Source organism: Sesamum indicum, linkage group LG2 (genome assembly GCF_026168435.1).
Source record: "Sesamum indicum cultivar Baizhima isolate 11 linkage group LG2, ASM2616843v1, whole genome shotgun sequence".
Classification (NCBI taxonomy): Eukaryota; Viridiplantae; Streptophyta; class Magnoliopsida; order Lamiales; family Pedaliaceae; genus Sesamum; species Sesamum indicum.
The window spans coordinates 13454434-13523655 of record NC_142658.1 but is presented as its reverse complement, the minus strand read 5'-3'; the positions used below and the strand labels follow the sequence as shown (position 1 = coordinate 13523655).

Sequence of the window (69222 nt, the reverse complement as noted above, 5' to 3'; positions counted from 1 at the left end):
TATCGATAAATTGTCACTATAAATATTATATAATTAATTGTTCATAATAATTAATGACGGCTTTATGCATATAGTTCATGTTAATTACTAATATATATTGTAATGATTGATTACCACTTAATATTTATCGCTAATATTATTTTAAATAAATTACAATAAATCCTCCTGAAGTTTGCTAAAATGACAAATATTTCATCGTTGTTTGGAAAATTACAAATGCCTCAACTGAAATTAATAATCGTCTAACAAATAATCTCTAATCACCAAATTAATACCGCCTCTACATGAGCTGCCATGAGCGGGTATTTATTAGACGACCGTTAATTTTAGGAGTATTTATAATTTTTTAAACAATGAAAGAGTATTTATAACTATGACAAAATTCATGGGAGCCCGTTGTAATTTACCCTATTATGTTTTTTTTTATTCTGGTACTGTTGATATTCAATGAACAAAGATAAATATATATGGTTATATGCATGTGGAACGTCTTACTGATGAAATTGAATGTTGACTTTGCCAGCAGCAGGATTAGCAATAATGGAAAATGCTTCTTGAGAGAGATCAATGGTGCCGCGACAGCCCGGCGGACAGTAGTCGACTATCCTAACCACCACGCTTTGCCCCGTGCAGGGGTGCGGAACGCCTTTGTTTGTAGCTCCCGTGCATGTTACTTTATAACTCCGCCCACATGCTGCCTTATTGTCCCAAATTGCGTCGCTAGCGGCCGCGATCATCACACCGTCGTTCTGGTAGCCGTCGCATGATGAGGCTGACATATATATATATATACATCGATCAAGGGCTATTTTATTCAGGCTATACGCTATGATTTATAATTTTTTTTTTTTTGGTAAAACAAAAGGAAAGCTGCAGAACCGAAAATTTTAGTTTAAATCAGATGTAAAAATAATTGACTGAACGATAAATTGTTATTTCACTTATCATGTGATTGATTATTTTTCAAAATTGAACTATATATAACGTGTGCATACCTCATGCAGGATAAGAGCCAACTTTTCGCATCCGGTGTGTTAAGATATTAATATTAAGGAATAGTTACATTCCCATTTCCTAGAATATGGTGTAATTATACGTAAACTCCAGTGGTTTGAAAAATAACTTTTAGTATCCCTGAGATTTGCTTTCATCTAACAAATATGTCCATCCGTTAGTAAAAAATTATTGAATCGTTGATACTAACAAAAAAAATGAATGAAAATCGGTATTTGCCCTTGATTGACTAATTAATTAATGACTTATTGCAAGTCAAATAAATATTTTGTGATTAAATAACCCCTATAATGATAAAGGTATACATTCTCACACTACTAATGTATAAAGGTAATTCAGTCATAAAAGTTTTATTTGACCTGCAACAAATTAATAATAAATTAATCGGCGGTAAATATTTGTTTTTATTCAATCTTTTTATTAATATCATCAAACTCTATGAATCTTGACTAACGGAAAGACTTATTTGATAGATAGAAACAAACGTCCAGGATATTAGATGTAATTTTACGAACCACAAGGGATCTACGTATTATTACACGAAACCTTAGGGGAGGAAAGTGTAATCATCCCCAATATTAAATGATTCTCTCCTCTAACAATTTAAACTTTTAGACTAGTTGGTCGTTTAACATGGTATCAGAAGCAATCAAAATAAAAGATTTTAGATTTGAATCTCATTGTCACCCATTTATAAAACAAAGATCAGAAGTGCATGGTATGCAATGCCGTGTTAAAATATTAATATTAAATAATTTTCTTTTAAGCGTTTTAAACTTTTCGATAAGGTACTGATTTTAATATTTTTTGATACAAATTATATAAAATACTCACGAACATAAGGAGGCGTGTTATAAGTAGCAGTTCCCTCATCGGCATATGCAACTGAAGCAAGGCTCACTGCCGCAATCACGACCACCACAACTCGCATGTTGTTGAACATTTTTTCTCTCTGCTCTGTATATTTCACAGCTCCTATATTTATTAAGTATTTGGTGTGTGAAAGCATGAAAGAAAACCCTAACCTTTTATAGATGAACATCATGAGCTAAAAGACTAAAGGGATGTTTTCAAATGAATAAATTAAGTTATGAGCAGCTCCTCGTTGCAGCTTATTGGGTATAGCTATAATCGTTAAACTATATTTCCAAACACTCAACTTTCGTATTTTTATTCACTTTTAATTTTTGTTTTAAATGTTTCTAACTTTTACTTGCTGCATAATGTAAATCTTTTTTCGGGTTTAATGTAATTTACTTCTTTGTAATATTTTAAATGAGTAAATTATTCTTTTATAAAAAAATAAATAGCAATGTACCCCTGTATTTTTTAAAATAAACCAATTTATAGTATAAAAATGCAGCATTTGACCGTGGTTAATTGTCCTAGTTAAAAACAAAATAGTCGTAACAAATAGTCATTGACCACGACCATGCAATGATTGCTGGTCGTGGTATCTATTAGGGTGGCTAAAACATAAGAGCCATGGCAAAAAACTTTTTCTTCATGAAAAATCTATATTTTTCAATCGATTTTATTTAACCGTGGTCAATAAAATTTATTTGCCATGATTTGTAGTCCATAACAATTAAAATTGTAGCTAATAGTTATTTTTTTTTTCTAGTGTTACCTCCCTGTCTAAGGAGATAAATTGCTTCATTTTAAAAACCAAATAAGTATAAAATGCTGCAGTTTTAAAAACATAGGAGAGTAAATTGCTGTTCTTTTTTTATAGGGGGATAATTTGCTCATTTGCAATTATAAGGGAGTTGCTTGCATTCTTTTCAAATTTTTCTATAATTTATTCTCACCACAAAAATAAAAATTATTGCAATAAAAGCGACGTAAAATTGTTTAATGTATTTTTTGGGATTTTGTTGCGAAAAATGAGATGGATTTTTGTTGACATCGTGAGGGTTTCTGGGTGAAGTCCAAAGGATAGGACAGCAGCAAGGCATAAGGTATCCCAGTTGCCAAATCAAAAAGAGCTGCAGTTGATTGCCCATTGGGATCTCGAAAGCATCTTCCACTTGAGTTTTCTGGACTGTGCTTGAAATTAAATTCGGAAAAGCCAAAGATAGAACGACAACCACAAAATATGTGAACTTATTGTTGTCCTCAGTTCCAAGAAACTTCTTATAGCAATTTTGATTAACAAATTACAACGAGCTCCCTTCAAATTTGTATAATTATGTATCTTTTTTATTATTTGAAAAATTATCAATATCTTCATATTTGATGAAATTATATAATTTTTGGACGAGGCCTAAATTATAAAACAAAATTAAAGGGAAGAGGTGGATGGAAAATTTTGAAAAGTTATAAAAGAAAATTATCTGCTTAGTCTAGGAAAATATTTCAGAAAATTTTAAAAAATAAGTAAAATTATAATTCATAGTTCACAAGGCGTTTTTGTGAGTTGACCACAAATAATAGATGTAACTAATAGGTACTAACGGATTGGCTAGTTGTTGACGACCGTTAAAATTATGGGGTATTAATAATTTCCTGAACAACAAGAAGACTCTGTAATTATGTCAAATTTCATATGAACTTATTGTAATTTATCCTTATTTTGATATGTTTGTCTAGTATGAAGACATGAAAGAAAAAACAATTGCAAGTTGTTGTATAAATAAATTACAGACTTAGAAAGTTTTGTCATTGTTATAAACTTTGTTGATTTTTTAACTTCACAAATGAGCTAAATGTTAACAGTGCCATATGAAAATTGAAATTGGCTCCATAAAAAGCACTTAACATTTTGACAAATAGCCATCTAAATCCCCCTCCCTAGGAAGAAAGGCCAAAATACTCGACAAATGCAAATTCTCAGCAAGTGCAAGCGATGACTATATAATTCCAAACTTCTTGTTCTGATTTTGTATCACTGAATATTTCCAAGAGTATAAAGCTATGAGGATAATGGATCAATAAATAGAAAGGGAAATTGATTCCTAATGTATCAAATAGTAGTAGTATGCGGTAGCTATCATAATATTTGAATTCGTTTTTTGAGTATTTTGTTGTGTTTTGTGGAGATAGAAAGGAAAAAATAAAGATAAATAAATGTGTTAGAAATAGTATCTATGTTTGGATTTATTGTTAGATATAATTTAAAATAAGTATTATATGTTTAATGTTGTGTTTTGGGAGGCAAAAATTACTATTATTGTCAAATCATTGTCAAATCATGTTTTTTTATATATATTTATGTATATGTGTGTGTATATATATGTATGTATTTATGTTAAAACAGTTAAAAACACTCAAATAAGATGTTTTTGAATGATGACAAACATTGGTTATATTTTGACTTGTCTCGAAAATAATTTGAAAATGAAAATAAATATAGTGTATGTTTCTTGTATAAATGAGTCATGCGATTCTTTTTAGAACTTGCAAAAATACTTTAGACAGGCTTAGGTTTAAACTCTCAATCATATTGCAATATCTTTTTATTATAATGTAAAGTTATCCAAATACATAAAATCTATTTCTTTTAGATTTTCAAAGAATATTCACTCATTCAATTATCAACAACGTATAAGAAGCCCATTCAGTTTCATGAAAAGAAGGGAAAAATATTATTTTAGTCTATTAAGTATGCCTAATTTTAATTTTAATTCGATAACTATGTTCATTTTTGTTTAGGTCCAGTAACTCATGAAATTGCTTACTTTTAGTCCTCTGACAGATTTTCGGACAATTTTACCTCTATGCAACTTTTGAAAGGCAGTTTTAGTCCATATGCACTCATAGGGGTAAAATTGTCCGAAAATCTGTCAGAGGACTAAAAGTAAGCAATTTCGTAAGTTAGTGACCTAAACAAAAATGGACATAGTTATCAGAATAAAATTAAAATTAGGCATACTTAGCGGACTAAAATAATACTTTTTCCTAAAAAAAAATAACACTATATTCAGTATGTTTAGTAAGAAGAAGAAACTGACTTTCTAGTTAAAAGGATTAACAGAATATTCAGTATGTGAATAACAGCTCATCCTCTTGTGTGTGAGGTTATTATTTTTTCCTAATGTGATAAGACAGCAGCAATTCTAGTTTGATTTAACGGAGAGGGACAATGGAGCTGCGTTTAAAAAAAAGAGGAGGGGTTTGCCGATTTTTAGAACAAAGGGGGTTTTTAGTGGATTTTTTAAAACACAGAGGAATTTTATGGATTTTAGCCTATTTTTCTTTTGTAAGTATTAGTTTTATTTTAGATTGTATTGTTTACTACATTAAATATGTTTTTAGTTTCTTGCTATAATTAAAATTGACATATTTAAATATTATATTTATTAAAATTATATATAATTCATCATGTCAAAGGATGTTTTCGAAATTAATTAATATCTAATAAATATAAACAACTTACCTATTTTGTGTTTCGAATTTTGAATTTTCAACTTCAGAGACGGAAATTTTCTGTCTCTAAATTTTAAAAAAAATGAATTTTCAATTTCAGAGACAAAAGAAAAAATATATTTCAAATTACCGTAGCTATATCCGTCTATGACTCAATCAATTTATTATATCAAAGATGGAAATAGAGACTGAAATACTTTATCCTTAGTATTATTTCAGCAGAAGTGTACGTCCGTCGTTGGATCTGTCTGTAATAAAAAAGTTTATTAATAATTTATTTAAAAGCAATTTCTGTCTCTAAATCAGTCTCTATTCTGTCACCTTTTTTTTAATCTCTGATATCCTTTTTTCTTGTAGTGATATATGTATATGGTAGATATATATTAAATGAAATGCACCCCTAACCTATGATTTGTTTACACACTTATAAAAAAAGACAATATCATTTATGCAAACAGTCCATAGTTTTTAAAAAATTATACATATACCCTTCAAAAACCTCAATATCATTTCATAAACTATTCTTATTTTTCGACTAACAAAATTAATTTTTATAATTATATAAAAAGTAAAAATAATTTATGTAAATAGATTTATAAATTTAGAGGCTTAATTACTACTCGCACGCCTTATTGTCTATAGCAGCCAAAGAAAACCAACCAGCATTTTATCCTTTACCCTTTCGTATGTTCGAACCTTACAACATTGATACACCAAAATGAATTTTGGACCATGTGGTAATCTGTGTCGAACGAATCAAATGAAAGATCTCATCTCATATCATTGTAAACAAATAATAAAGTATTCTTCCACAGACAAACCCCATATTTAGATTGTTCTAATGGACAAAATAAACCCAGTCAGCTTTGTTTGGTCTCCCCCCCCAACCCCCCAATCTCCATCTGCAGAGACAGGTTTTGTTCTATGTCAAAGCTGTTTATGGCCAGTAATAATTAGAAAAATTAGATCTCAAAGGGAAACGAAGAAGAGAATTATAACGTTGGGTAGTAGTTTCGCCTCTTATAAATATCAGGGCCTTCTATCCGTGATTTCAGCGGATTATAAGTTTCAAGACTTTCCCTATGATTCCTTGCTAGTTGTTTTTTCTACCGCAAAGTAGTACGAGGAGACTAGGAACCAGTCCACAGTCACATTACAAAAACTCTACAAATACTTATGGGAATATAAAACATTTATTAACTCATAAGCTATACAAAACATCTCTCAATGTGCCAAATGAAAAGCCTAATGGCCCTTTAAATAGTTGTAAAAATTTTACCGTTATAAAATATTAAGTGGCCTAATTAAAACTCATAATATTATAATAAATCTAACTATAAATAGGTCGGTCAAATACTTATTAAACCTTATAAAATCACAATTAAATCATCACAATAATGGGGCCATAAACCTCAAATAAATGTCAAATTAAACTGGCATATTAAGATCAAATAAAGTGTTGGAAATAATTTGACAATGTAGAAAATTTTAAAGCTTATTTCCAACAATCCCCCACAAGGTTTAAAATTTTTTGAAATTAAAATATGAAATAAAATAGTTGGCAACTTATGCCGTGCAATCGGTGCATGTGCCTTTAGGGTTTGAACATACACTTAGTGTTGGAAAATTTATTTGAAGGAGCAATAATGGACTTCGCTTTGAATTATGCCCCTTAAGCCAAACTTCAATTACCACACACACGATATTGACTTCAGAACATGGTTATAGTGGGTGAGCGCGTTAATGGCCCTACACTCTGATCTTGATTCTCGTGAGGTCTCTAGGATTAGCCCAAACCCCCATGGCAACTCTCACTTAGGTGGGCCCTCCAAAGGTATGTGTGACCCATACCTCGCGGATATCCCGTCTTTGGTCTCATTAAGGGTTAAAGCCCAACCTAACATAACATTTTTATATCACTTCATCACGTTGGGCTTTGACCCTTAATGAGACCAAAGGCGGTATTTCCGCGAGGTATGGATCACACATACCTTTGGAGGGCTCACCTAAGTAAGAGTTGCCATGGGCCGTGGCTATGGGTTTGGGCTAACCCTAGAGACCTCATGAGAATTAGGATCAGAGCGTAGGGCCATTAATGCGCTCACCCGCTATAACCATATCCTAAAGTCAATATCGTGTGTGCGGTAATTGAAGTTTGGCTTAAGGGGCATAATTCAAGGCGAAGTCCATTATTGCTCCTTCAAATGAATTTTCCAACACTAAGTGTATGTTCAAGCCCGAAAGGCACATGCACCGATTACACGGTATAAGTTTCCAACTATTTTATTTCATATTTTAATTTTGAAAATTTTAAACCTTGTGGGGGATTGTTGGAAATAAGCTTTAAATTTTTCTACATTGTCAAATTATTTCCAACACTTTATTTGATCTTAATGTGCCAGTTTAATTTGATATTTATTTGAGGTTTATGGCCCCATTATTATGATGATTTAATTATAATTTTATAAGGTTTAATAAGTATTTGACCGTTACATTTTTATATTTATGTGACCTATTTATAATTGGATTTAGGGTAAAGTATTATATTAGTCCGCTAAGTATGCCTAATTTTAATTTTAGTCCGATAACTATGTCCATTTATGTTTAATCTAATAACTTACGAAATTGCTTACTTTTAGTCCTCTGGCAGATTTTCGGACAATGTTGCCCCTATGAGTACATATGGACTAAAACTGCCTTTGAAAAGTTGCATAGGGGTAAAATTGTCCGAAAATCTGTCAGATGACTAAAAGTAAGCAATTTCGTAAGTTACTGGATCTAAACCGAAAATAGACATAGTTATCGGACTAAAATTAAAATTAGGCATACTTAGCAGACTAAAATAATACTTTTTCCTTGGATTTATTATAATATTATGAGTTTTAATTAGGCCACTTAATATTTTATAATGGTCAAATTTTTACAACTATTTAAAGGGCCATTAGCTTTTTCATTTGGCCATTGAGAGAGATGTTTTGTATGGTTTATGAGTTGAGACATATTTTACGCTCCCACAAGTATTTGTAGAGTTTTTGTAACGTGACTGTGGACTGTTCCTTGTCTCCTGGTGGTCGTGCACATGGGATGAGACAGTGCTGAGAGCTAATGGGGTTTTATCCTGGAGTCATGGTCAACCATTAAAACCTGCACGTACGAAGGCAATCATGACTTTAGGTTAGCGACAAGTGTCGTTACTCTTCATAGGTGTAGTTTTTCTAATTTCTAAAATTATTTTGTTCATTTCCGTACTATATGTAATTGTGATAATATATATAATGATATTTTATATATAAAGTTATTTTGAAATATGATTATAAAAACAAATCACACCATGAGAATCAGGATTAGAGCGTAGGGCCGTTAACGCGTTCACCCACTATAACCATGTCCTAAAGTCAATATCGTGTGTGCGGTAATTGAAGTTTGGCTTAAGGGGCATAATTCAAGGCGAAGTCCATTATTGCTCCTTCAAATGAATTTTCCAACACTAAGTGTATGTTCAAGCCCGAAAGGCACATGCACCGATTACACGGTATAAGTTTCCAACTATTTTATTTCATATTTTAATTTCGAAAATTTTAAACCTTGTGGGGGATTGTTGGAAATAAGCTTTAAATTTTTCTACATTGTCAAATTATTTCCAACACTTTATTTGATCTTAATGTGCCAGTTTAATTTGATATTTATTTGAGGTTTATGGCCCCATTATTATGATGATTTAATTATAATTTTATAAGGTTTAATAAGTATTTGACCGTTACATTTTTATATTTATGTGACCTATTTATAATTGGATTTAGGGTAAAGTATTATATTAGTCCGCTAAGTATGCCTAATTTTAATTTTAGTCCGATAACTATGTCCATTTATGTTTAATCTAATAACTTACGAAATTGCTTACTTTTAGTCCTCTGGCAGATTTTCGGACAATGTTGCCCCTATGAGTACATATGGACTAAAACTGCCTTTGAAAAGTTGCATAGGGGTAAAATTGTCCGAAAATCTGTCAGATGACTAAAAGTAAGCAATTTCGTAAGTTACTGGATCTAAACCGAAAATAGACATAGTTATCGGACTAAAATTAAAATTAGGCATACTTAGCAGACTAAAATAATACTTTTTCCTTGGATTTATTATAATATTATGAGTTTTAATTAGGCCACTTAATATTTTATAATGGTCAAATTTTTACAACTATTTAAAGGGCCATTAGCTTTTTCATTTGGCCATTGAGAGAGATGTTTTGTATGGTTTATGAGTTGAGACATATTTTACGCTCCCACAAGTATTTGTAGAGTTTTTGTAACGTGACTGTGGACTGTTCCTTGTCTCCTGGTGGTCGTGCACATGGGATGAGACAGTGCTGAGAGCTAATGGGGTTTTATCCTGGAGTCATGGTCAACCATTAAAACCTGCACGTACGAAGGCAATCATGACTTTAGGTTAGCGACAAGTGTCGTTACTCTTCATAGGTGTAGTTTTTCTAATTTCTAAAATTATTTTGTTCATTTCCGTACTATATGTAATTGTGATAATATATATAATGATATTTTATATATAAAGTTATTTTGAAATATGATTATAAAAACAAATCACACCATGAGAATCAGGATTAGAGCGTAGGGCCGTTAACGCGTTCACCCACTATAACCATGTCCTAAAGTCAATATCGTGTGTGAGGTAATTGAAGTTTGGCTTAAGGGGCATAATTCAAGGCGAAGTCCATTATTGCTCCTTCAAATGAATTTTCCAACACTAAGTGTATGTTCAAGCCCGAAAGGCACATGCACCGATTACACGGTATAAGTTTCCAACTATTTTATTTCATATTTTAATTTCGAAAATTTTAAACCTTGTGGGGGATTGTTGGAAATAAGCTTTAAAGTTTTCTACATTGTGAAATTATTTTCAACACTTTATTTGATCTTAATGTGCCAGTTTAATTTGATATTTATTTAAGGTTTATGGCCCCATTATTATGATGATTTAATTGTGATTTTATAATGTTTAATAAGTATTTGACCGTTACATTTTTATATTTATGTGACCTATTTGTAATTGAATTTATTATAATATTATGAGTTTTAATTAGGCCACTTAATATTTTATAACGGTCAAATTTTTACAACTATTTAAAAGGCCCCATTAGCTTTTTCATTTAGCACATTGAGAGAGATGTTTTGTATGGCTTATGAGTTGAGAAATATTTTATACTACCACAAGTATTTGTAGAGTTTTTGCAACGTGACTGTAGACTGGTTCCTAGTCTCCTGGTGGTCGTGCACATGGGATGAGACAGTGATGAGAGTTAATGGGGTTTTATCCTGTAGTCATGGTCAACTGTTAAAACCATCACTTAGGGAAGCAATCATGGCTTTAGGTCAGCGATTGTTGGAGTACAACACCTTCAACAGTCACAGCAGAAGCAGCACAATGATTAGAATCAGCAGCAACGAAGCCTTGCAATTGCAGACGTTGAGGATGACAGTGTTGAGTTCCTTGATGCTAGATGAACTGCTCGCATTTTGGAACCACGTTTTCTTTCTTTTGTTACTTATTTCTGACGTGTCCGCTGCGTCATTTATTTGTATTTCTATTGGTCCACGTCTTTACCTACTTTTTGTTAGTTACTTACATGGAGTTAGTTGGCTAAGCATTGTGTATATATAGCTGGGTCATTTTCTTCATTTCTTTGTAACAGAAATTATACATTTTTCTGCAGCAATGGAAAGTTCATCTGGCATACTTGTTGTTTTTCTCCTTTAATTGCAAAATCAACATGGTATCAGAGCCTTCTGTATGAAGGTCTCTGGGAACAGATATTGCTCATTGTCCCTACGCCAGACGATTGAGCTATGGTTGATTTGAGCTCAAGCAGCAGAGTCGCTGCAGAGCAATTGGAACGAGATACACTTTATATACACCCTTCAGAAAACTCGAGTTTGACAATGTCCTCATCTCCTTTGGATGGAGCTAATTTTCTACCTTGGAGCCATTCTGTCTATGTGGCGCTTGGAACAAAAATGAAGCTCGAATTTATCGACGGCACCTTTCCCAGGCCAGTAGCAAACTCAGCAATCTTTGAACAATGGCGTGGAGTAGACCTGATGGTCACATCTTGGATATGGAATTCCATATCTAGAGATATTGTTGAGTTCTTCATGTACGTTTCTTCGTCTCGTGAACTTTGGCTTGAGATACAAAATAGATATGGAAGAAGTAACGGTTCAATGATCTATCAACTTCAACGAGAGATATCTTCTATATCTCAACGTGATTTATCCTTAACTGCGTACATCACTAAATTGAAGAAAATCTGGAATGAGTTGTTGTGTCTAGCTCCTAATCCGAAATATACTTGTGGTGGCTGCAATTGCAGAGTGAATAAGGCAATAGAGGAAAGAAATGAGAATGTTCAATTGCAATTTCTCATGGGACTCCACGAGAGCTTTGATAGCGAAAGGAGTCAGCTTTGATGCTTGATCCTTTGTCGAACTTGGAACGTGCATTTTCCATGGTATTCGTAGTAGAAAAACAGAGACAAGTTCAATCTGAAATTGGAGAGGTACCTAGACACATGGCATATCAACTTGTGACAAAGGAATGAAGGAAAGATGGAGGGGAGAGGTTCCAGAACAGGAAGAAGCCTTATGTAAACAAATGAAATATGGTCTGCTCACATTCCCATAAGATTGGACATTCACAAGATACTTGTTTTTAGTTACTTGGTGTGCCAGATTGGTATAGGAACTTGAATGATAAGAAGAAAAAAGGAGGAAGCAACAGATCTTTTGCTGCAGCAGCTGTATCTATGAATGATAAGCAAGAGTCTACAGACGATGGCACTGCGAAACAGATGACTGAGTTGATGGCAGGCTTGATCAAGTTGATAAAGAAAGGCAATTCGACCACTAATCCTATTACAGATTATTCCAATTTTGTTTGCCATGATGAGGTCGAATTTGCAGGTAACATTTCTGGAACTTCTGAGATTGATTTGGATTGTTGTATTATAGACACTGGGGCTACTAACCATATATGTGCAAATCTTAAACTCTTTCATTCATACACTACGCCCTTGCATCCTAAATATATCCATCTACCTGATGGCTCCAACAAGTCTGCTACATATATTGGTATTGTGGTTTTAAATGAGCACATCACTCTCACTCAAGTTTTGTTTATCCCATCTTTCTTAGTCAATTTGTTGTCCGTGAGTTAAATGTGTCGTAGTAACTCCTTTAATTTCTTGCAGGACAAAGTCAATAGGAGATGCTTGGTTGAAGGAACTCTAATTAGAAATCTTTATGTAGTTAGACAATCTATTTCACACAAACCTCTGTCCACCTCTATACATTGTAATGCCTCTACTTATTCAAAAGAATCTCAATGTAATACGCAAACATGGCATCAAAGAATGGGACACATACCTTTAGCAATAATGAAGCACATTTCAGACATCTCTCCATTTACTGTCAATTCGAATGATCCTTGTGATGTCTGCCATAGAGCTAAACAAACCAGACTTGTTTTTAGTTCCAGTGACAAACATTCCAAAGAACCTTTTGATTTATTACACCTTGATATTTGGGGTCCCTACACCACATACACTATCTCTAATTGCAGCTACATATTGACCATCTTAGATGATCATACTCAATCCTTATGGACTTATCTTCTCCAACACAAGTCTCAAGTCACTCCCATTCTTAAGGAATTTTTTTCCATGATAAAGACTCAATATTTCATACATATTAAGGTGATAAGAACAGACAACGGATCAGAGTTTTTAAATAAAGATTGCCCGCTTTTATGCCATGAATTGGGTATAATCCACCAAACCTTGTGCACTTATACCCTACAGCAAAATGGCAGAATTGAGCGTAAACACAGACAGCTCTTGGATGTTGCTAGGGCCCTTATATTTCAAGCTTCCATGCCTCTCAAATTCTAGGGGGACTCCATACTTACTGCCACTTACCTGTTTTACAGAACCCCAACCAAAATTCTCCATTAGAAAACGCCTTTTGAACTACTCACTAGTACTCCAGCCACTTATCTACATCTTCGTGCCTTTGGGAGTTTGTGTTACGCCACTAATTTAGATCCTCATAAGACAAAGTTTCAACTCAGGACTGTCAAATGTGTCTTGTTGGGTTATAGTATGACACAGAAGGGGTATAAGCTCTTTGATTTAGACAGTAATCGAGTCATTGTCTCCAGGGATGTTCAATTTCACGAACATGTATTCCCATTTTCTGCAGCTACCTCTGAATCTTCATAATTTACATGTCCTCTACCTCTAGTCCCATGTTCTTCTGATGCTAATATTCCTGCCTTAAGTGAGCCACATATTCCAGCTTCTTCCTCTTCACCTCCCTCGCACTTAGACCCTTCTCACTCATCACCAGCTCCTCTTAGGCGATCCACTATAGCCACCCAACGTCCTACTTGGTTAAGGGATTTTATTTGCTCTGCTCAAAATCCCACCTCCTTACATCCTAACACTCCTGCATATATATTGTTTTTTGCCTCGTTGTCTGTCTTGCAGGAGCCTCGATCTTTCTCAGAAGCCGTCCAGCACAAAGAGTGGAGGGATGCTATGAATATAGAGATACAAACTTTGGAGGCTAATCACACTTGGAGGTTGTCTTCTCTACCACTAAGGAAACGCCCGATTGGCTGTAAATGGGTATTCAAGATGAAGCTTTGCGCTGATGGATCAGTGGAAAGGTATAAGGCGCGCTTGGTGGCCAAAGGAGATTACATAGCGAGATTTTCCCCTGTGGCGAAAATTGTTACGGTGCGTTGTTTTTCTTGCTATTGCTGCTGCACATGCTTGGCCACTCCAACAACTGGACATAAACAACGCATTTCTCCATGGCTATCTAGAAGAGGAGATATATGTGCTGCCCCCTAAAGGTTACTCGGTGGAGCCCAATCTAGTTTGCAAATTGCAGCGTTCCTTGTACGGCCTCAAGCAGGCTTCTCATCAGTGGAACGTCGAACTCACTATCAAGCTTACTGCTTTTGGTTTTGTCCAGTCGGCACACGACCATTGCTTGTTCATTAAGTCGTCTCCTTCAGGCCCTATGGCTCTCTTGGTATACATTGACGACATCTTATTAACCGGTCCTTCTCTTGATGATATTATGCAGGTTAAGGCTTATCTTCACCGGTTGTTTACTATTAAGGATATAGGTGATGTGAGATATTTCCTTGGGCTAGAGATCGCATGAAGTTCTTCAGGCATTTATGTTGCTCAAACTAAATATACGATGGATATAATTCAGGACACTAGAATGCTTCAGGCGAAGACTGCCTCCAGTCCGTTCCCTCCTGGTTTGAAGTTAACAGCTGCTGCTGATGCACCACTCTCTCGCCCAGATTCTTATAGACGTCTTGTTGGCCGGTTATTGTACTTGGGCTTCACTCGTCCTGACATTTCCGACTCCATGCAGCAGCTTAGCCAGTTCTTGAATCAACCTTGTGATTCACATTGGAAGGCCGTTTTACATGTGCTCCGTTATTTGAAGGGATGTCCTTCTAAACGGCTTTACTTTCCAGCACAGAATTCCTTTGTTCTCCGTGTGTTTTGTGACGTTGATCGGGTGTCTTGCTTGGACTCTAGACGTTCACTCACGGGTTACTGTATTTTCCTTGGTAATGCTCTTTTGTCTTGGAAAACTAAGAAACAGTGTACGGTATCTCGATCAACTGCAGAATCGAAGTATCGTAGCTTGGCTTCGACTGTTTGTGAACTTCGTTGGATGTCTTACATCCTCTCTGATTTTAGTATTGCTTTGTCTCTTCCCATTAATATATTTTGCGATAGTAAGGCTGCGATTCATATATTGGCTAATCCCGTGTTTCACGAGTGTACGAAACACATTGAGCTGGGTTGCCATTTGGTGCGAGATGCTTACAAAGAAGACTTCATCTTCCCATCCTATGTTCCTAGTTCACTACAATTGGCTGATGTTTTCACCAACCCTCTGCCTTTAAAGGTGTTTCTTTTGTTGATTTCCCAAGTTGGGACTGGTCTCGTTCAATCCCCGTCTCACTTGTGGGGGGGCTATTGGAGTACAACACCTTCAACAATCACAGCAGCAGCAGCACAATGATCAGAATCAGCAGCAATGGAGCCTTGCAATTGCAGACGTTGAGGATGACAGTGTTGAGTTCCTTGATGCTGGATGAACTGCTCGCATTTTGGAACCATGTTTTCTTTCTTCTGTTACTTATTTCTGACGTGTCCGCTGCGTCATTTATTTGTATTTCTATTGGTCCACGTCTTTACCTACTTTTGGTTAGTTAGTTACATGGAGTTAGTTGGCTAAGCATTGTGTATATATAGCTGGGTCGTCTTCTTCATTCCTCTGTAACAGAAATTATACATTTTTCTGCAGCAATGGAAAGTTCATCTTGTCCGATGGCATAGTTGTTGTTTTTCTCCTTTAATTGCAAAATCAACAGCGATAAGTGTCATGACTTTCCATCGGTGCAGCTTTTCTAATTTCTAAATTCATTTCGTTCATTTCTGTACTATATGTAATTATCATAATATAAATAATGATATTTTATATATAAAGTTGTTTTGAGATATGATTATAAACACAAATCACACAATTTTCCACAACAATATATACCTCGCACAGGGATTCTGATTGCAACGTGCACCAAATTCAATCTGAAAACTGAAATGGCTACGATTAATCAATATTTATCATGATTTTTAATTATGGCTAATAATTGGGCCCCTTGCAAAAACAATGGCTAATAATTATTTAAAATTGTATGTAATTATTGTTCACCATGATTCTTTGGTTTAAGTTATGGTAATTAACTGTGACAAAGAAATCATATTTCTTCTAATGTTTGAAATCACAGACATGCTTCTATCATTTTAAGCGTAATTATAGATGAGGATGATATAAAGAGATTCAGGGAGGAATTGCGCGAGCTTATCTCATCTCACTGGGTGGGTGGGGGGGGGGCATGAAATGAGTTTGGTTGAGATGTGGGATTATTTATATTGATTGAATATATATAAGATAAAACAACAATGACAATAGTTGATGTGATACGCTTAAAGGTATTAAATAAAAAGGAGAATATAATAATTAGTGTCGATGCTATCTATCTATATATATATATATATATATTAGAATAGTTAAATGTGTTGGAAATATATTTTGAAAATTTTCTCATCAAACGCATATAGTGGAGAAAAAAAATTACGAGATGAGATGAAACATGGAAAACCTCACAAACAAACCCTCCTTTGAGAACTATTTTCTAATTAGTATGAGTTGTTAGCATGATTTGAATTAATGAATTTGAATTTGAGAAAAGAATTTTAAAAAAAAAATTCAAATAAATTATATTAAATGAATTTGAAATCCATCCGTATTTAATAAAATATAAACAAGTGGATGACTCAAATCCTTTGAATCTAAAATAATCCTTTGGGGGTTTGAAATTTATAATTTTAAATCTATCAATCCATATGTAGCCTAATAGAAATTTTGGGATGTATGGCAGACTCGTCCTGTGTGTATAAATATATTTTTCTAATAAATTAAAAATAATTAAATATATGAATAAAAAATTAGTTTAAAATAACTAGTAGAAAAAGAAAATAGAAGTTGGATAGTTATCTGAAAAGTACTTGAAATTAGTGGTGTAAAGTTGAGCCACTGAAGGTGAAGTAATCAATATTAAATGTAAACGAACCGTAAGTGCCGGCGACCGGGAGAATTAGGGCTTCATCGCAAAACACGTGATACACACTAACCCATCCTTTTAAATTAAAATGTTAAAAAAAATAATTGTACGTTTAATATTTTTATAAACTAAAATAACTTATAGATTTTCAATTGTACATATAAGTAACACATAACTTAAAACATAAAATATGCCCATATAAATTTTTAAAAGGAATATCAGTTCAATGATATTATTATTTCATACTTATAAAATTATATTAATTTCCAAATCCCATGAGTTCAAAATTTCTTAATGTATCAAGTCTTAGATTTTGACAAATTTATTTAATACCGACACATTAATAATTTTTGCATTACCTATTTGGTAGAGAACAGTGTTTAAATAATTTATTTACTTAATTACAAAGTCTTTGGGACAATGTTTGAATTTCATGTTTACTAGTTAATAACAAAAATTGATGATTTTGTTCCTCACCCACAAAAAAACCAGTTCCACTCCAAACAAGAATAAGGTGCTGAGGAGAAGCAAATGAATGCCTAATTTTGCCTACTCACTAAGTAATAGGACTGTTGAATGATACATATATATTAACTAAATTTGCATGACTACAAAATGAATAAGTATATTTATAGTATAAATTTTAATAGGGTTGAATCATCCAAATTATGAGAACCTAAATACCAACTTTAGATATGTGCAAATTCTAAAAATAAATTTAAAAAGTAAATGAATCAAGATTAGTACAATAAATGTAAAGAATTTAAATTGAAAATTATTTATTAAAAAAAACAAAATAGTGCTTTCAGTTTCTAACTTCTACCTCAAGAATAACTTCTGAATAAACCAAAAAAAAGAAAAACAGCACTTCAAACACTCCGCACGTGCTCTTTCTAAATTACAAGTACGATACGGTCATAACAACCTATTTACAAGTAATAAAAGACCTAGTAAATGAATATTAATGATGTTATTAAATAATCTTATCATTCTCCAATTCACCAAAAACAAAACTAAAAGAAAAAGAAATAAATGAATATTAATGATGAGCTACGAGACGCTTAAATTACTGAAAACAGATCTGTCAGAAATAAATACACAAACACAGAAACTAGGGTTCCACAGTCAAAACGGTACTCTTATCCCACACAAGTGTATAGGATCCAGGGGGCTGAAATCAATTATCCATTAATCCAAACAAGACAAGAATCTGAAATGATAATAAAGCCTACTTGAGCTCAACTATCCAACCCATTTTATCCTCGGTGAGTCCCATTTGTAGGCTGGTAAGTGCAGAGTAGAGTAGTTGTGATACGCGACCAACTCCATCACTTCCATAAGTTACCCTGCAGGTATTAACATATGCACTATCTAGAACTGTGTTGTAGGAACTAAACAAATCCATATTTTCGCAATTCACGAAATAAAAGGTGACTTCAACACAACTAAATCTAGGACCCACGGGTCTCGCAGAACACAGACAACCGCCTTTAGATATTTCATGTTCAGTTAGATCAATGACGTAGTTCTTTTTAAGTTGCACTTTTTACCTGAACAAAATCCAGATCTCTATCCATCACCTTTAAACATCATTTATTGGAATACGTACACATATATGAAAATCATACTGTTAATCTTTTCCACTTGCTAACACCATCACTGTGTCACCAACATAACTAACCTAAAGATAAAACATCAAGATGATCTTTCACAAATTAGCTTTCATGAATCCACTATTCGAAACCATATTTTTGGTCCATAACAAGAGTCACCTACCAGGACATGGACAAAGCAAATAGTTACATGGATGAAGAATAGAGCAAAAATATCCCTACCAGGATATTCCGAGTATAGACCAATCTAAGCACAACATATCATGCATAACCACATTTCACTGGCACATATTCCTGGACACAAATTGACAAACTCTCACCCTCTCCCCAAAATAAGCAAAACAGACAAACATTTACCATGAAACATCTTGGGAGCTCGGTTCGGTACTAACCTTTTATTGAGATAAGTTATGCTGCCGACGGGTGAAACCACAACTGCAGTTCCTGTGCAGAAGACTTCATCAGCCTCGAGCAATTCATCCACTGTTACCTGGCATTCTGCAACCTAGACATCACAAGAAGCACATAAGAGAGGTAAGAGTGAGACATTACACCGTCGATCTGCATAAACTCATATGATACTTAAATTCACCAGGATAAATCTCAAGATTAAACTCACCTCAAAATGGCCAACCATGAAAACAATTGGAATAATGTATATGGTTATTTACCATAAATACATACATCAATGTTATGACACACATGGAGGACCTATCATGCCTTAGTTCAACATGCAATCTTCTTTATGGGATTAGTGTTGCAAGATTCTACCCTCATGCCCTCACATGTAAATTCCTAAAGATAATATGCACTATCATCTCAGTCAAAAAGCCAAGATATTGGCAGATAATCATTTTTCCTGACAGGTATCCCTTGTTTCAGTCTAGTATCTTGAGAAATCAAAATTGACCGAAGTACCTCAAATCCTTGACTACGAGCAACATCGAGTATGCTCTTTCTCGTGATGCCAGGCAGGATGGTTCCTTTTATTGCAGGAGTAGATATCTCATTACCCTGCAAATACAGTAGAGATTAGGTAATAAGAATTATACAGCTGGAGAAAACTAAAAAATGGATAAGTCAAAGATCAGTAAAATCTAAAGGAGATAAAACTTGAATGAATAACAGAGGACAAAAACCTTTCAAAGGAGATCTCCAAGAGACACCCCACAATCACCCTATTTTAAAAAATTGTAGAGATAGACAACTATGTGTAAATGTAATGAATATTTAAACAACAGAAGCCCCAGACAACATGAGCATTAGATTCCATGTAGGTTTGCACACGTCACTTTAACAGTAATCAACGGGTAGACACAGTAACTGATTTCAGTGGAGCCATGGAATCGCCACAATTATAGAAATAGGAAAAAAGCAAAAAGAAGTCAGAGAAAAGAATGGCAAACAATAAGAGTAAATAACAAACCTAAGTATGGACTTCCCAATTTGCTATGTAATTGATAATATGCACCAAAATCATATGTTATAAGAAGTTATCGTACCTTTACAACAAAAATGTTGCAGGACGACACTTCCTCCAAGTATTTTTTGTTAATACTATCTAAATAAAGAACATCAGAAAAGCCCTTTGCTCTTGCAGCACTCTGCGCCTGTAGAACCTAGAAGTGATAATTCAGGACGTAACAATGCATCAGCATTAACAGTATTACAGATCTCAATATCAGAATACAAAAGATGATATGGATAAAAATAACAATATTCTCATAATCTAAAAGTTCAGAGGACCATAAGAGGAAATAAATACAACAGAATAGACAAGAGATTAAGCATGATTTTTTTTATCTAAACCTTGTTCAGAAGGGCAAAGAGAAACATTAAACAGAAAATTATGTTAACATATTCGAATATTCAAACCACACTAATACAGAAAAAGGGGACAAAGAAAGAAATGGTATAAAGGACTCTTGTGCAAACAAATAAAGCATGTAATAAATAGATAAAATAAATAAACAAAACAACTAAACAATAAAGTACCAAGAATCAACATAAAATTCACCTACTAACCCAAAAAAAATTTGGAACCAACGAAATAATAGAGTGCAAAGCATCAAAATAAAAGTCACTTACTGCAGCATAATTTCCAATAGTCTTCACTCCTCCAGTACCACCAGGAGTTGCTCGATGCATTTCAGTCTCAACTATCAAATTTAGTGGTGCCAATCCTTCCTGGAAATAAAATGCATAATCAGCTGCAATATACACCACTGTGCTAATTGTAGAAGATGATCTATGAAAAACAAGACAACGCAGCATACATTATGAATCTGCATATCACCCAGCACATCAATGTTTCTAGGAACAAGGACTACAAAAATTGCACCCAGGATATAAAGGATGTGTAATCCATATAATTTTTTACTAATACCTAAAATTAAAGCTACACCTCAAATGCGCAGGGGAATATAACAAAATAAACATTCAAATTATTCAACTGTTCTCCAGCACAGCCTAGCGATGCACTCAAAATGCTGTAAATGGTCTTTATAATTGGCAGCCTACAAACTACCACTAAAGGATCTATTGTGATAAATTATACACAGAAAAAGAGCAATTCTGTCAGAATCTCAAAAAGTAAGCAGCATACAATCTGAAAAAGTAGATGATTCAATTGGCATATATGAACCTTGCTGCATACACATACAAAAAGGAATATCATTTTACCTTGAAATAGTTGCCGACTGGGGAAACATAAATCAGAAATGTATACTCAGGGGCTGGTGCAAGACCCAGAACAGCACCACTCCCCATAAGCAATGGTCTTATATACAAAGAACCTTTACCCTGTGGGGGAATCTGAAATTGGAAATAAAATAGAAAAAATTGAATTTTAATCCTACAAAAGAACTGCAGGCAAACAATAAATCTCAAACTACAACACCGAATTTAAACATTACCCATCTTTCATTTGCTAAAACAGTTTCTTTTACAGCCTCCACAAACTGCTCCACAGTCGGAGCAGGCATGCACATACGTTCCGCACCCATTCTAAGTCGCACTCCATTTTCCTCCGGCCGGAATAGTGAAATATTACCATCATGTTTGCGATAGGCTTTTAAGCCTTCAAACAATCCCTACAAAATTTTTTGAAAGAATGCTTATGATAGCCGAACAACCACAAACTACACACCCAAGCTTATTACTTCAGACAAATTAGAAGTAAATACAGAACCAACCTGACCATAATTCAAAACGGCAGCAGATGGGCTCAACTCAATGTTCCCAAACCGCTGTAATTGACCTTTAGAAAAGGCTTCTCCTTGGGAACACCTCATAATATACATATAATCAGTAGGTATGAGCCCAAAACGGAGGTTGTCCCAATCAATGTTAGCTAATTCTAATGCTGCATTGCTGCCACAATTCACACAAAATAAACTCAAACTTCTGAAAACCCAAAACAAAAAAGAAGGGGAAAAAAAAAGGAATTTAGACAAAGAAATTACACATCATTTTCTTGAACTTTTAAAGTTACCTGGCAGACGACGCCACTCGAAGGGAATTAACATTGTTGCTGTTGTGATTACTAAAAGAAGCGAAATGCAATTGCTTCTGTAGCTGCACACAATTATTACAGTAAGCAAACAAGTGCATCAGAACGAAAACAGCAGCATGAGACAGAAATCAAAGGAAAACACAAGAAAGAGGAAAAAAGGGGCAAAACCCATCACGGAGAATGTGGTTGCGGGAAGCGGTAAACAAGTACCTGGAGCGGGGTAGGGTGAGAAGGACCAAGAAGACCTGCGAACACAACGCTGTTCACCATTTCTATTGCCTCTAGTTTTCTTGTGCCTACTCTTTGACGGTTCTCCCCCCAAAAACCAAAACGATGAACAAATACCAGTTCTCGCGGATATCCCTATTACCGGAAAGCCTACAAAAGTCAGAATGGGAAGAGGATAAGGAAATCCTATGGGTTGGATTGCTCGTGTGTCCACGGGGAAAGGAAAGGGAATAAGTGCGTGCTTTTTGAGTCTATACTGTTTATTCTTGCTTATCTTCATCTGATCAATGTCGTGTCTAATGACTCGGATAAATTGATAGGAAATTGTGATGGTTTTATGACAACTTGACTAGTGAGAAAAATGCAACTATGTCTTGATACATGAAGGAAAAAATTTCATGATTCATCGGGTCCATCATTTTTGCTGCACCATGTGCAACATAAGCAAGCACTTGCAATTCTTTAACTTTTATCTTTGTGCCTTGTTTAGTCAGTGGTAGTATGCTGTTATTTGTTGTAAATTCCAAAATTATTTATGCACAATATGCAATGGGAAAGGGAAGTTAATGTTTATTCAATTTATGCATATTAAGGCTGAATGCATACTTTACTGAAACTTTTGAAACCAGGTTATCTTTCTAGAACCTGCTGAAGCTCGTGCAGCTTTCAAAGGTTTGGCTTACAAGCGGTACAAGTAAGTTGATTTAGTAGTTCAAAACTTCAAAACTTTTCGATAGGGGTGGCAACGAGTTCAGCTCGACCATTCAAAACTTCAAAACTTCAAATGCAAATTATATTAATTAAGAAAATTAAAAAGGGCGTGATTGGTATTTTGAGAAAAGTTTAATTAAATATAAAAATTAATAATAATAATTTATATATATATATATATATATACAATGACTGAGGAGAGAAAGAGAGTTTGAAGTGAGGCGGTGGGACCTCTCCTATTTACTGCTCATTTTAAACACACACACACACATGGTGGCATCGAGTCGAGCTCGACTTTGTGATTTCGAGCTCGAGCTCGAGCTCTCGAATTTGTTCCAGAAATTGCAGCAGAATGGAGGTGGGAAGGAAAGGAATTTTCCAACATTACATACAAAATTTTTCAGAAATTTTGTTAATCGATAATGGTCTTCCATACAATATTACAACTCTTACAAAAGCAAACAACAACAACAAGAATTAAACAAATCCTAGTCCCCTAAAAACACACCCAAACCCAAGAAAAAGAATTAAACAAGATGCTAAAAACAAACCCAAGCCCAAGAAAAAGTAGAACAAGTAAAATGCAACAGAGAAAGAAGGATTACCTCAAAGCCCTACTCGTCGCCGTCCTCGTTGCCGACTTACCGTCCTTGTTGCCGTGAGTTTGGGACTAGGGTTCTAAGAAATGGGTTTGGGGAAGAAATGAGAGGAGAAAGATGGAAGCCGTACTCGTTGCTGTACACGTCGCCGTCCTCGTTGCCGACCTGCCGTCCTTGTTGCCGTGAGTTTGGGGTTAGGGATACAAGAGATGGATCTGAGGAAGAACTGAGAGAGGAGAAAGAATGGAGAAGAAACAGAGAGAGGAAGAAAGAGGAAGAAGAAACGGAGAACAAGAGAGAGAAAGTGATGGTTTTTTAATTTTTGACTGTATTATTATTATTATTATTATTATTGCTGTTATTATTATAACTACTACTACTATTATTATTATTATTATTTTAAATCATGGGATTGAATCATAAAATTTTTACATAGATATATTGGAAATTAATATATGTTCTCAATTTAAAAAATTTATATATTTATAAATATTAGTATAACATTGATGTAATCATCATCTTACATTGTTGAATAATATGGGTTAATCGGGCCATCAAAATTTAGATCAAAACGTTAGATATGATAAAACTTACAAAAAAATAAATTTGGTAAAGTTTTAAACTTATTGGATATACAGATGTTGAGATATCATATTCGAAACATAAGAGTAATCATTCAAGAGGGTATAACGTTGAATCAGGCCATGTGATTTTAAATCATACAGTCTGATATGATCTAATGAATACAGTTTTATATATATTTAAATTTCGTATGAATCAGATGCCCGATTTAAGATATCGTAATTATTGATTAAACTTTTTAATCTCATTATATATATAATAAAATAATAATTAGAAGTTCAACCATCATCATCATCATTATTATTATTATTATTATTATTATTATTTTATCATCATTATTATTGTTGTTGTTGTTGTTATTGTTATTATTATTATGATTTTTAGATTAAGTCATAGAAAATTACTAAATTTTGACATAAATTTATAAATAATAAAAAATCATAAGTGAATTACTTGTCAATTTAAAGAATATTAACGTAATACAAATATATATTAAAATATAACATAAAGTTCTATATATCATATCAATAATAATTTTAATCATAAAAAATATTATAATTTACTAAGTTGTTGATTAAATTTATTTTTGTATAAAGACTAAATATATAAATAAAAATATCATAATTTGTTATTATCCAAAATAAAAGTATGATATCGATTAATAATTATAGTATATGGTCCATTTAGATTATAAAACTAATCAAATATTAAATATATAAAAAATTCAAAAATAAAATATATATAAAAAATAAAAAAAATATTCACCAGCTCGCGACAACTAAAATTGAGCTCGAACTGGCTTGACTCGAGCTCAAAATTGAACCGGCTCGACTCATCTGTCACCCCTATTGTTGATCGAAAGAAAAATAATTTGGTCTCTCCTCCTCCAAACTATCCGCTTATTATACACCATTCTAATTCTTTTCTATTTTTTTCTTGAAAATACATATCTATTTCAAATGTCAACTATATATTATTAAAATATTTTAATAAGAGTAGGAAAAATAGAAGTTGGATAGTTATCCGGAAAGTACTTGGAATTAGTGGTGTAAAGTTGAGCCACTGAAGGTGAAGTACTCAATATTAAATGTCAACAAATGGTAAGTGCCGGCGGCGGGGAGAATTAGGGCTTAATCGCAACACACCAAAACTCTTGTTGAATTCATAAAGTATTTTAATAAAATGATGGTTTTATACTACTAATCCGAAATGCTTATCAATACTACATCCTTTTATCACATAATTATAATGCTACTGTATAACATAATTTTCAGACAAAATATAATCATAATTATTGTTGATATTAAATTTTTTTAGATAAATTATCAATTAGAAGCACAAATAAATTGATGAATAATTGTGTTTCAAATTAAAATTTTTATCAAATTGAGCTTTATATTTGTGAGATTGATGGATTCTAAATGAAGCACAAAATTCTTTTTTAAAAATTTAAAAAATCATTGAACAATTCGTTTCAAAATAATATTTTTATTTATCATAAATATGAAATACTTTAATTAACTATTCGACCTCTTATAAATCAATATTAAGTATATACAAAGATAAATAAAAAAATAAGACGTAGATAAAGAATCATAATAATGTTTAGGGGTTAATTACACTTAGATCCAATCTGAAAATTTATTATTTATACATATCCTCCTTTTGTTAGAATTTGGATTAGAAAGCTGACATTAGATAAAAAATTACGTAAATTTTTAATTTTGCCACTAATTCAACACGACATGTAATAAGTTTGTACTTGTAAGGAAAAAAATGTAATAATATTAACCTTACTCCATATATATATATATATTATATTTATCCCTTTATAAGTATAAAAATATATTTGAGAACGTATTCTTAATATTAACTTGCCGAGTTCTGTTAGTACTAGTGCGCTTCATAGATTATGGCGTATCCCTTGGCCTGTCGAGGGAGAAGCTGGAACTTGAATCCTGTTGTACTATATCTCTATTCACTTTTATGAAATTTACCTTTCCTCGTAAGATTAGTACGTATGAATAAATTTGGGTAGGGATGAAATGAACTAGGAATGGAATAAAGATAGGAATGAAATAGTTTTAGTATAATAATTCTATGTTTGGTATAATGAAGGAATAAGAAAAGGAATTATATAGAAAAAAAATTCAAATCACTTGTTTATATGTTTGGTGGATAGTAATAAAAATTTGAAGGATAAAAAAGAACATAAACACACCAATTTTGTCGTATAAAGAAATATTGTTTTAAAATATTAAATTAAATATAAATTTACAATATATATACACACACACATATATATATATGAATGTTTTCATGTATTAGATATCCAATAAATACTTATTATTTACCAAAAAATATCATACTTATTAAAAAAGGACACATATCAATAATATTACATAAATGGAACATAATATTTTATAGTTATAGTAAATATTGGTTAAAATACATATAAATGTAGCTATATTTAAGTATTCATGTTACCTACTATATAAATATTTTATTATTAATATATTTAAAATTTGTGAATACAAAATCTTGCGATTGAAAATTGATATTTAGCAATATATATAAAAATATGTTCCCAATCTAATGGGAATAGTTAAAAATATGGGGAAGATAAGGAATAGCTACTCTAATACTCTTAATACTAAGCATATATTTAGAATTTGAGAATACTTTACAATTCCTTGTTTATTCTAACGCACCAATCATGCCATTAATGCATTACATATGTTGGGTAGAAAATCAATTTCCACAAAAATGCATCATAGCCATGCAACTGCGACAAATTGCAGGATAGCAAAAAATCATCGCCAGGACATCAACTGCACTTAGGAGCCAAATGATGTCAGTTTACAACCAGAAAGTACCTGTGACTCTTTCAACGCCAACTGTTGTTACTTGTTGAATTGTGATGATTTTATCTATATATATACTAGTCTCTGCACCAACTGGAGTATGATTGAATGGCATGACAGTGTGCTCAATCTTGGATGTGTTTGAGCACTTGTCCGGTGAAGTGCATTAAAAAGGAAGTGAGGTTGCATAGGATAGTATGCAAATGCAGCAGCATCACCATAAAATAATAGAGTCATCAATCATTCAAGACCTTAGGTGTTCTGGGAGGGAAGGTAGCATGGAGTGGTGTCTTCAGATCCATGTGCTATGATTTCCTCCTCTTTTTGTTATTCTGTCTTTGCTCAACAAGTGTACCAGCACATAGTTAAAGGGGCAGAGAGAGGAGAAGACGACCTGTCAGACTCTTTCCCACAAGATGCATTACGTTCAACCCCATTGTTAGTAGTTCCAGTTTGGTCCAAAAGTAAGTCTTTCTGTTGATTCACCAATCTTTTACTAGTCGCCTCTGATTGTTTAACAGCAAGTTGGACTGGTGCATCTCATGTACAGCAATAGAATCTAATCTCTTCAATTGAATTGTTCAGCTCGGTCCATTCTTGGTCTCTCTTCTTTCAGCTTCAAGTCTCTTCATTTCAGAACTCACATGTTCTAGTTCCTCTGCTACTCTTTCTTTTAAAGAAGTAATACTTCTCTGAAGTTGTTTCTTTTTTTCTTCCTCAAATTCCTTCTCTCTTTCTGTGAGGTAATTCTCAATTCCTTCACGTCTCTTCTCAATACAATTCTTCAACTCCTTTTTCTGCATCTCAATATCCAGCATGAAATCTGCACCTTCTTTCTCAAGTTCACTCATGAATGCCTCTCGGATCACGCTTATATTGATCCCTCATTGAATCCTTCTCTGCTTTCAAGCTCTCACGCTCATCCTTGAGAAACTTAGAGACCGTTAACCTTTCCTCAGCAATTCGCTCTGCTTCTTTTACCACCACTTGTCTTTTCTCATCAATTAACTCCCTCTCAGCTTCAAATTTTGCCTTCTCTGCTTTCAAGTGGTCTGCTTCAGCTTCAAGCTCCCGCTTCTGTGCACTAATCATGTCAATCTCTTCTTTAACTCTCAATTCAAGCGCCAGTAATTCACTTGTCATTGCCTCCACTTTCTCTTCTACATCATTGATATGTTTTTTCTTCTCCTGCAGCAAATCAAAAGACTTTTGAAGGTCAACTTTCATCCGGCATATCTCTTCTCTATCTTGTTTGAATTTCATGTTTACTAGTTAATAAAATTGATGATTTTGTTCCTCACCCACAAAAAAACCATTTCCACTCCAAACAAGAATAAGGTGCTGAGGAGAAGCAAATGAAGGCTGCAGCATTTATATAACAGCTGCCTAATTTGCCTACTCACTAAGTAATAGGACTGTTGAATGATACATATATATTAACTAAATTTGCATGACTACAAAATGAATAAGTATATTTATAGTATAAATTTTAATAGGGTTGAATCATCCAAATTATGAGAACCTAAATACCAACTTTAGATATGTGCAAATTCTAAAAATAAATTTAAAAAGTAAATGAATCAAGATTAGTACAATAAATGTAAAGAATTTAAATTGAAAATTATTTATTAAAAAAAACAAAATAGTGCTTTTAGTTTCTAACTTCTACCTCAAGAATAACTTTTGAATAAACAAAAAAAAAAACAGCACTTCAAACACTCCGCACGTGCTCTTTCTAAATTACAAGTACGATACGGTCATAACAACCTATTTACAAGTAATAAAAGACCTAGTAAATGAATATTAATGATGTTATTAAATAATCTTATCATTCTCCAATTCACCAAAAACAAAACTAAAAGAAAAAGAAATAAATGAATATTAATGATGAGCTACGAGACGCTTAAATTACTGAAAACAGATCTGTCAGAAATAAATACATAAACACAGAAACTAGGGTTCCACAGTCAAAACGGTACTCTTATCCCACACTAGTGTATAGGATCCAGGGGGCTGAAATCAATTATCCATTAATCCAAACAAGACAAGAATCTGAAATGATAATAAAGCCTACTTGAGCTCCACTATCCAACCCATTTTATCCTCGGTGAGTCCCATTTGTAGGCTGGTAAGTGCAGAGTAGAGTAGTTGTGATACGCGACCAACTCCATCACTTCCATAAGTTACCCTGCAGGTATTAACATATGCACTATCTAGAACTGTGTTGTAGGAACTAAACAAATCCATATTTTCGCAATTCACGAAATAAAAGGTGACTTCAACACAACTAAATCTAGGACCCACGGGTCTCGCAGAACACAGACAACCGCCTTTAGATATTTCATGTTCAGTTAGATCAATGACGTAGTTCTTTTTAAGTTGCACTTTTTACCTGAACAAAATCCAGATCTCTATCCATCACCTTTAAACATCATTTATTGGAATACGTACACATATATGAAAATCATACTGTTAATCTTTTCCACTTGCTAACACCATCACTGTGTCACCAACATAACTAACCTAAAGATAAAACATCAAGATGATCTTTCACAAATTAGCTTTCATGAATCCACTATTCGAAACCATATTTTTGGTCCATAACAAGAGTCACCTACCAGGACATGGACAAAGCAAATAGTTACATGGATGAAGAATAGAGCGAAAATATCCCAACCAGGATATTCCGAGTATAGACCAATCTAAGCACAACATATCATGCATAACCACATTTCACTGGCACAGATTCCTGGACAAAAATTGACAAACTCTTACCCTCTCCCCAAAATAAGCAAAACAGACAAACATTTACCATGAAACATCTTGGGAGCTCGGTTCGGTACTAACCTTTTATTGAGATAAGTTATGCTGCCGACGGGTGAAACCACAACTGCAGTTCCTGTGCAGAAGACTTCATCAGCCTCGAGCAATTCATCCACTGTTACCTGGCGTTCTGCAACCTAGACATCACAAGAAGCACATAAGAGAGGTAAGAGTGAGACATTACACCGTCGATCTGCATAAACTCATATGATACTTAAATTCACCAGGATAAATCTCAAGATTAAACTCACCTCAAAATGGCCAACCATGAAAACAATTGGAATAATGTATATGGTTATTTACCATAAATACATACATCAATGTTATGACACACATGGAGGACCTATCATGCCTTAGTTCAACATGCAATCTTCTTTATGGGATTAGTGTTGCAAGATTCTACCCTCATGCCCTCACATGTAAATTCCTAAAGATAATATGCACTATCATCTCAGTCAAAAAGCCAAGATATTGGCAGATAATCATTTTTCCTGACAGGTATCCCTTGTTTCAGTCTAGTATCTTGAGAAATCAAAATTGACCGAAGTACCTCAAATCCTTGACTACGAGCAACATCGAGTATGCTCTTTCTCGTGATGCCAGGCAGGATGGTTCCTTTTATTGCAGGAGTAGATATCTCATTACCCTGCAAATACAGTAGAGATTAGGTAATAAGAATTATACAGCTGGAGAAAACTAACAAATGGATAAGTCAAAGATCAGTAAAATCTAAAGGAGATAAAACTTGAATAAGTAATAGAGGACAAAACCCTTTCAAAGGAGATCTCCAAGAGACACCCCACAATCACCCTGTTTTAAAAAATTGTAGAGATAGACAACTATGTGTAAATCAAATGACCAGACAACATGAGCATTAGATTCCATGTAGGTTTGCACATGTCACTTTAACAGTAATCAGCGGGTAGACACAATAAATGATTTCAGTGGAGCCATGGAGTCGCCACAATTATAGAAATAGGAAAATGCAAAAAGAAGTTAGAGAAAAGAATGGCAAACAATGAGAGTAAATAACAAACCTAAGTATGGACTTCCCAATTTGCTATGTAATTGATAATATGCACCAAAATCATATGTTATAAGAAGTTATCGTCCCAATCAATGTCAGCTAATTCTAATGCTGCATTGCTGCCACAATTCACACAAAAATAAACTCAAACTTCTGAAAACCCAAAACAAAAAAGAAGGGGGAAAAGAAATGGAATTTATACCAAGAAATTACACATCATTTTCTTGAACTTTTAAAGTTACCTGGCAGACGATGCCACTCGAAGCGAATTAACATTGTTGCTGTTGTGATTACTAAAAGAAGCGAAATGCAATTGCTTCTGTAGCTGCACAGAATTATTACAGTAAGCAAACAAGTGCATCAGAACGAAAACAGCAGCATGAGACAGAAATCAAAGGAAAACCCAAGAAAGAGGAAAAAGGGGCAAAACCCATCACGGAGAATGTGGTTGCGAGAAGCGGTAAACAAGTAATTGGAGCGGGGGAGGGTGAGAAGGACCAAGAAGACCTGCGAACACAGCGTCGTTCACCATTTCTATTGCCTCTAGTTTTCTTGTGCCTACCCTTTGACGGTTCTCCCCCCAAAAACCAAAACGATGAACAAATACCAGTTCTGGTAACAAGAAAATAGAGTAGGCAAAATAAAAAATTTACGTAATTTTTTTATCTAATGTCAGCTTTCTAATCCAAATTCTAACAAAAGGAGGATATGTATAAATAATAAATTTTCAGATTGGATCTAAGTGTAATTAACCCCTAAACATTATTATGATTCTTTATCTACGTCTTATTTTTTTATATATCTTTGTATATACTTAATATTGATTTATAAGAGGTCGAATAGCTAATTAAAGTATTTCATATTCATGATAAATAAAAATATTATTTTGAAATGAATTGTTCAATGATTTTTTAAATTTTTAAAAAATAATTTTGTGCTTCATTTAGAATCCATCAATCTCACAAATATAAAGCTCAATTTGATAAAAATTTTAATTTGAAACACAATTATTCATCAATTTATTTGTGCTTCTAATTGATAATTTATCTAAAAAAATTTAATATCAACAATAATTATGATTATATTTTGTCTGAAAATTATGTTATACAGTAGCATTATAATTATGTGATAAAAGGATGTAGTATTGATAAGCATTTCGGATTAGTAGTATAAAACCATCATTTTATTAAAATACTTTATGAATTCAACAAGAGTTTTGGTGTGTTGCGATTAAGCCCTAATTCTCCCCGCCGCCGGCACTTACCATTTGTTGACATTTAATATTGAGTACTTCACCTTCAGTGGCTCAACTTTACACCACTAATTCCAAGTACTTTCCGGATAACTACCCAACTTGTATTTTTCCTACTCTTACATATATAGCATATTTTTTTTTCTGTTTTTTTCTTAGTAGATTTTTAATAGTAGTGCGTATGTGTAGTTTTTTTTTTTTTTAATTCTAAAGTTGTTGAATAATTATATTAAATATTTTAATAATATATAGTTGCATTTGAAATACATATGTATTTTCAAGAAAAAAAATAAAAAAGAATTAGAATGGTGTATAATAAGCGGATAGTTTGGAGGAGGAGAGACCAAATTATTTTTCTTCCCATTAACAATAGGGGTGACAGATAAGTCGAGCCGGTTCGATTTTGAGCTCGAGCTCAATTTTAGTTGTCGCGAGCTGGTGAATATTTTCTTTTCATATATATTTTTATTTTTGAATTTTTTATATATTTAATATTTGATTAGTTTTATAATCTAAATGAATCATATACTATAATTATTAATCGATATCATATATTTTATTTTGGATAATAACAAATTATGGTATTTTTATTTATATATTTAATCTTTATACAAAAATAAACTTAATCAACAACTTAGTAAATTATAATATTTTTTATAATTAAAATTATTATTGATATGATATATAGAACTTTATGTTATATGTTATAATACAAAAATGATGACGATGGTTGAACTTCTAATTATTATTTTATTATATATATAATGAGATTAAAAAGTTTAATCAATAATTATGATATCTTAAATCGGGCATCTGATTCATACGAAATTTAAATATATACAAGACCGTGTTCATTAAATCATATCAGACGATATGATTTAAAATCACATGGCCTGATTCAACGATATACCGTCTTGAATGATTACTCTTATCTTTCGAGTATGATATCTCGATATCCGTATATCCAATAAGTTTAAAACTTTATAAAATGTATTTTTTTGAAAGTTTTATCATATCTAACGGTCTTATCTGAATTTTAATGGCCCGCTTAACCCATATTGTTCAATAATGTAAGATGATGGTTACATCAATATTATACCAATATTTATAAATATATAAATTTTGTAGATTGCGAACATATATTAATTCAATTATAATTATAATTTTAATATATTAAATACATTGTTGTATTATCTCCAAAATAATTTTGTTAGACTTTATCTTTGGAATGAAAAAACATAATATATAAAATTTAAATAAAAAATTTAGAATTAAGTATGTATTATTGGTATATTGTCCTCAAATCTCAAATTTTTCAAATATTCAGTGAAATAGGAAAAATTATAAGTACAAAAGATTTAAATGGTCTAAGTTGAAAAAAATAATCAAGAGTTAAATGCACTAAAATAACATGTTGAAAATACATTCATTAGAATTTTATATGTGAACTGATAAATTCTAATAGATAATTGAAGTAATAAAAATACGAATTAGGTATATAATACTGATATATTATCAGTAGTGTACGCAACTGTTAAAGTATTTCCGTTAGGTAGAAAAGTTTTACATATTTTAACTAAGTAGTATAGATATTAAATATCTTTAATATCAATGATTTCATAAGTTAATAATTATTTTTTAGTAATAACTATCAATTATATTTCACAAATATTATATATTAAATATACATATAATAAGAAACAAGAAAGAAGAAAAGAAAGAAAGAGAAGAAGGTTGGGACAAGATGTAAGAAGAGAGAGAAAAAAAATAAAAAAATAGAATATTTAAAATTAAAATTGCACACCTAATGTAGGTGTGTAAATTATAAAAACAAATAAGATTTTGTGCTTTGGCCCGTCTTAGAGATTGGCCAAAATACAAAACCAAACATAGGGTTGGAGAGTGGGAAGCAAAGAAGAAAGACAAGGAGACAAACCCTAATAATAATAATTCATTCTAATCCTAAACTAAGTATATATGTCTGAACTAAGTTTGATGCTTTGAGCATTACGCCCTCTATTAGTACCACCATTTCAACTTCTATTTTTATGAGGAAAATTAATTATAAATCAACACAATAGTAAAAATTAAAAATATTTAAAAATTATATATATTTATATTAAAGTTTGAGTATTTTGAAAAACCAATTTAATATTTATTATTTTATCATACAAAATTGTTTATAATTTTTTACTTTTATGATTTAATTTAAACAATTTAAAAATAAAAATTATAATTTTCAATAATAAGTTGATAACACATACACACTATTTCCAATACATACAATAGTACCTCAAAGTTTGTTTCTGTTGCTCAAAGTTCAAAGAATTTGCTAATATTAATAAAAAAAGTTGGATGAAAATTCATGATTCCCTCCCGTTCACTTATTATTAACTTATTGCAAGTCAAATAAATTATTTATAGCCAAACTACCCTGCATCTTCACATGTTAATACATGTAAGGAAGTATATTTTCAAGTTTAGTTAGAAAGTATTATTTTACTTGAAATAAGTCAATTTGGTGTAAATATGAATTGTCATCCTTTTTTTAAAAAAATATCAGCAATTTTTATGAATTTTAAGTGACGAATGGGTAAATTTATTAGATGGAAGCAAATATCATGAGTACTAAATGTAAATTTTCAAACCACAAGAGATCTACATGTAATTACACCAAACCTCAGGGAAAGACAACGTAATTATTTGGGCCAAATTGCATAAAACCCCATGTGGTTTAAAAACTCAGCAAAAGCCCTCCTTCTGATTTGAAAATAGGCAAAACACCCCCCGTGTATAATAAATTCAACTCAATGGCCCCTGTCCGTTAAATATATATGACCAACAACGTTAACTTTTTTACAAAATAATCGTTATACACTTACTTAATATATTTTATTTCTTATTTTATTGACGTTGGATTTGAATTGATCATACTAGAACCATCAAAACTGATCAGTTAATTTTAACTGTTTGATATTACATTTATTAAAAAAAATCAAGAGTTCATATTTTATTAATTAATAATATATATTATAAAAAAATATTAGAAAAAATTAAACAAAATTAAACCCCCATCCACCCACCCACATTTTTAATATGAGTGGATTTATCAAACTATTTAGGTGAATATTTTGTTGCACACTGCTGATGTGGCTCCTGAGAAACGTGAACTTTCAAAAATTGAAAAATTAAAGGAAAAACATGTGATACAAGATCATAGAGAACTTTTCTGTAATGTCAATGCAAATCACAAAGAGACCGGGATAGCCATGCAGGAATCTAATGTCAGCCTGAACTTGGAGGCTCCAGGCTCATCGCCTGTTGAAGTATTGCTTCCTGCTGCTGCTGCTAAAGGTAGAAATGAACAATCTCAGTCTTCTGGTGACCAGAGTACAAATGCTAAAACTAAGGTGAATGATGATGAGCCCAAGGTGGAAGATACTGACTCTTTGCTCATAAACGTTGAAGACAGCCTTTTGCTTGGTAACAATATTAAGGAATCAAATGCAGCTTCTGGATTGGCATCTCAGAATAAGGATGGCAGTGATGTGATGGTTGGAATTGTGAACAGGACAAAGGGCAATAGATGCGGGTAGAAGTAAAAAATTAAGTAATGCATTGAATGGGAAGTTAGCACATATTGCAACTGGCTCACAAAAGCTTCGAGAAGTGATAATGCAGAGGAAATCAACATTGGGGCAGAAAAAGGTAATTTCCTTCTCATGTTACACCAGGCGGGTCAGTTTTTCCTGGTCAGACTAATTTTAGGTGTCCTACATTTGTACCAGATACAGTAGAGGGAGGTGCCATTTGGGATATTTTCCGTTGGGAAGATGTCCGTAAGCTTGAGGAATATTTTAGAAGACACCATAAAGAATTCAGGCATATCCATGGTTGTCCGATGGAGCAGGTGAGAGCAAACTTATAATGGTAAGGTACAACCAAACAACTGTTGCTTTATTGAGGGAGAAACTTATAGCTTCTTTTTACAATTGAAGAGTGAGCATATGTGATGTTCTCTGAATTGGATTATTTTAAATAAATGTTACTGAGTTTGGATTTGCGTGATTTTCTCAGTTGAAGAAGTAACCAAAACAGAAATAATGATATGTTATTCATTAGGTTATGATTCTTATCCCATAGATTATGGAACTCCATTACGTGACTTGAATCCCGACTTTCCTGTTAACCCACGATATGTGGTTGGCTGAGCTGCATATTTATGTTTTAACAGCTGATTCAGTCTGTACTTATGTTTGTTTTAATTTTATGTTCTGTCATATCCATTTGTTCATTGTGCATTTCGCTGACCTGCGAAGTAATCATTTTGGCTTATTAGTTCTGCTGAATATTTTAGTTGCTCTTTTGGTAGTTTAAAGCCCATTATTTAGTTTGGCTCATTTTCGTCTTGAGAGGTGGAAGACTAAACACATATGTAGTCAGGTGCAAAATGCTATTACACGGAGAAGCATTCACTTTTCTTCTCTTTGTTTAAGAATAAAAGAATTTTATATTTTTAGAAGAGAGGAAACTGCAAAAAAAAAAAAAAGTCAATGTCACCACAGTAATTTTATATACAATATAGGAGCATTTTAGTCAATTAAATACAAAAAATATCAAAATACGCAAAAAAAAAAAAAAAAAAAAAGAATGAGGCCAAATGCACTTCAGGCACGTGAAACTACTTACAATATATACATTTATCACTTTCATTAACAGTGAAGTCAAATGCAAGAATAATTTTATCAAACTTGTCATGCCACTGTTTGGGTGCTTGTTTAAGTCTACAGAGAGACTTAACTAGTTTACAAACTTTGCACTCATTACCATGATCTACAAATGTCTCAAACTGGTCCATGTGTATTTCTTCATCGAGTTCACCATATAAAAGGTTGTTTTCACATCCATCTAGTGAATTGGGAGACTATACAGCAATACAAGTGCTATAAGCACTCGGATTATAGTCAATCGGGCTACCCAAGAATAGGTGTCAAAATAATCTATTCCCTCATTTTGTTTAAAGCCCTTAGTGGCCAATCTGACCTTAAATTTATCGAGGGTCCCATTAGGTTTCAGTTTCTTTTTAAAGATCCACTTACATCCAATCGCAGTGCACCCTAGGATCAACTAGCACCCATGTTCCATTAGAAACAATGGAGTCCATCTCACTTTTGGCAACTAATTTCCTATTGCTTAGCTTTTGAAGAAGCCATAGAAACATTAAAAGTTACAGTATCATCCTCAATATTGTAAGTGACAAAATCACTTCCAAAATCTTTAACAATCCTAACTCTCTTACTCCGTCTAGGTTCATCTGACTCTTCTTTAGTCAAACTAATACAACTAGGATTAACCCCCACATTTATCATCTTTTCCACATGTTCAAAATTAGAAGTGGAGGCAACAAAATCATCAAGATAAACACTTGAAAGTATTCCTATTTTCATATAAAATACATCTTCAATAAAAATAGTATCACGAAATTAAACTATTGTGTTGACCTCGATGCCTGGAATTTCTGATTTAAACCAGAAATCTCAACGCATAAGTTATCTCCACATAGCCCAAGAACACAACAACGATAGTCATAGAGCCTAATTTCTTTTTTTTTTTTTTTTTTTTTTTGTGTTTTGGGACCAACACTTTTGCTAGTATTTGAGACTTGGTTTCCTACATTTTCACAACTTGAAAGGAGTACTCGTATTGTGTTACAGAGGACTCTGTTCAGAATATGTGAAACCGTATTCAAAGCCTCTACCCACAAATACTTAGGTAACCCAGAGGTTAACAAATGACTATTAGTCATATCGTTAAAAGTTATATTCTTTCGTTCAGCTACTCCATTAGATGAAGGCGAAGATCGAGGAGTCTCTTCATGAATAATGCCAAAATTTAGACAATATTCATTTAACTTGCTCGACTTATATTCTCCTCCTCCATCAAACATTAATCGTTTAAGGTTTTTTTCCAATTTGGGTTTTTCTTTATTTATAAACAAAATAAATTTAACTATGGTATTCCTGTTTTCATAGGAAAAACATCTTCTAGAAAAATAACATTAGGAAATTCGATTATTATGTTGACCTAACGCTTGGAACTTTTGATTTAATAACCAGAAATCTCAGTGCCACACAGCCCGAGAACATAGCAGCGACATTCATAGAGCCCAATTTCTTTCTTTTGTGTTTTAGGACCAGCACTTTTGCTAGGCATCCCCCACACTAGAAAGTATTTGAGGCTTGGTTTTCTACCTTTCCACAACTTGAAAGAAGCACCCGTATTGTGTTATAGAGGGACTCTGTTTACAATATGACAAGTTGTATTCAAAGCCTCTCCCCATAAATACTTACGTAACCAAGAGATTAATAGGAAATTGTTAATTATATCTTTAAAACTTCTATTCTTTCATTCAGCTACTCCATTAGATGAATGGGAATATGGAGGACTCTCTTTATGAATAATGCCGAAATTTAGATAATATATTCATTGAACTTACTCAACTTATATCCTCCTCCTCTATCAGACCTTAATTTTTTAAGCTTTTTATCAGTTTGGGTTTCTACTTTAATTTTTAAACAAAATAAAGTTATCTAAGGTATTCCTATTTTCACAGGAAATACATCTTCCAAAAAAATAGCATCACGAAATTCTACTATTGTGTTGACCTTAACGCTTGAAATTTCTGATTTAGTAATCGGAATTCTCAACACATAAGTTGTCTCGACATAGCCCAAGAGCATACAAGCAATAGTCTTAGAGCCCAATTTCTTTCTTTTGTGTTTTGGGACCAGCACTGTTGCTAGACACCCTAACACTCTAAAGTATTTGAGGCTTGGTTTTCTACATTTCCACAACTCAAAAGGAGTACTCTATTATGTTTCAGAGGGAATTTATTCATAATATGACAAGTCGTATTAAAAGCTTATCCCCACAAATACTTAGGTAACCGAGAGGCAAACAAAAGAAGTTAATCATATCTTTAAAACTTCTATTCTCTCGTTCAGCTACACCATTAGATGAAGGGGAATATGGATAGGGTTTCCTAACGTATTTAGCTTCTAAACAGACTTGGAATTTGTGACCTCATTCAATATTTTGACTAGGATTTAAATTAAGATTCATCATTCGTTTGATTAAATCTAGATTTAAATGACCTAATCTATTATGCCACAAATTAGAAGATTCAACATTCAAAATAACGAGATCAAAAACATCAACTTTATTATTTTCAACTCGAATTTTAAACAAACCATCAGACAAATAACCTTTGCCAACAAAAACACCAAATTGTTGAATTACAACTTTATTAAATTTAAAGGATAATTCATATCTCTCACTAACTATTACAGAACCACTTATTATATTTCTTCTAATAGTAGGAACATGATAAACTCTTTTTAATGATAGAATGCGCCCTAAAAGAAATTTCTAGTCCACACTTCTTATCATAAGTACTTCAGTTGTACTGGAGTTCCTCATGCTTACTGCCCTTCCGTTGATGGCCTGATAAGATAGAAATAGAGATTTATAAGCACAAATGTGCACATTTGCTCCAGTGTCTATCAACCAATCAAAAAGTTCATAAAAGTTCGGGGTTCGAGTTGTACAAAAACATACCCTTTAGTTACCCCTGAGGTGCTAGCATCGCTAGATCTTGCCACAACCATATCAACAGTTGTCTGCCTAGACTTGGCCCTTTTAGTATGACAATCATTGATCTAGTGTCCAACCTGCCGACAGTTCCAACAGGGTTTGTTTGCCTTTGGTTTGTTGTTTTTTACGGTTTTGTCTTTATTGATGATTTTCGAGTGGGGTTCATTTTATTTACTTTCTTATTCCCATATTTAAATTTGCCTTGGTTGACGCTCAACATGCATCTTATGGCTCTGATTTCTGTGTTCTTCCTCAATACTAATCACAATCATGAGATCATCTAGAGATAGTCTCCCTTTCTGAGTTTGGGCATCATGCCAAAACTCTCCCAAGATTTGAAAAATATATCAACATCAAACAAAGCATGCTCAAGATTTATAATTCCATCCACCATCTGATACCTCATGAACTTGAAAACAAAATATTTTTCAAGACACTGTACTTCATTACGATATTTCCTGTCCAACTCATCCCACGGAGATTTTGCAGTGTAAGAGTCGGAACAATAGACATTGAAGAGCGTATTTGACAGTGCTGACAAAATAGCTCCTCTGCCTATTTGATCCTGCTCAGTCCACTGTGCGATCTTCCACAGTTTTGGGATCATTTTCAATTAGTTCAGATCTAGTCACCTAGATCACTCTTAAAAGCCCTATCATCGTCAACCATATTTTCATTCGTAGATGCCAACATTTGGAAATTTGGTTTTAAAACTTATCTGGCAGACCAGAAAAGTCGACTTTTGGTGTAATCGGAATAGCAATAAAAATAGTCTCGACCATTTAATACTCAGAGAATAAATCACAGATTTTAAATCACAAAATCCAAATTCATAACAACAATTTAAAACTGTTTAAGTTCCAACAAATTTAATTTTTCAAAACCATATTGATGCCCCCTAAAATATTGGGCCAAGCCAACAAGCTAAGTTACTAGCCCAGCCGGCCAAGAGCCCAACTGACCTACAAGCAGGATGGATAAATCCCATTAGTAGCAAAGAAAGGTCCACAGACTTACTTGTCGCTTTACTAAACTGGCAGGCCTAAGAAATAAGTTCTTCTTAGCCAGACACGTCATCATACAGCTAAGTGGACACACCACTCTAAAATATCTCCATGTGATTCCAAGTAAATAGGTCAGAACGAGCTTGAAATCAACAAATAACTTATTCCCAAAAAAATAGGCAGGTTTGGTAGATTTTAGTCCAACTCACGTATCTCGCTCAATACTTATCCAAATCACTAATGCCATATTGCATGTGAAAGCCAACTCAAAGATATTTTCAATGATGTACGTCGCTCAACAATTTGTATCGTATCCAACTCTGTAGAGGTCTAGAAATAGTGGTCTTGTGCATGTTTTCAAGGACACAATTTTTTTGTCATAGTTCCATTTTCTCAAACTCTTTTTCCCTCATTGTTTCTCTTGGTTTTTTGAGCTCTTTTAAGCCTATATTTTTCACTCTATGAATTATCACCACTCTCAAGTTATATATCATCATTATTTTTATTTTATTTCAAGTTTTCTCTTTTATTGCATGGCTAAATTTCTGATATGCATCATTGGCGCCATCTGGGGACCACTTGAGCAATGGCGTTACAAATGGCAAAATCCAAGAATGGAGGTGACCACGGATCTTACGAGGGACACTCTTCCCTCCGTGCTGCATCTGGAGATGTTGTTCTACCTGTAGCTCCATTGTGGCAGGTGTCAAGGTTCCTGAACTAGACCTAGAACCAAAAGCTAACACTCCCATTTCAACTCCAACTCTCAATGAAGCAGCTGTACCTGTTGTTCTGAACCCGCTTTTCTGGAAATTCATCATGGAAAACTATAAGCTCAACCCTCTGCAAATCTGAAGCCAGTAGAGCAGGACCTTCTTCCCAGCTGGAGAGAGGAGAAACACCAGCAAGTCAAGGTATGGACGATCAGATCCCTACTACGTTTCAGCAGAACCGATCTACCCCTGCAGACTTTTCTAGCAAAGAGGCAGCTGGACGCCGGTTCCCTGACATCTGGCTATCCTTAAAGAAGAAAATGGTAGAATTTCGCCAACAGGTAGCCAAGGAGATCCAGCCTACTGAGCGGGTATTGCTTTTAGTGAAGACATCATCACAGAAGGACTTCCTGCCCATTTCCAAGCACCTTTGCAGCTCCTTGCTTATGATGGTACCACCGATCCAGCTGAATACATCCGTAAGTTTGAAAATGTAGCCCTGCTGCACAGGTATACTGATGGCATTAAATATCGTGTTTTTCTTACTATGCTAACAAATTCTCCCCAGCAATGGTGCGACCAGCTCCCTGCTAGATCCATTAAATCTTTGCATAATTCAGTTCCTCTCCTACCATTAGTTAGCTAGCAGCAAGAAGTCCAAGAAATCAGCTGTTAGCCTCTTCGGAATCAAGCAGGAGGAGAAGGAAACCTTGAGAGCCTATGTATAATGTTTCAATACAGCTATCTTAGAAATCCCTACCACCCACTAGGAAGTGTTGGTCAATGCAGTCACTCAAGCTCCATGGAGGACCCCTATTCAAGTTTTTGGCTAAGAAACCAGTGATAGAATTTTTAGATGTACTCTCAGGAGCGAAAAAGTACATGAATTTGGAGGATGCCTAGCTAGTGAAGAAAAATGGACGTGACCGAAGAAAGAAGGGTGACTCGCTTCCATGCGGATCCGATGTGGGTGGTATGACTTTAGCCAATAAAACTTTACGAGCAAGGTATTTTTGGCCAACCCTCAAGAAAAATGTGATAAATTGGGCGAAAAAATGGGAGCAATGTCGACAGCATGCCTCTCTCATTCATGTTCCAGCTGACCCCTCAAAACATTATCAGCACCTTATCTGTTGTCCCAGTGGGGGATAAACATAGTTGGACCCTTCCCAATTGCAGCAAGATAGTGTAAATTCCTCCTTATGCTAGTAGGTTATTTCAACAAATGGGTGGAGGCTAAACCTTTAGCCCAAATCACGGAAAATGAAGTGATAAAATTGAGCCAAGTCCACAAGTTAGGCCTACTAGCCCAACCAGCTAAGAGCCCAGCTGGCCCACCAGCAAGACAGATAAAAACCCACCAGTAGGACGGATAAGGGCCCACCAGCAGGGAGAAAGGCTCACAGACTTACTTGCTCCTTTACTGAATTGGCAGGCCCAAGAAATAATCTCATCTCAGCCAGACAAATCATCATATAGCTGAGAGGACACATCATATAGCTTGCCAGTATATTTGTACATGTTACCTAAAATATCTTCAGGTGGTTCCAAGTAAATCGGTTACAAACAAGCTGGAAATCAGCAAATAACTAGTTCCTGAAAAAATAGGCAGGTTTTAATCTAGCTCACGTATCTTACTCAATACTTATCCAAATCACTAACGGTATCTTATGCTTTAGAAGAAGCTTGTATAGTTTGGGAAGGGGTTTTGATTGATTCAAAAGAGGAATCTACTTCAACCGATATGCCCTTAGGCACAACGATACATAACATAGAAAAACACACTTGGAAAGAGTGGGATATAGCTAGTTCTCTAGAAATTTATTTTAGTATAGCATATTATGTTGATGACCTAGGTAGAGCACTAAATGGGCCAGAGTGGCCCCATTTCGCCTTACCAACCCCAAGGAAACTTCAAATACAAGCCTAGATAGTTTGTATAGACAGACTTTTTGGGAGAATGATAGGATCTGCCATAGACACTCAAGAGATCTCCACAAGGTAGGCTAAAACAGTAAGAGGACAAGAAGCAAAGAATTAGGCTTTTCTTTGTTGAGATTGAAATGAAGTTCTTTAAAAAGGGGGTAGGTGTGCGCAGGCCAAGTCAAGAAAAGGACTTCCTTACTTTTCTTTCATAGTAGTCTTAATGGCCTAGGAGTAGTTTCTTTCTCTTGAGCAATCTATAAACCTCCCGAGAGGCCTATTATAGCAAAAATAAGGAAGAGAAAAAAGCTACTAAATTAATAGATCAACTCAAGAACTCATAAGTCCAAATCTGGGCTCTCTAACTCAGATCTACAATAACTCATTAGCTACAATAGCTCAATTAACTCATAGCTCCTAACAGCTTGTCCAATGGGATAAGAGCTGTAGCGTTGTTACTCCATTCCCTCCTAAAGTCTTTGGCAACTATTCCTACTGCTACTACTATGGCTACTGCAGTAAGGAAGGAATACGGTTTCAAACTGAATTTGTTGCGAGGGGTTAAACACAGTAAAAAACACTAGTCTCATATCTTAGTATTGATGTGCATACTCCTCAAGATTGTACGAGTTGTAATAGTATAAGAAAGACTGTAGTAGACAAATTCATGCAAGCCAAGGGAAAACTACCAAACCATTCTTTCTGGCAGATAATACTTTGCATTTCCCATCTCATAGAAAACCCTTTTCGCTCCGCTTAGCCTTATCCCCCTCTAGGGGGATTTTAGTGATAGATTCTATAGGAACTAGACGATCCTATTTGGTCAAAATCCTCTCTTTACCTATTTCTTTTTCTTTAATTTGTTTTTGTCTCTAATTGGTTTTTTACCTTTCTTTATTGTTGAATTGATAAGAATTCAACACCCTATGAATCTATTAAAACCTCATATTCATACTAGAATCATGATCAGCGAACTCCACTTTCGGGTTGATCTTTCAATCTGCTAAGGTGTACGACGACAAGCTAGTCTTCCTTTTCATAGTGCTAACCTCTGTTTTGCAGGGATAGTCCTTCGATAACTTAAAATTTTTTTGAAAATCCTTCGACCTTTGTGGTGTTGCCAAATTTCTAGTATGCATCAAGTATAATTTCTTCAAGATTTTTTTGGAAAATTGCATAAACAATTAAAATTTTGTTTTGAAATTGACAATTGGATATATTAATCAGTTTTGAAACCAAAACACAAATACCCAGTTGGAACAAATAATAGCGACATCAGTTAGATATGATGTTTAATGATAATATTAAAAGATAAATTACATTGAGAGTTGTATCATAACAACTCTTGGTCCAACGAAAATTGCACACTAACCAAATCGCAGAAAATCTGCTTGCCTTGAAGAAATTATACGTCTCGTGCACTAGGTACTATGCAATTTCTTCCAAAATAAGACGATTATTGTTTGTTCAGTATTGCATTTATACTGACAAATTCCTCAAACAACACTCAGTAGTCTTTTTCCGAAATTAGAGTTCAAAACTTTTGAGTTTGAGAGAGAACATGAGAGCTAGAGAGAAGAATAGAAGATTTTCAATTGAGAGAGATGTGTTGACATGAGGAACGACTTCAGCCTTTTATAGGCATGGCTGTCCTCATACTTAATGCATCCATAACCACAGCCATTAAGCCGGATATTTAACCTCCAGCCAAAATCATCAAAAAATGCCAATAACGGCTGAAAAAAGGTTAAAAACAAGCCGAGCAGTTTTAAAACTATAGGTTAAACAATTTAATGCAATTTAAAAGTTCATTTGACGGAAAATTATTAATTAATCATGTCCGGTCAAATTCAAATATTTCTTCTGCTAAAAATTATATCCTAAAACATTCACCCTAACACCCGCACCCGCTCCCAAATCGGAAACCAGGCCGGGACGGGACGAGAGAGTCCGGGAGGGCAGCCCCATGTTCACTCAAATCTCTATATCATTTCAAATGCAACTTAGACTTAAACTTAATAAAGAAGTTTATTTTGGTTAAAAACTTCCATATGGGATACTTTTGAGTGTAAAAACACTCTCACCTCCACATCTACGTTATATACATATCAAAGCCCCTTTGATTTCCCATCATCTTCCTATGTGGAATATCCACATCTCTCAATTTCTTACTTCTAATCTATAGATTTAACATGTAATTTTTTTTCAAATTACAACAGGTTGATTTGCGTTGGTTGTAGGACTAATCCAAAAGTTTTAGGGGGATCATCACAATCCATCATTGAAGGTTTTGGCCATTGCCTCCCATATTTCTCTTGCTATACACAGGCGGATAAATCATTGCATCAGTGTTGGACTCATAGAATCAATTAGCCAACTCTTCACTTTTTGATTTTCAGTAGTTTATTTCATCAACTAATAAAATAATAACATTCATATTGATAAAATTTGAATTCATGAATTTATCAACTAATATTACAGACGAGTTGTATGTACACGTACGTGGGGACAAAGCAGATGAGATGGTGGAGTTGCGTCATACTTATAACATCAGACAGCGGCTCTCAACCGTTTCCAGTCATAGCAATAACGTAGGCCATTCAATGCCCCTCGCAGTCGCCGGTTCTACTCAACTATACGCACATCGAGCTGTGTTTTCTTTTCATTATTAATGCAACAGCCTGTGACCATACCTTGAATTTGATGTTATAACTTCCACATTTTCTGCCATCTTTACCTATTTGGAATTATTGATTTTAATTTAATATTTTTCACTTCAATATTCTTTTTTTTTAAACAATTTTTCACTTCAAAATCCAAATGAGTTGTTGCGGAGAAACTATACATATAGTTAAGGGTATTTTAGATAATTCACTTTTTGTTGAATCATGATAGTTATTTCACATATCTATCCTTAATAAATAATATAAATATAAATATATATATATATTAAATTTTTGTGTTGTGTGATTGATGATTTGTTACTTTTATTCGAAAAAGATCTTTTCTTTCGGCACTTAAAAAATGAAAAGTTAATTTCAAGAATCTTCAACTTTAAACATATGTCCAAAAATGCAAGTTATTTACTATTTTATATTATTATTTTTAATTTATAAAAATACTATATATTATATAGTGTGAATAAATATGTTAATATGAAATACTTCAATTTATCACACAAACATACTTAATAAATTAAACAACGATCTGTCATATTTTAAAGAGTTCCAGTTTGGATCCTGTTGGAAAATAATAATAGATAATCATATAATTATCTCATAAACAAATCTTGCATATAATTAAACGATTATATGCACACAGATGCTAATCATATACGCACATAATTGTGGATCGAATTAACCTTTAGTAGCGGAAGCATGTCGATTTAGGCATACGGATCAGCCTCGTCTACAAGTATAGCCTTGACTCGATCACAAACACATCATCTTTCTCGTTTATTTTAGATCAACCGATGAATGCCTCCGAGATCTCGCACGAACATCTTCATGATCTCCCCATGTTGGATCTTGCTCCAAGACTTGTGCAAACCACGATCATACCTTACTCGTCTTGGTGGATTACTATTAGAGTAGCCCACTCGTTTACACACCTCAAATCCAAGGAGCCTATTGTGATCCTTCAAAGAAGAACATAGAGAGAAAAAGAGAAAGAGAGACTTGGAGGGAGTATTATGATCAACTCATTTGTGTTTTTGTATTGTAATTTGATCACAACTAGTACCCTATTTATGGGTGTACAAAACCCTATGCCTAAGAGGAGCCCATATCCCAATACATACTTGGAAGACTACAAACTCTATCCTAGATTAGGTTTATCCCAAAAAAGTTATTATCCCAACATGTATTTGGGAGATTCAAACTCTATCTCAAATATTGATACATACTGGGTCACGAGTCCATTAACCCAATCCAATATCCCACAGGTCCAAATTCGACTCTATTGTCATTAGTATATCAATTATCCAAAAGTCTCACATGTGGAGGGGTTAATAGACATAAATGCCACTAAATTGAACTATATACATAACCATTAATGAATGGGGGGGGGGGGGGCAAAAAAATAAAAAAAAAGGAAAGAAAGAAAGAAATAATGGTAGTTCCTAGTTTTGGAAAATGGTTATAGCACTAAAAAAAATATAATTTTTTACTACAATTAATTACTGTAGTCAAAAAAATAAAATTATTTCAAATACAAACTAATTACAATTTTGCAAGGGCTTTTAGTCTTTGTTTGGCTAAAAACCATGCGAATAATGATTAATCGTGGTAAAAATTTAAGTTTTGACTTTAATTTTGTTTAACCATGATTAATAGTATTAATTTATCATGATTTTTAATCCATATTCATTTATAGTGTAGCGAAAATTCAATTTTTTTTATAGTATAGTAATGTGGACATAATTAACTTGTGTTGGGAATTTATCCCCGCAGTGAGCCCATAAGAAAATACAAATTATTATAGTAAAATACAAAGTAATATAACAACGATTATAGATTGATAGAAATAGTGAGAAAAACAACAATGATAAATGATTTTGGCTTAGGGAGCCATATCTGATGGGGAAGCCCACAACCACTAGAGCCGGCAACCCAACCACAAGTTGCTCAAACCCACCAAGGGAAGAAAACCCACTCTACCAAGGCACACATGGCCACCAAGGCACCATCGAACCACTTAGGTTCACCTCTCTCTTTTCTACTGGTTATTTCTTTTGTTTTTCTCCCATCTTCTCTCTCTCATTTTCTTCAGTGAATAAATAGAGAGAAATCATTAATGATGGGTGGGTGAATAAATTAGGCCAAGGAAAAAAAATAAGAAGGGGAAGGTTTTCAGCCAAATGGGAACCGTGTAGGGTAATGTGTGGATCGGGTCAGTGAGTCTGGTCAGGCCTTCTAGGTGGTGGGTTGAGGTTGTGGGCTTAGGCCTATCGTATTTGATCTTGGATCAATTTTCCAACATATGCCCCCTTGGACTAGGACCCAGAAGGGAACCTAGTCCAAAGAATGGATCCAACACACATCATGGCCAAAATGTACCTACAAAATAGAGATGTTAGCAACCAATGCAAGTTGATATAAACAAGAGTAAAATATCAACGGATAATATTTGCACACGGTAATTAACACTAAGTCATTTTTGCACCAAGCAGATAACCAAAAGAAATAGCAACACTATAAACCCATAGCCACCAACGCAAAGTCACAAATACCCAACAGCCACCAAAGCTAAGTCATAAAGACCACGAGCCACCAAGGTTAAGTAAAACCACAAAGCCACAACATCCAAAAAGGAATATTTTTAATGCACTAAGATTAATATTGCCACAACAGGTCACAAAGTAGAATGCACATAGCGATCATTTACACAAAGCAGTTTATAGGAAGTGTACAAAGCAAATTTTTCAGCATAAAATAGATATTGCACAAAATAGATTCATATATTTACTTAAGTTGATCAGTCAATTAAAACATCATAATCCATTAATGACTACATAAACAACTAATGCCGACCCTGAACTTCAAAACTTGGATTAACAAGGGGTTTTGGTCATCAGATTATAAGAAGTAGTAAATAAAGAATAAAGGTCAAACACATTGCAGACAAATAAAAAAAAATGCACAAAGCAGTATCTAGAAAAACAAGAAAAAATAGCACAAATCTAAACAAGCACAAATTTAGGAGGGTCAAAGAAGATGTACCATATCATCCTCTGAAATAGAGCCTAAGCTCTGACACCACTGTTGGGAATTTATCTCCACAGTGAGCCCAAAAATAAATACAATTATTACAGCGGAATACGAACAAATATAACGATGATTATAGATTAATAGGACTAAAGAGAAAAATAACAACGATAAATGATTTCGGCTCAAGGAGCCATATACGATGGGAAAGCCCACAACCACAAAGGCCAGCAACCCAACCACCGGTTGCTCAAACCCACCAAGGGACGAGAACCCACGCCACAAAGGCACTATCGAACCAATCAAGTTCACCTCTCTTTTTTCTACCAATTATTTCTCTTATTTTTCTCTCTTCTTCTCTCTCTCATTTTCTTCCCGAAGGTAGTGAATAAATAGAGAGAAGCCATTGATGATCGTGCAAGAAACCGAGAAAGTGAGAAGAAGATGAGGAGGGTGAATAAATTCGACCGATGGGAAAAAAAAAATAAGAATGGAAAGGCTTTCAGCCAACTTAAAATGGGAACCGGATCAAGTAATGGGTGGATTGGGTCGGCAAATCAGGTCAGACCTTCTAGGTGGTGGGTTGGGGTTGTGGGTTTAGGTCTACCGAATTTGGTCCTAGACCAATTCTTCAACATACACCCCCTTGGACCAGGACCAATTTTCCAACATACGCCCCCTTCGACCAGGAGCTAGAAGGGAATCTAGTCCAAGGAATGGATCCGGCAAACATCATGGCCAAAATTTACCTGCAAAATAGAGATGTTAGCAACCAATGCAAATTAATTAAACAAGAGTTAAATATCAATGGATAATACTTGCACATAGCATATAGTATTTGCACACGACAATTAACACTAAGTCATTTTTGCACCAAGCAGATAACCAAAAGAAATAGCAATACTATAAACACCATAGCCACCGACACAAAGTTACGAATACTCAAGAGTCACCAAGGCTAAGTCACAAAGACCATGAGCCACCAAGGCTAAGTAACACCACAAAGCCACAACATCCACAAAGGAATATCTTTAATGCACTAAGTATTAATATTGCCACAACAGGTCAAAAAGTAGAATGCACATAGCAATCCTTTACACACAGTAGTTTATAGAAAGTGCACAAAGAAAATTTTTCAGCACAAAGCAGATATTGCACGAAACAGACTCATATATTTACTTAAGTTGATCAGCCAATCAAAACATCATTCTGCATTAATGACTACATAAACAAATAATGCCGACCCAATAACCTTGAAAGTTCAAAACTTTAATTAACAAGGGGTTTTGGTTATCAGATTGTAAGAAGCAATAAATAAAGAATAAAGGTCAAACACATTGCAGATATATAAAAAAAAAAAGCACAAAACAATATCTAGAAAATTGAGAAAAAAATAGCACAAAGCTAAACAAGAACGAATTTAGGATGGTCGAAGAAGATGTTACCATATAATCGTCTGAAATAGAGCCAAAGCTCTGACACCACTGTTGGGAATTTATTCCCAGAGTAAGCCCACAAAGAAATACAATTATTACAGTAGAAAACGAACCAATATAACAACGATCAAATTAATATGAATAGTGAGAAAAACAACAACGATAAATGATTTCGACTGAGGGAGCCAGATCCAATGGGGAAGCCCACAGCCACAAAGGCCGGCAACCCAACCACCAGTTGCTCAAACCCACTAAGAAACAAAAAACCATGCCACCAAGGCACCATGGAACCACTCAAGTTCACCTCTCTTTTTTCTACCGGTTATTTCTCTAGTTTTCTCTCATATCTCTATCTCATTTTCTTCCCGAAGGTAGTGAATAAATAGAAAGAAGCTATTGATGATGGTGCAAGAAATCGAGAAAGAGAGAAGAAGACGAGGAGGGTGAATAAATTCGGACGATGGAAAAAAAAATAAGGGGAAGGATTTCAGCCAAGTTAAAATAAGAACCGGGTTGGGTAATGGGTGGATCGGGTCAATAGGTCGGGTCAGGCCTTTTAGGTGGTGGGTTGGGGTATGTGGGCTTAGGCCTATCGAATTTGATCTTGGGCCAATTTTTCAACAACTTGATTGATCAAGATTAGCCATGTCGTTTAGTTGTGCACACACACCTACATATATACTTTCGTATCAAACCAAATGTTGCAATTAATTATTTTTAATTTTATTTCACTTGCAAAAAATATAATTTTGATCCTATAATTATAGATGACAACACTTTTGACCTTTTTTTATTTTGAATTTACAATTGAGAATTAAAACTTAAAAAAAAAAGTTAGAATTTTTAGTCTAAATATCATTTAAAAGTGCCAAAATTTTGTCGGAGATTAGCACATGCTTGGCTCGCAACCCTTTTCATTTGGGAATGTTTCATTTTTCGGTCAATTTTGCAATGTGTTTAAAGAGGGCAATATATTTAGTATTTTTTCGACCATATTTTGATTAAATGTGCTAATTTTTTTTTAATGATAGTTCTTGATTGCAAATTCAAAATGGAAGAAAATTCGAAAGTGTCACCCTCCAATAATTGTCGGAGCGAAATTAATTTTCTCCCCATTTCAACCCAACACATACACCTAATCTCAATTAAGCCCATCAATTTCCACCTTCATTTCACCAACTCTTTTTTGACATTAATGTGAACTTGGATCCAGTGCTGGCATTTGATAAAGAAATTGAATTACTCATAAGCCCTAATTCAATTGACCAGCTTCAGATTTTGTGACTCTAAGATTATGGGCTCAAACTCCACCATTGTGTATGATATTTTTATTTTAATAATAGGTGCATGTTAGATACAGTTACGTGATATTGACGAATAGTGTATACTGTTATAGTTGTTGGTAGTTATTAGATACTGATATTTAATATTGATGATTTTAATTTTCTTATTCAAAAAAAATAATAATAATTCATATATTTCATTTTAAAAAACTTAAATTATTACAAATGCCACATCTTGAAAAATATAGTAGGAATTTACTACTACTACTAATAATAATAATAATGAATGCTTAAATATTTTTATGAGAACAAGATGGAAATAAATGCTGAAAACCAGCTGTGAGGGGTGTTGGAATGCAGCTTTAAATGCACATCTATCATCAACTATGATGTGATCAAATTTGTAGCAGAAATAACTTAAAATTACACTTAGACGATTATAAAAATATAAAATTATACTTTTCCCCAACAAAATTTTAAAATTACATTACATCCTCCCTAAAAATTCTCCATTTACACCTAGCTTCATTTCATTAGGTTTTGGACGAAAAATGCTGATATCAACAAAAAAAATTATATAAATTTTAAATTTTGCTGCTCATTTAACGTTCATATCTATAATTTTATATTTATAAATGTATAAATGTAATATATGTATATATACATATGTATAGAGTGAAGTTAGCATTATGTCAACATTTAGGTATTTTGAAAATTAAAAATTTAAGTATTTTTTGCTTATGTCAACATTTTTTGTCCAAAGCATTACAAAAGCGAGTCAGGTATAAACAGTAAATTTTTAAGGGAATTTAGGTGTAATTTTGGAGGGGATCTTAAAGTGTAATTAGCCCTAATTATAATGGCTATTTTGAATTGAAGCTCTGCTACTTGGAAAGAAGAACAGTGAAAAATTCCAAAGATTTTGTGAAAAAGAAAACAAAATATCAAACATTTTGCATACACATTGTGTAATAAAATCTGCTTCAAAATGAAGTCTGTGTGTTCCCTTTTTTCCCCACTTTATGCAGTTCTCATTTCCTATTCTTCACTAATGAACTAAATTTGCCTTTCATGAGCTAAAATTCTAACAGCAAGAATTGTATGATCAAACAAAATGAGAGGAAGACAATCTAAACATTGCTTGAAAACGTCGAGTGAACAACCTTGTTTGGCCGTCCCATCAGCCAGAGAAGAGTCTTCCTGGCAAAAGATGGTGGATTTGCCTGTGAATCCAGGCTGTTGCAGCTTTGTATTTCGTCGTCGAATCCGACCTCACTCCCTCCATTTTCCCACTGGCTCATGTCGATCTCCGATACGGTCCTCCTACCGTTCTTCCCCTTCACCTCATCGGCAGCCACTGGTGGCTGCTGATGAACAGGGAACCTGAACGAAAACGCCCGCCTGGACGACTCCATTGTTGCTGCATTAGGCCTATCCTTTCTTCCCCTTAACCAAATTTTCGACACCGAAAAGCTCTCCCTCTTTCTTCTACCAATGGACTTATTGTCATTGCCATGATCATGTTGAGTTTCAAGAATCCTGAATGCTTCAAAGCCATTGAAATCTCTTCTTGAATCACAATCACACTCAGACATTGCTGGCCTGTGCCCTGGTGTTAGAGGCAAAGAAGGTTTCTTGATGGATTGTTTCTTCTTCATAGGGGTTCTAATGGGGACTTGCAGAGATGAACTCTCATCCATAACATAAGCAAATGAACCCATGGAAAAGCATCTTCTTGCATCAGAATCACCATCACTACACCCTTCACCACCACCACCATCAACACTCCTAAACTTCCCAAGCTTTACTGCCACAACTTTTCCCCCAGAGCCCACAATTGCTCTCTGATTTTCCTCTTCTTTTGCTTGAATTTCACCAGATTTCTGCACTGGATCTGCATGGGAAAGCCTGAAATCTTCACCCAAATGGGAATTTACCCTTGCAACTGAATTGGCTGTTGTTCCAAATAACCCCACATCCCTATCTGCAACAATCTCCCTGGAACTCTCACTCCCAGATTCAAGAACAAGAACTATAGGAGAACAGTTGGTGTTTGGGGAGAAATCAGCCAGCAAACTTGCCCTACAAAGAGGGCAAGTTGAGTGTGACAACAGCCATGTATCAATACAATCCATGTGGAAGGCATGGCTGCATTTAGGCAGCAGCCTGAGCTTATCCTCAGCTTCAAACTCACACAAACAAACAGCACAATCAAAGGGATCCTTAACACCAATAATAGCCTTGTAATTGAAAACAGGAAGAGTGTCAATGAAAGACTGATCAACACCAGAATCATGCAAGTGAAAGAGCTGCTGCAACTGGCCCTGAAGGGCAGTCACATTATCCATTTCATCAGGGTCCCTGTTTGGAGGCCTCAACAAGAACCTTACAAGAAGGTGGAGCAAACCAGAGATAAAGAAGATAATTGCAAGGATTATAATGATGAGCAGTATACTAGGGCTTACCTTGTTGTTCAAATTGAAAGCACTGGACTGAGAAAGAGGAGGTGGGGGTGGCAGAAGGAGGAAGTATGGCTGTTGGGATGGAGGAGAAACAAAGCTTCTTTCTTTGATTTCAACAACAACCCAACCCATATTTTTCTTGAAAAAAGTTGGGGAAAAACTCACCAAGATTGCAGCTTTATACTAATATCACATTCAAGAACTGTCCCATTTCACAAAACAGTCTAAAATGAGAGATTCCAGCAAGCCTTTTACAGGAAATGGAGTGTAAAACAAATGAACTGAGATACAAGCAGAGGGTTTGCAGGTTATTTTTAACTGGGAAGAGGAACCTGCAAGGTCAAAATTCACAGAGAGGGAGATAGAGCTGCTGGGAGAGAAATAAATGTGATACACAGAAGGTGGAGATTTGAATTTTTGTGCAATAAATTTTACCAGCAGGTCACCATTATTATTGGATCTAATTACCCAAAAAATATTCAAAAATCTAGAGCAGGTGACCCTTTATGATTTCATCAAATGCTAGGCCTTTTGGAGTTGACTTGGAACAACCCCATTTCATTAGCCCCAATGCACATTTAAGTCTCCAAAACTAAATAAAGTAATCTTGAGCAGTAAAATAATTGATTTTGTTTTATTTTTTCTCTTGTGAATTCAGACAGGAGACAGCCCACTTCCACTGTTAGTACTAATTTAATAATATTTAGTACTTATTTTTTTGTTCAAAATCTGGTTTAGTCATAGTGAATTGTTTCAGTTTTCCCACATTCTTGTTTCAGTGCTTCTATTCTGTTTCCTTTCTCTTGTCTGAATCCATGAAAGCCCTTTTTGTGGGTAAAACAAATTACATATGCTGAAAGTCAAAGCTGTAAGAGAAGAGATGAAATATTTTTTGGGAGAGAGAAAAATTTTGCAAGATTTTGGGGTCAATGTGAGTGTTATGGGACCCCATTCTCGGAACTTATATTTCTTTGCGTTTTGTGATGCTAATGGCCTCTTGCTTTTTTACTTAACTTTTTGTGCCGCCTAAGAGCAGTCAGCCTCATACAACTTCAAATCCATATAGAGAAAGGATCTTCTCTCTCATCTCATGTTTTCTTCAATGAGATGTAATTTTTCTTTTTTTTTTTTGTTTTTTTAATGTTGTTATTGTTAATTGTTGAAGGGATAATTACACTCCCCTTTTAATGAGATTTGGTGTAATTACACGTAAATTTTCTGTAGTTTGAGAAATTACATCTAGTACCCTTGAGGTTTGCTACCATCTAACATTTAAATCCCTCCGTTCAAAATTCACAAAATTTATTGATATTAATAAAAAAAAGAAAAAAATCTATATTTACCTCCAATTGATTTATTACTAATTTATTGCAGGTCAAATAAATATTTTTATGCTCAAATTACCCCCATACTTCTCTACGCATTAATATATGGAAGAAGGCATATCTTCACCGTTATAAGGGTAGTTTAATCAGAAAAAAATTATTTCACCTGCAATAAGTTAATAATAAGTAAATCAATGTTAAATATCAATTTTTATTTAATTTTTTGGTTAATATCAATAAATTTGCTAAATTTTACTAAAGGGGGACTTATTTGTTGTACGGAAGTAAACTTTAGGGTGTTAGATGTAATTTCCCAACCACAGGAGGTCAACGTGTAATTACACTAAACCTTAGGGGAGGGGGGGGGGGCGTAATTATCCTTTGTTTGCATGGTATCAAAATTAAAACATCGAGAAAATTATATTTTTAATACCATAATTTTGGATAGTTTACAATATTGATACCATATTTTTTATATTACTTGAAATGATATAAAAAAAATAGACTTTATTTGTATTTATTATATAGTCATTAGATTTCTAAAGGCAAGACCACATGGTTACACATGGTTGTTAAGTCGTGCAGTATGGACGGGCAAAAAATGAAAAAATAGCAGTTTTGGTATCAATAGATTTTATATGTGATACAAAGTCAAGTCTAGTTGAAGGTGAATCAAAAAGTCATTCACAAATCCTTAATAAAATTAGAGAATATGGTACCAATATTATAAGGTACTCTAAATTTTTATACCAATATTACAAAGTACCCTGAATTAAGATATCAAAAATACAATTTCCTCTTTTTCACACGCCCTTGTTGTATGACATAATGGCCACATGCAACAAATGTGACCTTACCGTTAGAAATCTAACAATAGTATAAACAATACAAATAAAACCTATTTTTTAACTACCTTAAATTATAATATCGAAAATACAATTTTAAAACTAGCATAGTAGCATTTGTTTGCCATTAGATGGGGATGAAAATTCCATCACAATGATATGGCCTAATTTAATTGATAAATATAATACGTCATAATTATAAAGTCATGAATTTGAATCGTGTGAGTCTTTGTTAGCATGTTTATTGTAAATTGTTATTAAATATTAATAATTAATATTTATGTTGTATGTGTATGTTATTGTATTAGATTCACCTAAGTTTCTTCAAGAACAAATTATATTTTTCGTATTTTTATCTTAGGTTATGTATAATTCTAGTTACACTCGAAAATAATTTCATAATTTTTAAAAATTCTCACTTTTAGTACAAATCGCGCGATCATTTCCCTCCGTCTAAAAATACAATGGCTACATGATTTATACGTATTTTTTTCTGTTAATTTTCTAATAAAATTGGCATAATGATTGAAAATGAGATTTTAATTTGGCAAATTATGAGATTATTTTGGAGAATTTCATAATTAATAGAATTAAAAATATATTTTTAACTTAAGTTATGACATGAAAAATACAATTTCTCTACTGGTGGGAACAGTCTCCAATTATTGAGGTTTTATATGAATACGAACAAATAATTAAGGAAGTTGCAAATCTCTCACGAAATTTCTTTGAAGACAGCTAGAAACTATATGGCTAAATTTGTTTATAATCAAATCTATCAAATATAGCCAAAAGAAAAAGAAAGATTTCTAGGAAAAGAAGCTAATTAATGATTAAAATTATTACTAATTAACCCTTTTCCTTTTTATAATTAATTAATCTTCTTCAAAAAGTTTTTGGGATAATTGCACCGCCTCCTCCTAAAGTTTGGTATAATTATACGCAGAACCACTATGATTTGAAAAATTATATTTAGTACCCTAAGATTTGCTTTTATCTAACAATAATAGGTCCCTCCATTAGTCAAAATTTATCAAATTTGTTAATAATAACAATAAAAAAAAAACTGAATGAAAATCTATGTATACTTTTGATTGACTTATTACTGACTTATTGTAGGTCAAATAAATCTTTTCAGACTAACTAGGGTAATGAAACATATATCTTCATATGCATTAACGTACGAAGATGTATAAGGGTAGTTTGATCATAAAAAAATATACTTAATCTACAATAAGTCAATAAGAAGTCAATTTGGGGTAAATATAGATTTCATCCCATTCTTTATTGTTCATATCAATAAATTCAGTAAATTTTGACTGATGAATTAATATAATTAGCCGATAAAAGCAAACTTCAAATATATTAAATATAATTTTTTAAATTACAAAATATCTACGTATAATTGTATAAAATCTCAAAAGAGAACGGTGTAGTGCAAAGGCATAAATAAATGAAGCTCACCTTCCAATCCTGTGGATTGCTGTATAATATATACAATATATTACTGCTGGTACGCAGCAGTTTGCGGAAATTGATTATCCCAATTTTTGTCCCACCAACATTATTTGCTGCTAAACTTCATCAATGCTGTTCATCACCATATGAAACATTTATTGCACAATGTACAACGGTCTAATTTTTGTTTCTATGACATTTTATAGTCCAACTCCAATGAATTTATACAAGGAACCCACATTTAGGACACATTATACAAAACTAACCAACTCTGAATTAGAATTTTTTATGTCGACAAGAAATATTTTTATTAAATATAACAGTATCGATAGAATATGACGTTACATATAGTCAGATTTGGTGTACGCACTGTTAATGAGAATATTGTGTTTTTATTACAAGCCGAACATAGTACAAGAAGAATCACGACTTCAAGTCATTAGTTACTGCGACTCTGGACTATATATAAGTTTGTCTACACATTTTAGAAAACCAGACGATTTATTTATCGAGTTTGGATCAAAATTTTCGAGTGCAAGATGCAGACTGAATTATCCGTATACGTGTATAGTTCTTCCATCTTTTTTGCAGCTAGACACATAATTATTTCGATTATTCACTTACACCTAGATTGAGGGCACACACTACTAATTGAGGGTGCCCACAAATTAAATGAGAAAAAGCAATCTTGTTGCACATTATTTTGTGTTCAAGATTAGGAACTTCCAAGTCCTAAAGCCACATGACATGGTCCATAACCAAACTCATGACATTTCATCTACATGGATTCTTTTTTTTTTTTTATGAATTAAGTTTATGTATTAAATTTATTATATTATTTAAATTTTATCGTATATTTTCTATAATTGATTATTTTTTTAAAATTTTATATTAATATAATGAGTATAATATATTTATTATATAATTAATTTAAATATATCTTGACCAACTCTGAATTAAAATTTTCCTACTATTTATGCTTGTTTTTAGATCAATGGTCCAACTGATACCATACCGACACCCATTGATTGTTTGTATTTTTTGGACGTCGGATATCACAATCAAATCAGCCCTCCAAAGACCATTTGATGCAGCGTGTGCAATTGATATGAAACACATAACGACATCATCATTAAATATAATATTAGTGATAAAATATCAAGTGATAATTTTTAAATTATCATTAAATATATATTAAGTGATAGCAATTTTTATGTTGTCACTTTATAATTATTACTGACAAATATTTTGAATAAAGTTGTCACTAAATACAATTAGTAACATATATATAGTGTTAACTATTATCTGCTGTCACTAAGTCATCACTACATTTAGTGACAACTTTGAGTATATTTTTTTGTCACTAATTCTTACTACCAACACTTTTTGAAAAATAATAGTAATTATTAAAATCATTAAATTCATTATTATGATAAAATAAATATTTTTATCACTAAATATATACGATTAGTGATAATATTAAAATTATCACCTGATTTTTTCGTCACTATATTTTTTTTTTTAGTGGATCATTCAATACACATCCACATTAACATATCCTTAGTTATACTCAGCTATACTATGTGGAAAAGTTCTAGAAAAATCGAGTTTGGATCGGATCACAATCGAGAAAATCAGAAAAAAAAAAAATGCACGATAAATAAATATAATTATAATCATCAAATAATTATCTCCCGAATCTTGTTAAAAATAGGTTATACATCCCAAAATTCAATTTCTTTCCACCTCTTCCCAAGAAATTTAATCCACGACAATTCAATCTAGACCGTTGATGTAATAAAATGGAAAAAATACAAGCAATCCTCTTCTCGTATTGTAAATAAATAAATTATATTTCTATAAAATTTAAAATACAATAATTTAACCCTTATACTTTTAAAATGAACCAATTTGCCTCCTTAGACAGAATAATAAATTATTTTATTTTAAAAAACACAAAGAAATAAATTACTATTTTTTTTATAGGAACGTAATTTATAATATCACATGAAGTAAATTGCAGAAAACCCATAATAAAAACTACATAGTTCTTGCTCTTGTCCTTATTCTCCTAGTTGTTTTAATGAATTCCAGACAGCTCCTAATTTTCAGGTGAATTTCAAAATAATTGTAGACAACATATACATTGTTATGTTGAAATGTTAGGTTAGGACAAAGAAATGGGAGTTGTGCGGCACAATGCTCTATAAGTGAATAGAACTATCCATCCCTCAATTTAAGTACTATAAATAATATATATAACTATGATGCAATCCCAATACTTATTTTACATGTATATATATATAGGTATAGGTTAAGTCTATTTTCAACCATAGATATATATATGAATTTTTCTAGCTTTGTTTTATAATATTTTTTAGTCAACAATTGAAAGTAGGGCGATTAATTTTAAATTTTTGTAGTTATATTTCAATTATTCACTGGTTTTTTTCTTAATAATTAGTGTTTTTGATGCAATAATAGCGTATATATAATTGATTCATAATTCAAAAAAATAAAATTCAAATTGGTGTCGCTTTAATATATTTTATTATAATTAGTGATAATTTTAATATATACACTGCAGAATGTTAACGATAAAAAATTAAGTGATGGTATTAAATTATCATTAATTAATTATATATATTAACTGACAAAAATATCTATTTTATCAATAATTTTAATAATGAGTCGGTGATGTCTTAGTTTATGGTTAAAATTGAGGTCCCTTAAATAAATTTGATGTCGTCGGTTCGAGTTCCATCAAATATTAGATATTTGTCCCACTATATATGAGTTTCTTCTAATTTATGTCATTGTTCTTTATTATATTCATGTATTGATCAATCTGATATATTCTTCAGCTTATTGATGTATTGATGAAAATTATATAAAAACAAAAGAACAACAATGACAATATTTAGGTAAATGTTGTCATTAAGTATAATTAGTGATGTAGGCAAACGTTCCACATTAGTTGCAGGAATGGCTAATAAACCCCAAGACCTCCTTCCTAGTGAAGCGTCTTTTCAGGACAAACTTGTGAAACTCAAACAAAGCCAAAGCAAATAATATCTCGCAAAACGAGGCATCAATTGAGTCAAAAACCTATTATTTGGCGCCATCTGTGAGAACGAAGTATTATATGATCTGGTTTCGTATGAGCCTCATAAATTTGTCCTAAAAAAAACGCCTCACTAGGGAGAGGGGGTCATGGGGCTTATAAATCATTCAAAATTCTTATTTGTAACCAATGTGGGACACTTGCGTATATCAATTAGAGACAAAGAAGTTGTGCATACAGTTGTCATTACAAATAATTAGTAACGCACGTATAGTGACAATGTAGTAGTAGTGCAACAAATATACTTGCCACTATATTTGTGTTATTATTAATAGTTATCTATAGTGACAGTTTAATGCACAATACCCATCACTTTAATAACACGTTTAAAATAATCATTTAAGATGTCATTACAAATATTATTTTTTGTTGTAGTGATATTCGACTTATAATATTTTATCACTATTATTATTGTTTGTAATTATGGTGAGATGATCATAGGATTATAATTATTATTATTACAATATTAATATATGGTATGCGTGTAAGTGTGGAGTAATATCTTCCTGAATCTTACATCATTATACTATGTAGTAAGATTGAGTTTAACTTTTGGACACATGAAAGCTGAGATGACAAGAAAACTTAATTAATGCAAAAATAAGCTTTGAGATCTTTGACTTTGGGTTTGATATGTGTGAACTGTGATGCCTCATTAATTGACTATGCCGTTGATGAATTTTTTTAAAATTTTTCTGATAAAAGAAGCGTTTTTTTAATTTAATTAGTTATAGGCGTGCTTCACACATTCCTTCATGAAATGACGTTTTTGGACCATGTTCTAGCATAGCGGTGGAAGGGGTTTTTTACATGTGGGTTGGCGTGATTTCATGATTTTTGTCCTGTTGAATTTGATTTTTAAAAATTAAAACTCATAGAATTGAATCAACGACCATTATTTCTTTGCTGTTACAGAAATCATTTGGCCGTTTCATTGGCTGTTTTACTTGGCAAATTTAAGACATTTTATGGTTGATTCTATTGATGCTATTATTATTGGATTTTGATATACCTATATAAAGGGCATGTAATTTCTCATTTTGCAACACACAACAATAATCTCTCAATCTTGAGATTTGTATCTCTCTCTCGCTTCTATAAAATATTTTATAGATTTGAACGTAGTTTAATCAGCTTTTGAGTGTTTGTTCAAGGTGTTCTTCGGTATAGTGCTAAAACAGAAAGAACTGCAACCGTCATATCCTGGGAGAAGTTACGTTGTACCCGGTGCACAATTGATATAGGACGTATATTTTCTTCAAGACAAGCAGTAATTATGCGATCAGTTAAATTAACGATTACAATTAAACTGAGAATTGTTACGATACAATTCTCGTTCTAAGTTTTCAATTTAATTTTCTTGTAGTAAATAATATTTCTAATTGTTGTATGTTATTTGTTCCAACGTAGTTTTAATTGCTTTTGATTTCTAAATCCAATTGTTATATTTCAAAATGTTGTTTCAATACTTGAAACGAAAATTTTTCAACACTTGAAGAAAATATACAGGTTTCGAAAAATCAGATTTTTGTTTGTTCGAACTGTTTTAGAAAAATGCTATTTTCAAACTCGTTATTTGAATGCTGCTTTTAATCTCTAAAATACTAAAGATGGCCGAGCCAATTATTTCGATTCCTATTCTCCGATAGCTCGATTGACTACAATATGGGTGCTTACAATCTCCCGATTCATCAGATAGATGTGAAAACAACCTTCTTGTATGGTGAACTCGAGGAAGATACTTACATGGATTAGCCCGAGGGATTTGTAGCTCATGACAACGAGCATAAAGTTTGTAAACTTGCTAAATCTCTATATGGACTTAAACAAGCACCAAACAGGGGCATGAAAAGTTTGCTAAAACTATTCTTGAGTTTGGCTTCACTATAAACGAGAAATAATAAGTGTATATACTCTAAGGTTAAAGGAGATAAAATAATACTTCTATGCCTGTATGTGGATGATATTCTATTAATATAATCATGTCTAGTTATAATCATCGAAATCAAGTCATTTTTGAAAAATAAGTTTGAAATGAAGGATATAGGTGAGGCTAATGTGATTCTTGGCATCAAGTTGACTCGATCAATTGATGGAATAGCCATTTCTCAATCTCATTATGTTGAGAAGATAATTGAAAATTTTGGTTATCAAAATAGTAGAATTGCTGAGACACCATATGATTCTTTTGTAGCTTTATTCAAAAATAAAAGTGGTATTACGGTTGCACAACTAAGGTATTCCCAAATTATTTGGAGCTTACAATATCTGGCAAATGGCACGAGACCAGATATATCCTTTTCTGTCTCTAAACTGGCTAGATACACTAGTTGTCCTGACAAAACCTATTGGGGTGTTGGATAGAGTACTAAGGTACCTAAAGTGCACGGTGTCACTGGCCATACATTATGGCAGATTCCCTATTGTTCTTGAGAGATATAGTGATGCTAGTTGGATAGCCAAAAACTCCAGGAGTAATGGGTGTTCAGGAATTTTTTTTTACCTTAAGTGGGGGCACAGTCTCCTGAAAGTCTACAAAACAGACTTTGATAACTCCGTCTACATTTGAAGTCGAGTTATGTGCATTAGATAACTAACAACTTCCCATTGTAAGTCAGCCTTTTCCACCAATTGTTGTACATAGTGACAGCCAAACCACAATAGCAAAGGTGAGGAGTCGTAAATACAATCAAAAGACCAAACGACACATCCAAGTTAGAGTGAAGTCTATAAGGGCATTAGTGTCAGACAGAGTAATTGGCATTGACTTTGTGGGAACAAAAGACAATGTAGCTGATCCTTTGACGAAATGATTAGATCTGTCACAAGTACATAAGTTCAGATTGGGGATGGGACTAAAAACTCATCAGTGATATATCTACGACGGCAACCCAACCTTTTGAGGGAGATCCCACAAAGAAGGTTCAATGTGCTATCAATCAGTCGTAAGGGTATGTGAGAGCATTAAAATAGACTGATACTTTGTATCTGGAGTTTGTCCCCTAAAATTCTAGAAGGTGCTGCTACTGCAAGTATAGTAATAGTTTATCTTTGAATGGTGTCAAGTCTTATAAAATGAGATGCTAGCTATGCATCCCTGAGGATGTCAACTAAAGAATGTTGTTGTTTGGCCGCAACTAAGAAATTGAGTTATTTTTTAAAGCATTCATGAACAAGATCAGGACACATAGCGTAAGTGTCAACCCTAAAGATCAACACAAAGCTGGTGGCTTATTGTTAGTAACAGACGTTCTCAAAATCACAGGCTCAAATTCAAGGCTTAGTTCCATTTGAGCTGGTGATAACTGACGTCAAATAACTTAGATAATGGTTTAAATCGGAAGATACCATTGTTGAAAGCAAATCACAGAAACCTGAGTTCAAATCTATGAATTTGTGGGGATTATTGAATTTGATTTTTAAAAATTGAAACTCATAGAATTGAATCAATCGCCATTATTTCTTTGTTGTTACAGAAATCATTTGACCATTTCATTGGCTATTTCATTTGGAAAATTTAAGCCATTTTATGGCTGATTTTATTGGTGCTATTATTGTTGGATTTTGGCATGCCTATATAAAGGGCATGCCATTTCTCATTTTGGAACACACAACAATAATCTCTCAATCTTGAGATTTGTATCTCTCTCTCTCTCTCAGCTTCTATAAAATATTTTATAGATTTGAACTTAGTTTCGGTAATAAGATTTTGAGTGTTTGTTCGAGCTGTCCTTCGATATAGTGCTAAAAATGAAAAAACTGAACCGTCTTATCTTGAGAGAAATGACATTGTATCCTGTGTACAATTGATACGGGATGTATATTTTCTTCAGAGCAAGCAATAATTCTGCAATTCGGTTCAATTAACGATTAGAATTAGACTGAAAATTATTACAATACAATTCTCGTTGTAAGTTTTCGATTTAATTTTCTTGTCGTAAATAGTGTTTCTAACTGTTTTATGTTATTTGTTCGAATGTGGTTTTAATTATTTTTTATTTCTAAATCCGATTGTTATATTTCAAAATGTTGTTTTAATTACTTGAAACGAAAACTTTCCAACATGTCCAATAGGATAACTACGAGGTTAAGGGTCTGAATTTCACGAAATGTATGAATTTCTATTTGTATGCTATGTTTATTTATTGTAATTTATTATTTTTTGTAGTTCAATTATTATGGTATTTATTAATGATTGTATTGATGTATTAATTGATTTTTTTAATATTAATGTAATAATATAATTATACTTTTATTTGAAAAAAAATTCAAGATCCGCCAATTGTAACCCTAAGAAATATTTCAAAATATAAATTTAAGAATTTGCAATGCTTTGTGACGTAGAATTATTCAGTCAAGATATGCTTGCTGATGAATTATTAATTCTTTGAAAACAATCAGCAAATTTAGTTAATTTTTCCCAATGAAGGGATTTATTTGTTAAATGAAAGCAAATTTTAGGGGCGCTAGATGTAATTTTCGAAACCACAGGGAGGTCTATGTAATTACACCAAACTTCAAGAAAGGGGAGTGTAATTATCCCTAACAAAAAACAATAAAATGAATTAAATTGCATACACTCAACAATTACACAAATATCCAATGGGATTTGAACTCATGACCTTAAACTTATGTATAAGATTTCAACCTTAGTTACTAGGCTAAAATACAACTAGTAGCCTTTCCCTATTGATATAATAATTAATTGATTATTATTCATTGAGAATATTGCATATTTGGTACCACAATTCAAGGTAGTTTGCAACATTGATACTGCATTGTTGGGTGAAAGCCCTCATGTGATGAACCCAATTAATAAGCCCTAATAAACTATTGCAGAGAATCGTGTGTTATGAAAAATTCCTTAATATTACGAACCAATATTACAATAACAAATATTAACAGATCTAGAAATATTAACAAATATACAGAAAGAACAATATCAAAACAGTAAATAAAGAATAACATAAAGGTGATAAAAATGCTTAGGGGCCAGATCTGGTAGGGGTAGCCCACAGCTACCAAGGCCGGCAACCACTACACCGGATGCTTCCAGGTACAGTCACTCAAACAACCATCAAGGCTCAATCACATAAACCACTAAAACAACCACTCAGGTTTCCACTTAGGAGATTGTTCACGAAGAACACTTTGATTTGAGAAAAGAGAGATAGAAATATTTTGTTATTAGCCAGAAAGTTGGCGGCTTAAATAAGGGGGAAGACATGAAAGAGGGAGAAAGGGAATCAACAGGGCAAGAAACCAAAGAGAGATCAGAGGTAGAAAATCGGCGAAGAGGGAAAAACGAGCAGAGAGAAAGTGACGTAGTGGAAGAAACGAGAGGTTGGTGGAAATGGATTAGGATTAGGGTTTTGCTAGATAGAAGAGAAATCGGGTCGGAGTAATGGGTTTGGCTTTGGGTCAAGCCTTCCAGGTCAGTGGGCTTTAGGTGATGTGGGCGGGCCTTTCCAATTGGGTCATGGGCCACAATAATATTACATTTTCCACTTTGGATGAGAACCTTAAAAAAAGGGACCGGTCCAGAAACCGGATCTGACATCATCATTGCAAGTTCACCGGGATAGAACCTGCAAAACAGAAAAGGCACTCTTGCACAAATATTGGTTAGAACGAATACTGGACAGAATTAACAAACCATATATACTTCTCCAGAAAACTCTTTAGAAATTACTAGCATCTTCTTTATTCTTTTCTTGTTTTGGCTTTTTACAATCTTTTATAAAATACCATTTCTCTCCACAATTATAATATCTCCTATTCTTAGGTTTTTCATCCTTGGTTCTAGATTTTGACCTACTATGGTTTCTACTCCTATATTTATTTTCAAAATTTCTATACTTGGTTCTTCCCCTAATATGATTCACTTCATTTTGGACCTAATTAGCTATATTAGTTTTAAAGTCCATTTCTTTACTTTTCAAACCATTAATTATAGTGTCTAAATTTACATTATCCTTACCATATTTTTTAGCAGCTTTTACATCACTATAAGCTTCAAGAATAACATTTAATAACACAATATGAGAATAATCATCTATGTTCTTATCTCGAGTTAGTTTGATGTCCTGAATTAATTTTGTAAAATTATCGAAGTTTTCCTCAATGTTTTTAGACAAATTCAGCTTGTAATAAGAAAATTTTCAAGCAAAAAAGTTTATAGGTAAAGAAGTTTTAGTGTACAATTCTTCTAATTTGTTCCTTCAATCTTTCGCACTTTCCTGCTTTCAATTTTTTCTCGAAACAGTGTCAAAAAGATTTTAGATTATAGAGGAATAAGCATACTCATCATTTTCTAATCTTTTCTCCTCAGAAATATTATCAAGGTATTTCCATAATAGCTTTGAAAACTCTTTGTTGAATTAAAATACCTTTCATCTTTTGTTGTCAAATAGAGAAATCAAAATTTCCATCAAAGCGTTGTAAATAGTAACCCCATTTTAGTGTAGAAATAACAACAACAAATACAGTAAAATATGAGGAAGAAGAAGAACATTACGACATAATGTCAATTCAAAAAGAAAAATATTACCAAAATAAAATCTACAGAAAAAGTATCAATTGATTTAGAATAATATTGTCAGGAGGCCTTAGCTTAACCTCAATCAAATACCCGACAGCCTTAAGAGCTCAACCATGTGCGGGATACACAAGGGATTTATCTGGTTTTAGGAACAATCACAAAATAGTAATAGAATAAGGCACTTAGCAGATCTAATCATCAATATTAAAAACACTAAGCAAAAGATAACACATTAAGCAAAAGTATTTCAAGCACTTAGCAAAAAGACACAAAGCAATTCAAATCAGATCCACTAAACAATACTTTTTATACATAAGCATTGAATAAATTTGCACACAACAAATTATATTCGCACACAACAATAGAATAACTAAAAAAGAGATCAAATATTTCATAAAAGTTTCCAATACTCAGTTATTTTTCGCACTAAGCAGACTTAACCAAAATAACAACACTTAGTAGTTTAAAGAAGACTAATCCACTAAATAGTAAGATTAGCACTAAGCAGAGTTAGGAAAGATATTTCAAGGGATAGAGACTGCACACAGCAAAAATTACGGAACTTAAAATAAGTTTTCTAGAGAATATCCACACTAAGCAACTTTTCGCCTAGACCAAAATCAGAAAATATTTATTGCAGGAAAATTAACTTTTAGAAAATATATCGCAGAGAAATTTTTTTTTCCAAAATATCTCAAATTTTAAAAAATAAGCACTAAGTAGAAAACAGAAATCCCACAAAGCTGAAAAATGAAGAGGTTATTTCTCAAAGAAATAAAATACAAAAAGAATCTTCCCAGCGTCGGAAACAGAACCCGAAGGCTCTAATACTGCTATTAGGTAAAAACCCTCAAGTGATGGGCCCAAATAATAAGCCCTAATCAACTATTACAGAGAATCGTGGGTTACGAAAAATCCCTTAATATTACAAACTAATATTACAACAACAAATTAACAGGTCTAGAAATATTAACAAATATACAGAAAGAATAATATCAAAACAGAAAGGACATAAAATGGCTCTTGGTCAGAAAGGACATAAAATGGCTCTTGGTCAGATTTGGTAAGGGTAGCCCACAACCATCAAGGTCGGCAACAGTACAACGGTTGCTTAAACCCAAAACTCGTCACCCAGGCACAGTCACTCAAACAACCACCGAGGCTCAGTCACATATACCACTAAAACAACTACTCAAGTTTTCACTTAAGATATTGTTCACAAAGAACACTTTGATTGGAGAAAAGAGAGAGACACTGAAGAGGGAGAGAGAGGGAGATGGAGGGACAAGAAACCAAGAAGAGATCAGAGGTAGAAAATTGACGGAGAGAGAAAAAAATGAGAAGAGGGAAAGAGACGCAGTGAAGAAACGAGGGGTTAGTGGATTTGGATTAGAGTTAGGGTTTTGCTAAATATAAGAGAAATCGGGT

The 69222-nt window shown here is 33.2% G+C and overlaps 3 protein-coding genes, 1 long non-coding RNA gene and 1 pseudogene across 11 annotated transcripts in view; all 5 read right to left on the bottom strand.

The window, feature by feature from the left end:
* The window catches only part of LOC110011607 (EG45-like domain containing protein), a 2388-nt gene extending 391 nt beyond the window's left edge, over positions 1–1997 (bottom strand). The window contains exons 1-2 of one of the 2 annotated variants that reach the window (XM_020692091.2): positions 1849–1997; positions 496–772 (exon numbers count right to left, since the gene is read on the bottom strand). In XM_020692091.2, the coding sequence (XP_020547750.1) occupies positions 496–772; positions 1849–1957 (386 nt within the window). In that variant the 5' untranslated portion in view covers positions 1958–1997. Of the gene's footprint in view, positions 1–491; positions 773–1848 lie in introns of those variants that run through there. The other variant, XM_088877964.1, reaches the window with a different exon arrangement.
* A 16145-nt stretch (positions 1998–18142) lies between these two features.
* LOC105155643 (branched-chain amino acid aminotransferase 2, chloroplastic) lies at positions 18143–24105 on the bottom strand. Of its 3 annotated transcripts, none has more exons than XM_011071546.3 (11): positions 23781–24105; positions 22447–22614; positions 22216–22298; positions 21917–22094; positions 21638–21814; positions 21405–21536; positions 20811–20909; positions 20225–20341; positions 19641–19736; positions 19115–19227; positions 18143–18455 (listed from the first exon to the last, which is right to left on the bottom strand). In XM_011071546.3, exons 2-11 carry the CDS (start codon positions 22504–22506, stop codon positions 18338–18340), a joined length of 1173 nt encoding a protein of 390 aa, XP_011069848.1. In that variant the 5' UTR covers positions 22507–22614; positions 23781–24105; the 3' UTR covers positions 18143–18337. The 3 variants fall into 3 exon arrangements, with proteins under 3 accessions (XP_011069848.1, XP_011069849.1, XP_020547407.1); XM_011071547.3 differs by having other exon boundaries at positions 22447–22599; XM_020691748.2 differs by lacking the exon at positions 22447–22614.
* Positions 24106–26986: 2881 nt separating this feature from the next.
* Positions 26987–28483, bottom strand: LOC148789194 (uncharacterized; annotated as a pseudogene).
* Positions 28484–29095: 612 nt separating this feature from the next.
* LOC105155642 (uncharacterized) lies at positions 29096–31712 on the bottom strand. Of its 5 annotated transcripts, XR_847323.3 has the most exons (6): positions 31501–31712; positions 31313–31395; positions 31081–31189; positions 30594–30689; positions 30068–30180; positions 29096–29408 (listed from the first exon to the last, which is right to left on the bottom strand). It is a non-coding gene; the product is annotated as an uncharacterized LOC105155642 (long non-coding RNA). The 5 variants fall into 5 exon arrangements; XR_002286564.2 differs by having other exon boundaries at positions 31313–31704; XR_847322.3 differs by lacking the exon at positions 31081–31189 and having other exon boundaries at positions 31501–31698.
* Positions 31713–52959: 21247 nt separating this feature from the next.
* LOC105155641 (RING/U-box superfamily protein) lies at positions 52960–54974 on the bottom strand. Its single transcript, XM_011071544.3, has one exon. The coding sequence runs from the start codon at positions 54631–54633 to the stop codon at positions 53170–53172; it is 1464 nt and encodes a 487-aa protein (XP_011069846.1). The 5' UTR covers positions 54634–54974; the 3' UTR covers positions 52960–53169.
* Positions 54975–69222: the final 14248 nt, after the last annotated feature.

What these genes read in the sequence shown, in the direction of transcription:
- LOC105155643 (XM_011071546.3), bottom strand. Translation starts at nt 22,506, where the DNA reads ATGGTGAACAGCGTTGTGTTCGCAGGTCTTCTTGGTCCTTCTCACCCT. An exon ending in TTTTAGCAAATGAAAGATGG is followed by an intron (nt 21,537 to 21,637) that starts GTAATGTTTAAA and finishes TTCCAATTTCAG; the next exon opens with ATTCCCCCACAGGGTAAAGG. An exon ending in CTCGTAGTCAAGGATTTGAG is followed by an intron (nt 19,228 to 19,640) that starts GTACTTCGGTCA and finishes TGTGATGTCTAG; the next exon opens with GTTGCAGAATGCCAGGTAAC.
- LOC105155641 (XM_011071544.3), bottom strand. Translation starts at nt 54,633, where the DNA reads ATGGGTTGGGTTGTTGTTGAAATCAAAGAAAGAAGCTTTGTTTCTCCT.